The 51,393-nt window shown below is 43.7% G+C and overlaps 13 protein-coding genes across 13 annotated transcripts; 7 read left to right on the forward strand and 6 right to left on the reverse strand.

Annotated features, from left to right (window-relative positions):
• Positions 1–3,015: 3,015 nt before the first annotated feature.
• On the forward strand, positions 3,016–3,344 carry CGCS363_v010519 (uncharacterized protein; the record flags this gene model as incomplete). Its single annotated transcript, XM_036642368.1, has 2 exons — positions 3,016–3,273; positions 3,324–3,344. 2 exons carry the CDS (start codon positions 3,016–3,018, stop codon positions 3,342–3,344), a joined length of 279 nt encoding a protein of 92 aa, XP_036491813.1.
• Positions 3,345–4,847: 1,503 nt separating this feature from the next.
• RTA1-2 (Protein RTA1) lies at positions 4,848–5,870 on the forward strand (the record flags this gene model as incomplete). The annotated part of the gene is made up of 3 exons (XM_036642369.1): positions 4,848–5,043; positions 5,119–5,367; positions 5,422–5,870. The coding sequence occupies 3 exons, from the start codon at positions 4,848–4,850 to the stop codon at positions 5,868–5,870; spliced, it is 894 nt and encodes a 297-aa protein (XP_036491423.1).
• Positions 5,871–8,074: 2,204 nt separating this feature from the next.
• RTA1-3 (Protein RTA1) lies at positions 8,075–9,081 on the reverse strand (the record flags this gene model as incomplete). Its single annotated transcript, XM_036642370.1, has 2 exons — positions 8,075–8,787; positions 8,886–9,081. 2 exons carry the CDS (start codon positions 9,079–9,081, stop codon positions 8,075–8,077), a joined length of 909 nt encoding a protein of 302 aa, XP_036492056.1.
• Positions 9,082–11,455: 2,374 nt separating this feature from the next.
• AGP2-0 (General amino acid permease AGP2) lies at positions 11,456–13,282 on the reverse strand (the record flags this gene model as incomplete). Its single annotated transcript, XM_036642371.1, has 4 exons — positions 11,456–11,924; positions 11,976–12,538; positions 12,592–12,754; positions 12,804–13,282. The coding sequence occupies 4 exons, from the start codon at positions 13,280–13,282 to the stop codon at positions 11,456–11,458; spliced, it is 1,674 nt and encodes a 557-aa protein (XP_036491424.1).
• A 1,839-nt stretch (positions 13,283–15,121) lies between these two features.
• On the forward strand, positions 15,122–16,693 carry CGCS363_v010523 (putative transcriptional regulatory protein; the record flags this gene model as incomplete). Its single annotated transcript, XM_036642372.1, has 4 exons — positions 15,122–15,335; positions 15,390–15,937; positions 15,991–16,264; positions 16,317–16,693. The coding sequence occupies 4 exons, from the start codon at positions 15,122–15,124 to the stop codon at positions 16,691–16,693; spliced, it is 1,413 nt and encodes a 470-aa protein (XP_036491732.1).
• A 1,218-nt stretch (positions 16,694–17,911) lies between these two features.
• Positions 17,912–19,511, forward strand: sts1-0 (Delta(24(24(1)))-sterol reductase; the record flags this gene model as incomplete). The annotated part of the gene is made up of 4 exons (XM_036642373.1): positions 17,912–18,774; positions 18,837–19,244; positions 19,302–19,443; positions 19,500–19,511. 4 exons carry the CDS (start codon positions 17,912–17,914, stop codon positions 19,509–19,511), a joined length of 1,425 nt encoding a protein of 474 aa, XP_036491734.1.
• A 2,784-nt stretch (positions 19,512–22,295) lies between these two features.
• Positions 22,296–23,319, reverse strand: hpcH-0 (4-hydroxy-2-oxo-heptane-1,7-dioate aldolase; the record flags this gene model as incomplete). The annotated part of the gene is made up of 5 exons (XM_036642374.1): positions 22,296–22,555; positions 22,608–22,875; positions 22,932–22,957; positions 23,017–23,109; positions 23,166–23,319. 5 exons carry the CDS (start codon positions 23,317–23,319, stop codon positions 22,296–22,298), a joined length of 801 nt encoding a protein of 266 aa, XP_036492079.1.
• Positions 23,320–24,361: 1,042 nt separating this feature from the next.
• On the forward strand, positions 24,362–25,555 carry CGCS363_v010526 (uncharacterized protein; the record flags this gene model as incomplete). Its single annotated transcript, XM_036642375.1, has 3 exons — positions 24,362–24,774; positions 24,830–25,148; positions 25,202–25,555. 3 exons carry the CDS (start codon positions 24,362–24,364, stop codon positions 25,553–25,555), a joined length of 1,086 nt encoding a protein of 361 aa, XP_036491427.1.
• Positions 25,556–25,799: 244 nt separating this feature from the next.
• isp4-0 (Sexual differentiation process protein isp4) lies at positions 25,800–28,392 on the reverse strand (the record flags this gene model as incomplete). Its single annotated transcript, XM_036642376.1, has 6 exons — positions 25,800–25,883; positions 25,937–25,983; positions 26,044–26,756; positions 26,811–27,056; positions 27,106–28,049; positions 28,102–28,392. 6 exons carry the CDS (start codon positions 28,390–28,392, stop codon positions 25,800–25,802), a joined length of 2,325 nt encoding a protein of 774 aa, XP_036492086.1.
• Positions 28,393–32,625: 4,233 nt separating this feature from the next.
• Positions 32,626–32,967, reverse strand: CGCS363_v010528 (uncharacterized protein; the record flags this gene model as incomplete). The annotated part of the gene is made up of 1 exon (XM_036642377.1): positions 32,626–32,967. One exon carries the CDS (start codon positions 32,965–32,967, stop codon positions 32,626–32,628), a length of 342 nt encoding a protein of 113 aa, XP_036492448.1.
• A 1,655-nt stretch (positions 32,968–34,622) lies between these two features.
• CGCS363_v010529 (putative extracellular serine carboxypeptidase) lies at positions 34,623–36,368 on the forward strand (the record flags this gene model as incomplete). The annotated part of the gene is made up of 2 exons (XM_036642378.1): positions 34,623–35,875; positions 35,930–36,368. 2 exons carry the CDS (start codon positions 34,623–34,625, stop codon positions 36,366–36,368), a joined length of 1,692 nt encoding a protein of 563 aa, XP_036492449.1.
• Positions 36,369–36,519: 151 nt separating this feature from the next.
• On the reverse strand, positions 36,520–38,392 carry citC-0 (Dehydrogenase citC; the record flags this gene model as incomplete). The annotated part of the gene is made up of 2 exons (XM_036642379.1): positions 36,520–38,247; positions 38,306–38,392. The coding sequence occupies 2 exons, from the start codon at positions 38,390–38,392 to the stop codon at positions 36,520–36,522; spliced, it is 1,815 nt and encodes a 604-aa protein (XP_036492574.1).
• A 2,028-nt stretch (positions 38,393–40,420) lies between these two features.
• On the forward strand, positions 40,421–41,731 carry CGCS363_v010531 (uncharacterized protein; the record flags this gene model as incomplete). Its single annotated transcript, XM_036642380.1, has 4 exons — positions 40,421–40,967; positions 41,055–41,172; positions 41,266–41,327; positions 41,379–41,731. 4 exons carry the CDS (start codon positions 40,421–40,423, stop codon positions 41,729–41,731), a joined length of 1,080 nt encoding a protein of 359 aa, XP_036491508.1.
• Between the last annotated feature and the right edge of the window lie 9,662 nt (positions 41,732–51,393).

Below are 51,393 nucleotides of genomic sequence, written 5' to 3' on the forward strand. Positions count from 1 at the left end.
AGGGGTTTTTAGAGTAAATAGTTTAATATAACGCACTAAGGGTTTTATTTTTTCTTTTTAGTATTATATTTAGTATCTACTAACCTAAAAACCCTTTAAAACTTATAAAATTTTATACTTTAATAACTCTCTATATATAAAATATATAAAAATAAAAAAGATATTACTTTAATCGCTTAATTAAAAGCTATTAATTAATATATTTTTTATTCTTATATATTATATATATATAGAGTTATTAAAGTGTGAAGTTTAGAGTAATTTAGGGGGGTTCTAGGTTAGTGGGAAATTTTCCTACTGGACAAAAGTGGGTAGTAGACGCTGTCAACACAACGGAGTGTAGTACCCACTTTCGATGGTGTTTCTTCCTAGTCCTTGCTGGCGCCCTACTCTAAGTCTTACTTAACCGGCACTGGGGAATAAACTCAAGGCGGAAGTCTATTATGCAGATAAATACTTGGAAGTCTCTATTTTAGTGGCTGAAGGTGCCCTGAAGTATCGCGAAAGATATCCGTGAGTCCCAGGTGGTTGAGCATCCAGGACGGAGAGTCCGGACGTGCCTCGCCAGCGCGATTGAATGATCGCGTTTTCCGTGTCTTTCCAAATGAGCATGTCCACTTACGACTCGCCGCTTTGCGAAACCGAGCGGTAGGCTTGTCATGAGTGGATGCGCATGGTCGCCAGGGCCACGAATCGTGACTCGTGACAGTTGTTTACTTGGTTTAGCAACCTTTGGGGCCTTTGCAGTCACTGAGCGTGTTAATGACGATAGGCAGTCATGACTCTCCTATCAGGGTGGCTTCTGTCTGGCACGAGGTTGTTCGAAGTCGAAAGTTGTCAAGAAATCACAGATTGGATTGATAATAGGGGCCCCTCCAACTTCATTAGTACATCCTGGGTTAAGACCCCACCCCACTTAACCGATCACCCCCTATAACCGATTAGCTGAAAACAGGTAATTTCAGGCTTACGACTTCAAACGTTAATATCTTCTGATTTATTGTAACTACTATAAAAAGCCCTTAAAACGAAATTCAAAGCACTAACTAGTAAATTAAGCTACTTAGTTTTCTTCTAATATTAAGTGATTAATATATAATATTACTAAGCGTACTGCTTTACGCTTTATAGCCTCTATAGCTTTCTACTTAGCCTCTATAATCTATAATATTATTATAAACTTCTTATTAGGTTTTAGCTTAACTTTAGTATACTATAATAGCTTATATTAATTAATAAGTACTTAGAGATAGGCTACCTCTTACTATAATATTAAGATCTTTATGTTGTTATTATTAATTATCTTATTAGCCTTAGTAAAGACTAGTATATATACTATATAATCCTACTCCTCTCTATACTAATAGCCCTCCTATATTAACTTATACCTTTAAAGGTTTACTAACTTAATAAGAGTAATAATAGTGAACTATAATAGTGTTTTAGGTATTTTAAGTAACTAGGGATCCTATAGGGATACCTTAAGTATATCTATAGGTACTAAGACTATTAGGAATAAGCTTATTAATAGCTAAGTAATATTAATAAGCTATAACTTAATAGCTAGCTACTTAGTATAAATATTTCTAGTTATAAATGTATTATTATAGGCTTAGAGGTAGTAGTATAGAAAATTCTGCTTCTTAATAGGTATAGAGTTAAGTAGGAGTCTATAATTATATGTAGCTTTATAGAAGGCCTTCTTAAGGGGTGAGAAGATTAATATATTAAGTAGCTAGATAATATAAGAGCTATAAGTAAGCAGATAAGCTAAATAAATCTATTTATAGTAATATAACTATATAAAGTCGTTAGATATATAACTTCTATAGCTATTAATAACTAGTAACTGCTTAAATTATAGATATTTAGCTTCTACTACTATATATAGGATAAAAACCTTCTTTAGCTACTTAAGACCTATAGTATTAGACGTCTACCTATTAGTTAATATAGTGAACTACTAGGAAGCAAAATTAGATATCTCTAAGGGGAACTATTACTGCTAAACGCTCTAACTAGTAAAGATTACTAGTAGTAATATAGTCTAGCTAGTAGTTAAGATATACTTAAGTATAGTTATCTATATATAGTTTTTTAAAGCTTAGATATATATAGTTTATCTCTAAGGTTTACTTAGTACTAAATAGTCTCTATCTAATCCCTCTATTAAACTAATCTTATCTATATTCTAATATAGAGATAGGGGGATATCCTTTACTTCTAGTAGATTAAATATCTTAAATAGATCTTTAATTATAGTAGTATTAATATCCTTTATATATTTAGAGTTAATAGCCCTTATTTTTAGTATTTTAATAATAGGGTTTTAGTATAGGAAGCCCTCTATCTACTTCTTATTAAGGGGGTATATATTACTACTAGTATAGATAATATAACTTATTAGTTTGTTAACTTATTTATAGGTAGGGGTAATACTAAGAAAGCCTTATATAGTAACCTATAATACTAGAGATACTTCCTAAGTAAGTATAAGGTGTTAGTATAGAGCTTTAGCTTCTTTATATATTCCCCTACTTCTAAAATAGCTATAGAGTGTTATATATAGGATACCTTAGTTATAAGAGGTTTATTAGATACCTATACTACCTAATACAGCTTCTTTAGTATTTTTAATATACTCCTTAGTGTAACTTAATATACTAAATTAACTAATATTTTCAAAAGAATTAATTTGTGGTGTTATAGTGTAGTTAATGCAGTGGGCGCAAAAGATGTGGTGGTGTTGTTATTAGTAAACGCGTTGTTTTCGGCTGATCGGTTATGGGGGGTGATCAGTTAAGTGGGGTGGGGTCTTAAGGGGCTAATGGAGCGTGCTAATACGGCAGTCGAATGCCCTAGGACAGGGTCCTCGGCAGTATTACCTAGAGTAACACAGTCAGTCTAATAAGTAAATAGGTTTCCCAACCTACCTTAATTGTCCTTGTAACAAGCTTTTCTCCTTCACTGTCTCAGGCCCGTTCAACCTACAACACCAACTAATCCGCCATCGCCATGCATTCGATATCGCTTAGTTTCATTCTTTCTTTGGCATTCCATTGGCTCTCTGCCGTCGAGTGCAGTCCCCTCGGAACTGTTGTCTCTCGAGGGGATTGCCGAGTCCTTACCGAAGTGACCTATTGGGGCATCGCATGCCAGAAGCAAAGACCTGTGTCGTGCCAAGCCGGCCAATCTTACGGGGGTGTTGTCAGCTTCAACGAGAAAACGACATTCCCCGCAGACTCAGTACCGATTTGCGAGCAAACGCTGGAGGTAAGTGTGATGCCGCGTATAACGAGGTCGAAGGTTAATATTTCGACTAGTACAAATGTTGCACTAGGTAGATGGGTTTTGCAAACATCAGCTGCCTTCTATTACATCAACCGGCTACCTACATATCATTCTATCATCACGCGTATTCCAAAATCTAAGGACACTTTCGACCCCTAATAGGTGTCAAGGTATGGAATAAGACCTAGCTCATCATCATGCGCTCCGATGCGTCCTTGACATTGCCCATGAGGCAGGCCAGCACTGCCTTTCTCTATGTTCACAGTGCCGCGCTGCACACGTAGGAGTTACTGTCTCCTGCTTCCATTATTCTTGCAACTTTACCGTGTATCTAAGCTGTTAAGACAATATCATCGCCTGGCTACGATGAAGTATAGGACCAGCCGCTATCACGCTTTAATGAGAGTAGGCTTTGCTATATCATAGCGATCACGATTGGTCCCTTGTACCAAACTGAAACTTAATACGCACTGAACGATGTCACGCCTGGGGGAAGCGTCACACTTAAGGCTTGTTGGCCGTATGTTGTGGTGGCTCGCTGAACAAGCATAAGCACGGCCGTGGAAGATATCTGACCCAATACACTAGGCTATGATGATCACTATTACTTGTTCATCAATCCGCTCAAACAGTAGACGGTTAGAAGTATCTCGGATATCCCCTGTTCAATGCACGTCTACGGTGACTAGTGCCAGCATCAGATGAATATCGACCTTCTTGATAGCTTGCTCATTGATCTACAGTTGATTTCTTACTGCGACGAGGTCTCCAGTTCGTGGCCTGACGGTGCAATCGGGCGCAGATTTGAGAAAGCATCGCAGGGTTGGTTGTTGGGCGGCCCTCGCAGCAGAGACAAGCATGAAGTTTTTGATACTGCAACAGGCTCAAAAACGAGGCGTAGCTGAATTAAAAGGGGTGTAGGTTTCCCCCTACTAACAGAAAGTGACAGATGAGGACAATAGTCCGAGCCCCAGACGAAAGCTATCATCGTGGAGTACGGGACGCCGCGCACTAAAACTCTTAGCGACTACCTGTCAATACTCGGGTTGACACATCTGGACATGCCTCAACACTGTAGAACGACGGAGCGAACGCGCCAAATTTTCAAAAAGAGCGAGGAACGAGGGACGAATACGAGAAACCCGACATGTGGGGCCGAAAACGCGTGTTTGACCCCGAGCCGGATGCCCGAGACCCGCTTTGCTGTCCGGCGCAGCCCAGGACCTGACGGTCGTAGTCGTGGTATGCCTTGCGATGTATTTCCTTCGGGGCTGTGTTTGATATTCTGCTGGTATGAGTGACCCCTTTCTGCTGCAGAGGTCGGCAATGAAACTCCTTTCCAGCACTCGAACTGTATGTTCAAAAGCCCTCAGGTCGCCGTCAATGGGATCGGACCAACTCACTCATCGTCGATCTTTCTACTTGCAGATTCTTCATTTCTGTCTTTCTTTGATATCTTCAGTCATCGGACTTGGTATTTGTTCTTTTCAGACTGCCTGATAACCATCACTCGCTACTTATCACAACACCCAGAACAGGCGTCGACCCGGCACACCATGGATCGCATTGTTCGCGATACTTCAGCCGCCGACATGTCAGAGGCAGCGGTTTTCAAACTCTACCACTATGATCCCACAGTAGCCGGCGCCGTTGTTTTCGTTTTCCTCTTTCTCGCAACCACTATCCTTCACTTCTGGCAACTAGTACGGTCGCGTTGTTGGTTTTTGATTCCTCTAACAGTTGGAGGTGTTTGTAAGTCCAAACCGCTGCCCTTAAGCTATGAAAGTCCCAAGCTCTCCGAATAATGTACTGATATTCTATGACTAGTGCAAGTCATTGGCTATGCAGCCAGAGCCAAGTCCGGCCAGGAGAGTCCAAACTGGTCCCTTGGCCCTTACATCATCCAGTCGATTCTTCTCCTTGTAGCCCCTGCTTTGTATGCAGCAACAGTGTACATGGAGCTTGGCAGAATAATCACTGTTCTCGATGGAGAAGGGTATTGTCTAATCCGAAAAGAGTGGCTCACCAAGCTTTTCGTCGCGGGCGATGTATTGTCCTTCTTCCTCCAAGGCGGAGGTAAGTTAAACAAAGCTTTTCCACAATTACGCCAGCGGTAACTCAGAATCTCAGGTGGTGGATACCAAGCCTCAGGGACTCTTGACGCCCTCAAGGCCGGCGCGAAGGTCATTATTGTCGGTCTATTCGTGCAGCTCATCTGCTTTGGATTTTTCGTGGTGGTCGCTGTAGCGTTCCATCGCGCAATCAACAACGCGCCAACCGGACGTTCCAACAGCAGCATTCCATGGAGGAAGCATATGACTGCTTTATACGTAGGAAGCTTCTTGATTATGGTCCGTTCCGTCTTCCGTGCGGCCGAGTATCTCCAAGGGTTCGACGGCTACCTGCTCAAGCATGAGGCATATCTCTACATATTTGACGCCTTGTTGATGTTCTTGGTCATGGTTTTGTTTAATTGGATCCACCCAGCTGAGATTGGAGCGATCCTGGCTGGAAGTGGTGGTAGCCAGCATTGGAAGATGGATAGCTTGCCTCAACATCACCACCACCAGCGTCTTTGAGGGAAGATTTTGTGATTCTCAGTAATCGCGTCAAGATGGAATGCATATGTACTCGGAGGTGGCAAAGGAGGTGATGACTGTATTGAGTTAGGCGGATACAGTTGGGACTTGTGTGTCACTATGCCTTTGTGGTAGCTTTGCTCATTTCGGGTATTAAACTATTTCAGCTCAAACCAACATACTCTATCGGCCAGGTGATCCACGACCTCCAGTAACTTCCGAGAAGGTCATCGACCACTTCTACAATGTCTTTTCCCCAGCCCTCGAAGAACCAATAGTCGTCGAGAGCGTGCATAAAAGCCCCAAAATAGCCAAACAGTACCAGCGCCGGTGGTTGTCGCTGGTGTAGAAGAGAGACATACTCCTGAGGTACAAAGTGGATGAATGTCAAAGGTCCTGCCCAGTCCCTATTGAACCCCCATTGAGCAAGAGTTTGAGGGTTCATAGACTTAAACTGGAGGACGTACATGCGACACTTCCTGAGGATATGCAGCGCCTCATCATATGTCATCGCATCATTATTATTTGCCCACGTCTCTTTGAGTCTACAAAGCTGGGCATCCACTGGCTCAGGCAATGAGTCACCCGGATCCAGCTCGTTCCAGTTTCCGAGAGTAATGAGGCTGCTCATTGGGCCATCCTTTAAATATTGATATGTTGGAACCAACACGGCGTTGATACCTCGCGCCATGGGTATCCACTCCATGCCAAGGACTCGGTCTCTCCGCAGACGAGCGGCGGTTCGCTTATCTTGATCTGGCAGCTGCTTCGAGATGCTGAAGACATATATGATATTCAGAAGCGACCACGCGAGTAATGCCTCGCTATTTTCATTGTTAATATTGTTGGAGGCATCCTGAAACCCTTTGATAGCTTCCTCGTGATGTTTAGTTGCCTCGACAACGTAAGGGCTGTTCTTTGTCGCACTAATGTATGCAAGGTGCAACGCAGCCAGGCTTAAGATGGCATGGGCTACGAATGGGTGTTCGAAACCTATCCGTGGGAAAGTCACTTGCCACAGAGAGTCAACCGGAGCGCTTTTGAAGATGTCGATGCTGGTTGAAACTGTCCAATGGTGCAGGAGTGCAAGATCATTGATTCCAAATGAAGGTGCATTGGCAATGGGCGCCCGTATTAGACTGGAAACAGTAGCCGGGGTGGCAGCTGATGGTGAAAGATGTTCTGAGTGGGGAGTGGCTGGATCATGATTGGAAGAGCTTTGAAGGCGGGATAGACCAGGGGGCCCCGATGTATGAGAAGCTGGTGTGAGGACAGCCGGTATTCTGGATGGAGAAACTCCTGCGCCGAGAGACTTGTCGGCAGATGGAACTGGGTCGGAAGTAGCTATCGGCGTATCTTCGGTATGAGGTTGACGGCGCCTAGAAGAAATGACATCCACGCTCGCCTCTAGTCCGGATAAGTCTGTAGGTCTTATGTTACGCGCAGAAGCCGAGGAGGAGCTTGTTGCCGCACGTCCGGGGCGCCTCCTGCCCTCGGCATACTCGCAAACAGCATTCCGCCGAACGCAAGCTCTGCACGCCGGTCTTTCCTCGGTGCACTGAGAAGATCAGTGTCAGAAGGTAATGGGCAAGTTTGAGCTTGGAGGTCGTCGTACCTTGACTCGGCGGTGCCGACATTGTAAACAGCCAGTCGTCGTCTTGGAGTGCGGTTTGTGCGAATAACGGCGATCCGTGTTACGTTCGGCCATTACCGTCCGATAAAGGCATAATCGTTGCGGAACGGATAGCAGGTCGCGCTGGGAGCGGGTGAACGAGGAACGGAGGCGAATGGAGGCGAAGTGGTGGAAGAGGATGTTGGGGAACGAAAAGGTTAATGAACGAGGAACGAAGGCTAGCTAACATAAACGAGGATGAAAGAACCACAGATGGCAGCTAATCGTGTGCTCAAAGCGCCACCCTGATCTATGAGTGGCCTAGCAGTGGGTAATGTGAGACTTGCCGAGTAATGTTCGGGCTAATGCCGTATGCGATAGTCCGAGGCCCTCGTACATTTGCCGGGCTTTTCTGGCTACTCGCCCACCTCGCTCGCTTTCCAACGAACCAATGTCTCCACTGGTAGCGTGCTGATGATGGCATATGGTTTTGGGAACATCCTGGGTATCAACATTCTATGCTATCTAACGCGTCATCTAATGACGTTTCCATGAACCGCAAGATTCTCAGTATTTGGCACCAGACCATCCCTCAAGCATTCAGTGGCGTAGATTTGCGCCTCTCATCCAATACGTAGTCGCTAGATCCCGAGGTCTCACGACCATCCACAGATCGCGCCCGTTCCTTCGGTTCCAACTCCTGCACGTACCAAACAAGGAAGATTGTCATGACAATCGCCATGAGCAAGGTGTCGAAGATGTACAAGAAGATCTCGTGCAAAATGAGATATCCCTTGTTTCCTTGCAGATACTCGACCACCCTGAAGACGCTTCTAATGAGGATAATGGCGCTCGTTGCATACAGCACATAAAGATAGCGCCTCCATGGTGTTCCTCCCTCCAGTGCAGTGGCGGTCGGGTTGCGGCTCAATCGGACGTGGAAGAGCAGAGATGTGACGACGAAGAACCCGAAGACGACAATCTGGACAAAAAGACCAGCGATGATGATCTTCTCTCCTGCTTCGTACAAGTCCAGTGTGCCTGCAGCTTGGACACCACCGCCTCCAGCTTGCAAAGTAAAAGCGACAACATCACCTGCGACGAATATCCGAGTCACCCAGTTGACCGGGATCAGCGACAAATGTTCGGCCTTCGCAGTTCGGATGAGTCGACCCAGGATCATGTAAATCGAAGCGGCGTACAGCGCCGGCGCGACGAGAATCAAGATAGCTTGAATAACGAAGCCGCCAATAGAGAGTGTATCAAAGTGACTCCAAATACGACCACAGTATCCGATTGTTTGAACTAGGAGTGCGTTATTAGTTGATCACTCTTGAGAATAACCTTGAAAACTCTTGGCGGACTCGCAGAGCATCGATGAGATGATGATGTTAGCAACTTACACAAGCCACCGATGGTGAATGCAGTAAAGTAGAAAGCTCTTGCTCTGAAGATGCGCCAGGTATGCAATGCGGTCAGGGCGGCGAAAACCGCAACACTGACAATGGCAGCTGGGAGGGACGGCGTGTAGCGATAAAGCTTGAAGTCAAAGGCTGCCGCGGCAGCTGCTGCGGCATCCTGAGCACTTGACCCATCCATCTCATCCGGATTGATGGGTTTCTGAGACGAGCTGGGGCAAAGAAGTGAAAGATACTTGGAGTTGACGTTGACTTAAGGAAACCAGGAGATGTTTAACGAATGCCACCTGGGGGCTCGAGAGTGGCATTTTATTGACTTGTTCATACGCGTCTTATTTACGTTGCTTTCGCGGCGTCCCCGACAACTTATGTGAACTCACATTACCCAGCAAATCCTGGCTGTGCAACAGGCCAAGGACATGTTGAATTGCCTGAAGACTTCGCAAGACCGCCAGACTCGTAGCTATGTCGCAGTGGGCCGAAGAGGATGTCAAAAAGGAATGAACCCACATGCAGTGAACGATGTTAAACGAAGCGAGAACGTGGGGTGTAAACGAAGGGGAGTAGTCTGAGCTCGCGCGTATGAACGAAGAACGAGGTGGGTCAGTCCAGCCTCGTTCATGAACGAGGTATCTGAGCCACCGAGTCCGCGGCCACCCGCTCCAACGAAGTTCAACCAACTCCACAGGCCGGAAGTCTGGGGCAATAATTTTCCTCGGTACAAGAATCTAGGGAGCGCGGCGTTGTAAATTCCCTCGCGTTTGTCGTACTTCTCGCTGTTCATCCGAGCTGCCGGCGCTTTTCCATTAAGCTTATTGCCGTGGGCCCCTTTCTTTTCATTCCTACTATCTTCGCTACGCGATTAACTACTGGCCAGGTTAGACCCTCCCTCAAAAACGCATGATTCAACAAATAACGCGACATCAGATCAGTTACTAGGTTATGCCAGCCAGTTACGTTAAATCTGTCTAGTCGTAGAAGCCATACTGAAAGCCGGACCTTTTTAAAACGCGTATTGGCATGCAGAAAGTCCATTCCCGATCTTTCCGTCATAGATTGTCTTGCTTTCTCAATCACCATCCAGCACGTAAACATGGCTGATGAACTTAGCCTCGCCATCCCAGAGGATTCCGGGTACTCTACAACATCAACCCCATGTGGCACCTTGGAGCCGAAGAAACACAGGAACAGGAGTACGGGGAAAAGGGTATCACATAAGAAGTCAAGGACAGTTGCAGGACTTGCAAAGGGAGAAAAGTCAAGGTGAGCTCTTTTGCAACACCGGCGTCACGTTTACGCGTCGTTGAAGCTCACGCCCCTGTAAACAGTGCGATGAGCATCGGCCATCATGCTCAAGATGCGAAAGGTTACAGTTGCAATGCGAATATCCGACAGGTCCGCCAGATCAAGAATCCAGTTTAACGCACAGCCCATATACACAATCTTATGGCGGCGAACTAGATTTCTTGCAACTCGAACTTCTTCACACTTATTCAACCTTCACCTATACCACGCTTTCATAGTCGCCGGCACTCAGAGACTTTTGGAGGGTCACTGTACCAAGCCTAGCACTCAGACATACATACTTGATGCGGTCTCTTCTCGCAATCCCAGCTCTTCATATGGCTCAAACGAGACCGAATGACCGCAGTCACTATGTGTCAGCTGCCCTGGAGTATCACCGGATTTCCTCGGAAACTGCAAGAGACATGCTTGAGAGGTTCTCGGGTGACCAGGATGGTGTGCCTCTGTTCCTTTTCTCTGCATTGAACGTCATTATTGGTATGTGTTGTTGTACGAGTAAGAAGCAGTATGAAAGCTAAGAAATGGGTTCTAGTGCTGGCCACGCCGCAAAGATCCTCAGACGGGTCGATATTAGACGAAGATGCCAGCTTCCACGACTTACTTGCTGTGCTCAAGGGGATGAATGGAATCCTCAGACATTCTTGGGGCAGTCTTTCCGACAGCCCTCTGGCCCCTTTACTAAATCATGGCGCCGAAAGATGGGTATTTCAACAACAACTCAGCCAAGCCGAGATGGGCTATCTATCACCAGATAGCGCCCTGAATGAGCTAGCAGCTCGCCTGAACGCAGAGGTAGCGGATGTGACCGAGCTGGTAGTGTATGCCAGAGTAATCGATATGCTGCGAGATGCGACGCAATGGGCCCACTTATGGGAGGGGGCTGATGCCTTGGTTTGGATATACAGATCCTTGGAAGACTTCATCCCACTACTTGAGCTTAGGACACAAGAGGCACTCAGCGTACTTGCACATTTTGCTGTGATACTCAAGAGGTGCGAGAATCAGTGGTGGCTACAGGGCTGGGCAGTTCAGATCATGTCAGGGGTGTATCAGCAGCTGGATTATGACCACAAACACTGGATTTACAGACCAGCAGCGGAAATAGGGTGGATATTTCCTAATTCTCGCGAATAGAAATCTTTGGCCATGTTATAGTTGCAACTCAGGGCTTGAGAGAAAAACAGAATTCTTGGTGATCTTATCCTTCATGAGAAAGCAAAGCAACCCAATTAAGACCAACATCTTAATCTTCAAGCCATTGAACCAGCAGCAGGAATTTTCTTTCCAAACCTGGCGCTGAAAAACTCCATCACAGACCTTCTGAACCCCAGGACTGGGACCTCAGCCATCAACCGTTCATGCAAGTCAACAGCTGGGCGAGCCCAAATTAGGTCCGCCTCGTAAGGATTCACGAAGCTTGTGCGTTTGAACAACTTCCAGCCACTGAAGGTTGCAATCGAAAGCAGAATCATTCCGTACTTGCTGAAGAACGTTCCAACATCCCAACTTCCGGGCAGGAACACAGCATAGCCCCAAAAGATCTCAATTAGGCCGAGCCAGATGAGCGCAATCCAGGTACCATATGGTTGGAACCAGCCACAGTATGGAAGGTCTTTGCGATTGTAATTTTGTGCTCTCAGTGCCCTGTAAAAGAACAGATAGTTGACACAGCAGGCGATGTAGGTCACCAGTTGTCCACCGGTAGCCAGGTTGATGAACCTAGGACATTGACGTACGTACTTTAATGGATGTGCCCGGAATCGAACCTACCAGTTCAGCACCGTGACCGTGCTCGAGCTGAGCTTTAGGTATGCCAGACATGAGAATCCGATCGAGACTGCGAAACAGTAGATCGGCACACCGTTCTTCGTCGTCTTTAAGAGGATCTTCGGCGCATGACCACCTTGGGCAAGTGCGTACAGGCTCCGTATAGCCGTGAACATGTAGCAGTCGCCAGCCGAGTAAATGCTGGTCAAGAGAAGTGCGTTAACAGCATGAGGCAGGGCATCGACGCCCATATTCCTCATAGCGATCACGTAGACCGATGATGCACTTGTGCCAGTCTCTCCGGAACCGAGGACCTTGACGAGAGTGGGGTCTCTGGCTGACAGCACAATACCGACGCAAATAGCACCCAGAATGAAGAATAAGACAAAGCGAACATACACGCTTCGAAATGCGGTTTTGAGTGACGTTCGCGGGCGTTGAACTTCACCTGCGCAGGTGGCTAGGTACTCCGGCCCAACCATAATGAAATTGGCTTGCCAAAGCGCGGCCAGGAACCCCTGAAATCGCCCGGAAGTTCCAGTGGACAGGTACTCCAGGAACGGTTCCTGATTTTTTCATGTCAGAGGTTGAACGTATATCAAGAACAGGCTCACCGCACAGGCTTAGTCCAATTCCGGAAACCATAGGCATCCTTCTGTGGGTTTCCTCCGCACATTGTCACAAATGTGAAGCAATACAACAGCAAGATCAATATCAACTTTCCTCCAGACAGCCAAAACTCGGCCTCGCCGAAATACTTGACGCCAAAGGCATTGGTAAGTCTAAATATTGGGTCAGTTGGGCAGAGGGTTTTCCAAACTTCAGACGAACCCATAAGTAGCAATGCAGACTGTGATGACAGCTGCTGAAGGAATGTCGTCTCGCCAGAAGGTCAAGACAAGATCCACCGCAGTGATCTCAAACGCAGGCAGAAAGGCTTCGAACACGAAGAAGTTCCAGCCGAGCATGAAGCCCCAGGCTTGGTCAACCCAAGCACCACCGTGCTGAATGAAGGCGGCGCTAACCGGCATAAAGATCGTCATCTCGGCGATGGCATTAGTGACAAACGTCATCATAATTCCTTGGATGATGAAGGCAAGCAGAAGACTTCCGGCTCCTCCATGGAGCAATCCAAAGCCAATGCTGATGAAGAGAGCAGTGCCGATGGACCCGCCGATGGCAAAGAACTGCACCTGGCGAGGACTGAGATGTCTCCTCAAAGCCTCGTTCTCGGAGCCGAAGTCACCATTTGCAATGTCCGTCTGTTGCTCGTCGAGCTTTTCTGGGACCTTCGACATTGGTTCAGACATTGTTAGGTGAGTCTCTGCCATGGCTGTGGCTGTGAAAAGGCGAAAGATTATGCCGAGGATGTGATGAATGAACTAACAGGCCAGTCTGAAGATTTTCTAGCAACATGAGCTTTGATAATGGCTATTTATCTAAGAAGCTCTCGCATTCGCTTTACAATCATCCAAGTTGCTCAGGGGCAATGTGGCACTAACCCCAGCCATGTCAAAGCAGGTTTCCGAAAGAACTACCCCGGATTACCCCAGACAGTTCCTTGTCTATGTGGATATCAAAATAAGGATGATAGGTCCTGTGCTATACCCAATGGTTCATTTCGGATTAGAAACCGATGTTGGTCTGTGATGATCTTGGTTACCGAACCTGGAGGGTTTGCTCTTTTCCTTGATACCTATGCATCAATCTGTCACAATCTTCCATGCTTGACTCGATATTTTCTCAACACAAAGTACGGCTACGCTGCTATCATAGTGAAGTATTACTCCGATCGAAAATTCCCCTATCTACACAGGAACTCTGATAATCCTGCGCGCATTATGGCCGTCGGACTTGAAGCGTTATCGCGCCTTGCAGGGGCTGATTGGGCGCCGGATCATCAACACATCTTAAGCGCACTACCGACGGAGATCACTAGCCTGCTGGTTATCTATGTGGAGTCCATGTTGTTGGGGGATCGCGCAGCGGATGCCGTCCTTCTTTCTTTGATACAGAGTGCTGCCCAGCCATCCTCCGTATATTCCGTCGGCTGGTGTCGGCTTCTCAATCCGAACCTAGTCCTTCCTCGCGGTTCTGTTTCCGATCCCTGCTAGCGCATGCTGGGGTTCGCCAGATAAGCAAAGGCTCTCATGGCAATTACCGCTTCTGGGCATCGAAATTGAAGAGCACCTAGTGTGAATTCACGGCGGCACAAATGCCAAAGCATGATAAGTCGCCGAAGCCCGAACAAGATACGGCATGTGTCACCTCGCCCTCTAAGGACCTGTTCACGTTATAGTATCAAATATGAGATCCACTGAAGCTCTGATGCTTTACGTAGAAATTACCAAATCGTGCAGCGAGGGTTGAGAGACACCACATCTGAAAACGCGGGGTAGATAGCCGCTAATCTGGACCTTCCCTGCCACATCAGATAACAAACATTTCCCCGCACTACAGAGGGCGGACCACTGAACTGTGCTGAGATGCTCGCGATTCCTTCCCAGTGACGAGCATTCTGCTCTGTCTGTCGCAACCGGCATTGAGGTTTGAGGGCATCACGACTGTACTACTACTCACGCACAGCCATGGTAGAATCTTCTCAACCACGGCGTCGGAGAGGGAAAAGAACTTCAAATGCGCAAGACATTCGCTCCCATCACTGGCGCAAGAGCAACACTAAAGATCATTCCAGGTGCCTTCCATGCCGGCGAAGTAAGATCAAGTGCAACGGAGAAGACCCATGCGCAAGTTGCGAGAGACGCTTGGTTAGGTGCCGCTTCAACGACAATGATCAAAAGATTCTGGTATCAGAAACGTATGCAAAGTGCTATCTCAGCCAAAAGCATGTCCGTAATTAATATCTAAATGTCAGATACCTGGAGGAGCTACGGAAGAAAGCAGAGAAGCGTCCAAAGTCACCTCAAAATGGAGCATCACAGCAAAACATAAACGCTGAGCCGTCACCTCTGCCCTTTGAGGACGAATCGCATCATGATGACAGGCGCCCATCGGTAATTGAAGTTCAAACCCTGCCAACGCCAAACACCTACGACATTGGTACACCTTCCAGAAGGCGGTCAGTCGTCAATGTGTCACCAATGACAGTTGAACAAGCGGATGACCATGACTTCGGTTTCAATGTCACCATGGACGAAGACATCACTGGGCCAGCCACCAATAACTCATTGTTAACCCTTGATGGTTCATCAAATAGTACAATGCCTGCTGCTAGGGATATTGCGGATCAACCGGCCTTCTTACCTGGACAACAGCCTGAAGGTCCATTGAGCATCTGGCCTAGCGCGTTCAAGATGGCTTCTCAAACTATCAAGAACACCAGAAACAATCGTCGCAAATGGAGTAAGCTGAAAGAGAAGACCAAGCCACAATTTCATAACTAATAAGTTGCATCAGTCTGGCTTGCCCCGTGGTCAACTTGGTCGTTTACTCTGCGGCTGATGCTCATACTAGGAGAGAGTTTGAAGTCTTCCGCGCCTGCTCTTCCAAAGCAAATGCTCGAGGGTGATATTTACGATCTGCCTTCGAAATCTACAGCAACTCAGTTTCCCGACACTAGGTATCTGCCTTCCTTAGATCATGCGCTTTATCTCTTTAATACAGTCAAGTTCCATCTCGGACAGACGTATCGCTTTTTCGACGACGCCGAACTTGAGGCCCAAATACGCGAGTTCTATTCTGGCCATGTTGCTCAAAAGGCCTCTGAATCCAGACTCTGGTTCACAAAGTTCTTATTAGTTCTAGCATTTGGGACTGCCTTCCATTCACGGCCGGGGTCAGCCGAATCAAGAGATCCACCGGGCGGAAAGTTCTTTGTGCAGGCAATGTCTATACTTCCAGACAACATGTCCCTCTGGAGAGATAGCCTGATGGCAACCGAGGTCTTGGCGATGATGGGGTTATATCTTTTTTCTATTGATGAGAGAGAGTCGGCACACGTCTATGTGAGTTTTGTCCGCCTGAAAAACGCTACGAAGACGTCAGCCTGACTTGTCAGCTTGGTCAAGCGATCCACATAGCAGAGATGGAAGGGTTGCACACCCAACTACCAGAAGACGAGATAGGAGCCGAAACTGTCACGTGGTGTCGCGACCTGTGGTGGACACTTTACATCATGGACCGCCATTTCTCTGCCTCGGTTGGATTGCCAATGTCAGTCCACGACAGCGAAATAACGACACCCATTAACCCACCCGACCACGGTTCTCACGCAGACAGCCTACGAAGTCTTCAAGTCAAACTCTCTCATTTAATGTCTATGATACTTAGAAGTAGGTCTCAGGGGATAGGGATTTCAGGGAATCCGCTGACATTCATGATCAGCCGTCTACAAACCAACAAAAACATCCCTGGCAACTTATGTCGAACAGACCAAGTCAACGTTGCACACTTTGGCCCAGTACGCGCAAGAGCTGGAAAACATCATGAGCATCAAATTTCAAACTTCGGTCGATACGGTTCCCAGAGGCATGCGTCACATCACCCTGTTGTACCATCAGTGCGTCATTGTTGCCACCAGACCCCTACTCCTCTCCATATTGAAGGAACGACTGGATATGGTCGATAAAGTCGCCGATGTAGACTGGGAAAGCATTCTGAACCATACAGCCGGCATCATATCTTCGGGGATCAAGTCGGCCTCCAAAACGCTGCAGGTACTATCAAGCGAGTACAGCCTTCTCGGCAAGTCACCAGAATGACACCGAGTTGAGTGGCCAAGAGGGCTAACATGCATACAGAAGTATTTCTCCCTTATGATCTAGAGTTTACGTACGGCGCAGCACTCCATCTTGCCATGGCAGGCGCAATATTTCCGGACGTCTCTGAAGATCACACAAGCAATCAAGCTGCACATGAGATCCTGTCAGACATGGTCACTAGAGGGAACCGCGTGGCAGCTGTGCGAAGGACTGAGCTACTGCATGTGGAACTGCTATTCAAAAAGCTTGAAGAGCAACTGAAAAGCCGCGGTAATTACAGTCTGAGGCTTCCAAGTGCCATGGATCTGGGCCCGAATCCTGAGGAAGACAGGCAAAACGCGTCAAATATGGAAGCAGACGCAAACGCCGCGGCGATGATCACCGGAGCTGTGGACCTCTTTCCGCTGGTGCCACCCTCAGACTCAGGGAATGCTGATTTTCTCGATCTTCTCGACAGCGTTGGCATCTCTTCGGAAGAGTTTTTTTCGATCACACAGGGAATGGGAGATGTTGAGGGTATTCCGGAAGGTGTTTTGAGGATGTATTGAGGTCATAAAGTCATGATTCTTAGTTGCCTGGAGTAGGTAGCCCTTGTTGGACACGATGCCAGCCCGCTAGGTGGTTCCATTCCTCTGACCAAGCCTAAAGAACCGTCGCGCCCAGGGATAAGTCTTCGGGAATTAAGCTGAGGGTTCCATTGACCCAAGACTGAGCCAATGATTTGGGGCCATTCATCCGTAATCTCGCTTGTATTTAGTGCATCGCGGGACAATGTTCCCCCCCAGGCTTTGGAGAAGAAGCACAGACGAGTGCTACACGAGACGTGCATTAGCGCCCAAACTCTGCCCCGGATCGGCTCCACTGGCTTATAAGCTGAAGCTTGAGCGAGGATTCAATCTGCTAGACGAGTCCTGCATCAGAAGATCCAAGCATCTTTCCTGAACCCGAAGTTTATACGATCCCATCTGACTTACCGATATGCATAGTTCGTATGGAAAGCAATCATGGATATTGGCCCGGCTTCAGCCCACCACGTGGAGATACCTCTCCGATGGGCCGGAATGTCCACTGAGCTACACGAGACCTGCATACGAGCTTCTGATCGAGTTATATATAAAGCTTCACGAGATACGTTGAATGCAGTGATACCAAGTTCAAAATTTCAGTTTCACCATAAGCCTTTTCCCCCTCTTTCATCAGACGCCTACCAAAAAACTCATGGCTGTCACACAGCGAAACGGCGGCTCCTCCGCTCCTGCCATCAATACAACGACAAAAGAAAAGCAACAGCCAACGGTTTCTACCACCACTTATCGCGATGGTTCATCTGACGAGTTCGACTTTGGTGGTTCCTTTGGGACTTTGGGGCTTATGATCGGCTTTCCGCTGTTGATGTGGTACATGTGGATCGGCGCCACATACTACGATGGCCAGATTCCCCTCCCAGAAGACAACCAGTCCTGGTCCGATTTCATTCATCAACTAGCCCACCTTGTTTATAAAGGAGCTTATCCGACCACAAAGGCCTGGATAGCTTACTGGGTCTTCTTCATTGGTGAGGCTCTGATGTACTGCTACATGCCTGGAGTGCTCAGTTACGGCAGGCCGCTGCGCCATGAGGGAGGCAAGAGACTTCCGTATTACTGCTCTGCTTACACCAGCTTCTACGCAACCATCGTCATTGCCGGTACACTTCATATCACGAAGATCTTCCCCTTATATACGATCATTGATGACTTCGGCTCTATCATGACTGTTGCCATCTTGTCCGGCTTCATCAACAGTTTCGTCGTTTATGTTCAGGCCATCATCCGTGGAAGGACTCACAGATTGACGGGGTACCCTATTTACGACTTCTTCATGGGAGCTGAGCTGAACCCGCGCATCGGTATCCTGGACTTCAAGATGTTTTATGAAGTCCGAATTCCATGGTTCATTCTCTTTCTTACAACTAGCTCAGTTGCAGCTCGCCAGTATGAGACCTATGGTTATGTCTCGAAGGAAGTCGTCTTCCTCACTGCTGCTCACTACCTCTATGCCAATGCTTGCGCGAAGGCGGAGCAGATGATCATTTGCAGTTGGTAAGTGGCCGAACCTGTTCTTCTTGGTATGAGGCTTCCAGTCCAGCTGACGTTTGATACAGGGACATGTACTTCGAGAAATTGGGCTTTCTTCTTACATTCTGGAATATGGCCGGCGTTCCTTTCTCGTATTGCCACTGCGCCATCTACCTGGCCAACCATGATCCGTCTGAATACAAGTGGAACCCCTACGCCCTGGCAGCTCTTAGCATCGCCTACCTCTTCTTTTATTGGATGTGGGATAGTGCCAATGGCCAGAAGAACGCCTTCCGCCATACAGAACGGGGCCAGCTTGTAAAGAGAAAAACCTTTCCTCAAGTACCATGGCAAGCTGTCGAGAACCCTAAAGTCATCGAGACCGATGTCGGCGACCGTATTATGGTCGATGGCTGGTTCGCTATCATCAGGAAGCCTAACTACGTCCCTGACATGTTTTTCTCTTTTTCTTGGGGACTTATCACTGGGTTCAAGTATGTACACCCCTAGCCTCGCCTGCTATGGTATCGCGTCACTGACCATATTACCAGGAGTTTCTTTCCCTGGTTTTACTTCGTCTTTTTTATGATTATGATCATCCATCGCACCAAACGCGACGTTGAAAGATGCCGCAGGAAGTATGGGGATGCGTGGAAGCGTTACGAAGAGCAGGTTCCCTACCTCTTCATCCCCGTAAGTTATATGAGCAGATCGAGCTTATTCACCGCAACTGCTGACGAAAGCCATAGTACGTCATTTGAAAGACGCGAAGAGCCATGCGTCTGGACTCCGTGAGCTTGCCAAAGGGTGGGCGACAAGGAGAATAAACAAGTTTCTGTTTTCTCATCCATAGGGTCAGAGGCACCTAAGGGGGTTTCATAGCCTTAATTCTCAAAGACCGCATTTGAGTTTTCCAGCGGCCGAAAATACGCATTGATTTGCATTCGTTTATCCGTGAAAAAGATTATGCATGCGACGTAAGATGTAATCGTGTATCTACGTGAATAGTGCGCGAGGGCTATCGAAACATTCATCCCAATGCTTTGCAGCCGACGCATAGAACTTTTCAAGTACCTCCTTTGCTGCAACTGGAAGATAGATTCCCAACTGTCTACTATCTTCACCCAGGCGATCTAGAATGAAGCTTCGCATCCACGGACTACCACCCTTTGCCTCAAAGCCAGCCACAGTCATTGGCCATGTTGTGCATATCTTGAGTGCTCGAGAGGTAGTGGTCTCGTCGAGAAGAGCGAACAGTCTGTCGCGGTGGGTTTTCTTGAGAGATACCCACTCTTTTGACGAGGGTATTGCACCGGCACTCTGCAAGGATGAGATTCCGAAGAGCAACGCGGCCGACTGATAGATCTGACCCATCAGCAGAAAGCCCTCAGCCGACGACTCCATCTCATTGGACCACGTCTCTGGAGAGAAGTCCAGAATGCTATCCAATACGTCTTCTGCTTCATTTTGTATCGGACCGATGGAGCTTCCCGTGTTCTCAAGTGTGGCCAAGAAACGGAGACGATTGATGTGGACGATGTGAATGAGCAAATCGATTGGGCATGGTAATTGCGGATAGTAGCCGATCGAGAACACATCTCTTATCACGTCTCGTATTCGGTAATTATCCAGCGGAGATACTTGGTCGTCAGCTGGGCTCGTAGTGTTGGCAAGATTTTCAATACTACCCGCGAGTGAGTCAGTGAGTTGCCAAATATCGGCTCTTGAAATACACAGAAGAAACGAAAGAATCGATCAAGTCTGTGAGCACTGACATTTTACAGAACAGAACCAGAGTCTTCAGATGCGGCGACTTGAGGCAGAACTCTTCCCAACCACCACGCAAAGCTACCAATGCTGCAAAGCCTCTTATATGAATACGCCAATTAGGTGCTGTGGCACCACCCATCAGCTGAAAGGAATTAGTTTGAAGCTCTTCGAAGTTTTTTTGACGATAGTGGGGGGCTAAATACATCGCCAAAGATGAACGTGACAACGCCGGCCAAAGTGGCGTCGGATAACCGGGTAGTCTCATTCGCTATCTCCTCGTTTAAGGCTTGAATAGCCGTATGTCGGTGATGGTAGGCTCTGGCTCTCACTTCGGCCGCATAAGGATCATTTCTGCTCGGAGATAATTGTGACATGCGGTGCTCGATGGCCATCGCGACCAGGCCATGGCGCCGATAAGGCTTCATGGCGTGTATGTGAGACGCGGGCACGACCCAGGGACTCTTGGTCAGCTGATTGTCATAGAAGTATGGATAGACATGATTGTTCCCTGCCAAGAGTAAGCTTACATCCTCGACCCTTTTTAGGTCCAGATACGGTCGCGCAGCGCCTATAAACATCGAGTCACACATTGTGGAACTTACAGTAGAATGAAGCCTCTGCAATATCACACGTCTCTGTCCGAAGCTCCTGTCCAGGAAATATATGAACGAGCTGTTCCTCGGCCGTTTTGCTTGGCGCTGTATTCTTCTTTTCGCTGGGCTTATTGGTCTTCGGCGGCGCGATGGACTTATTGGCTGCTGGCTTCCTGCCTCTCCAAGTCCGCGTCGTGATCTGATTGGGGGCGACCCAAGTCAGAGGCTTCACGTTCTCGTACCCAGGGCACACAATGCCGCTAAGCTTACACTTGGAGCATACGGGACGGGCCGAGTCGCATACTACCCCTCGGCGCTGACATTCCCAGCAAGCCCGTTTCGCCATGTTGTTATCACGGCTCTCGGCGCGTTCGGCGATGGGTGCCACCGTAGTGAGGACGAGATGACGAAGAGGAGGCTTGTACGCTTTGGGCTATTGGAGGTAGTGAAATGAAAGACGGAGATTTGATAACGTATCCGTTCCAGCGAAACTGCCCTCTGGAAGGCGGGATGGTGGGTCGTATTATCAGATCTCTCTTGCGTGTTTGTGCAGATTTGGTGTGAGACATTGAGTGGCGAAGTGCAGCTCTTGGCCACTTCATTCGCCTAATGAGAGCAAGCCAGGTACAGGCCTGTTATGCATGCTTTCGCAATCCCATTCAACCAACATGGATTAATGCTTCGAGATGGGACATCGCTCGTTGGCGCGTAATAGGACGGCGAGGACACCAAATCCTTCAGATTCCTTTGGCGGCATCCCAGACGGATGATTCCAGTTTGCTTTGTTGGTCTGGACATTGGACTTTGCTTTTTCCAAACCCCGCCCCCACAACGTATTGTGGCATCGATCGTGGAACAGTACGACACCAAAAGGACTCTGCAGCTTCGATGGACTTGGCAGAATCCTGATCTACTGTTTGATTCGACCGGACTCGTTTGACACGTGCCGAATATCCTTTCTTGGCCGAGGGTGAAGCCCAACCAACAGAGACACCAGCGATAGTGATTGGATCCGCTGGCCAGATTTTCGATAACCCGATCAATAATCCATTAACCATCCGGTGGGATGGGGTTGTGAGAACTACAACAATTGACAGTGCAGCTTGGAAGGGGACAAAATGGTGAATAGTACGTCACTGCAGACTTATTTCCATTTCTGGGTCTAGATGGTACAGTCCTCAACTAAAAGACTCCCTTTGGCTTCGCAGCTCCCTTGGCAATTCCGACTTCTTCATTGGCTACCCGTTGGAGCGCCGTGTAATCAGTCACGGCAGTGACCATATCATAGCCCTGGCTTGCGAAGTGTTTTGCTTGCGCCCCATCCTTGCAGTAGATACCGCACTTCTTGCCCGCGTTATGCGCCGCCGTCAGGATCCGATCTAACGCGTCCTCCAGCTCTGGCGGCATAACCCCGTTCTGAACTGGATGGCCAATGCTGTTTCCTTCAGAAAAAGAAGTCAGAACTGGCAGAACATCAACCTTGGGGAGCGATACCTAAATCAAAGGGCCCGATGAACAACGCATCGATTCCATCGACGGCCGCAATGCCCTCAACATTGTCGAATGCTTCCCGAGTTTCGATTTGGATTATTGTCAAGAGGGCATCGTTAGCTTGATGAAGGTATTCGGTTAGTGTCGGGTTTGGATTGAATCTCTCCAGCGCAATGAGCGATCCAAATCCCCTTATCCCTTGAGGTGGAAACTTTGCCTCGCGCGCAAGTTGCTTTGCCTCCTCGACGGTTCGTATCAGTGGCACCAAGATCTACGAGAGGATTAGCAACGAGCACCAGACTACTTATCATATCCACGTCAGCTTACTGCGTGCGCACCGCTGTCTAGTGCTCCTTTTGAGGATTCAGCATGTTATGACTTCAAATGGCAAATAGGTTGCCAGGTGCCTCACGCTTAACCATCCATCCTTGCAAGTCCGCCAACCTCACAACTGGAGAAACTCCCAGCGCGGCAATGGCGGGAACTGCGTCATGCATAGCGCCATCTATCGTATCATCAGCATCGTAGCAATTGATTGGCTCACTAAGTCAGGTTTCTGACCGTCGATGTTTCCATGCTCACAATCGACAAGCACCCAATCAACGCCTGTCCTTGCCAGCATTCTTGATATGTTTGCTCCTGGAAACATTTGCCAGCCACCGAATGATGACTGGCCGTTGTCGAAGCACATCTTCAGCCGATTGGATGCCTGCATGTTGATGATGTGTTGGGCAGACAACTGAGTAGAATACCAACAAGTGCCGTGTAAATAATGAAACAATTCTCAAGAGTCAATACAATAATTTCAGCAACATTTGAGAATGCATACATAAGATGTAAAGCCAGCCACTCCATCTCTTAAATGTGAGAATTTATGTCAGCGAACGAGATGTTGGCACTTCTAGAGACTAGTCCTGGCTCACGCTCACTAGCCGGGGTGACTTGACCGGCTTCGGCAAGACTTCCGAACTGTGTTCATGAACCCCGCGCTAGATCCGATCGACAATCTAGTTCTAAGGTTTATCTTCATTCCCTCGGATTACTGTAGGATAGTTCCACAAGTTGCAAGATACGCAGACATCCGTCGAATTCAGTTCACGCCTGATCCCGAGTTGAGAACGGCTGAGGGCCTCGCGCACTCGGTTGCGCCCACTAGATACCAAATAGACAGACATCTGTCCCTCCGTGTGACAGCTTCCTGTCTGACTCAAGGGGCTGGGTTGATCCGTGGTGCCTCCGAGAAGGAGCCATCTCATCGGCATGTCTGTTGATTCGCGTGACAGGGGTCGGCTTCAATTCCGAACCATTCTTCCGACTGCGTAATGTGTCAGTCATTCACCGGTTAGGTTCGCTGTTACAGTGACAGGAACTTGTACATTCTTTGACAGTAATGGAGTGCAATACGATCGCCAAAACCGATGCCTTCGAATCCGCGTCGCAGGGGTGCACGTGTCGCATCAATTGAGGGATCCGACTAGCAACTCAAACTGCGACTGACGGATTGTCGCAACGTCTTCGACTTCGCTAGTGGGTGTACTCTTCTCCTCAAATGGAAACCGAGCTTGGCAATGTCATCGGTCATATGAAAATGTTCGTGCATGGAGCTTGATTTATATGACTGAGAGACTCATGTCTTCCGTGTCCATTCGTGAGCATCAATCAATTAACTCAGACTCTAGTAATACATCTAAGGTACCCAAGCTATCGGCGTCCGCCCACCAACTTTCAACTTCAGGATAACCAAGAATTCAGTCACAATGCCATCTGCAGTATCGCCAATCGAGACTACCTCGGCCATCACGAGTTTCGCATCAGTCCCTGCGAAATCCCCGGACGCACCAAAGGTCGTCGCCCCTTCAACCAAGAGAATCACCCGCCCTAAGGAGCCAATTCCCCAAATCCTCATTGATGAAGCCAAGGCAACCAAGTATGAGCCGTTCGATCCCAAGAAGCACCTAAACTACCAGCCACCGTCAAAGATCTACTCAATGAAGGAGATCGGCCTCGATGGCCACGGAATCGCACCCACGGCAGTCTGTGAACCGTTCCCCTTGTTCACCGAGGAGGCTATCAAGCAAATGAGAGCCGAGGCGTTCAGTGATGAATGCCTCAAGGACTGCCGATACCAGTCTTCCTTCATCAAGAACATGATTCGCGGGATGGGCCATGAGTAAGTCCAGCCGAGGTGACCCAGGGTTTGCGATATAATGCTAAGAAGGCGGCAGCCGAGCCCCGTTCATCTACGACGCCTGGAAGTCCCCACAGGTCCTCGCCAAAATCGCTGAGATTGCAGGCGTCGAGCTTATCCCCGCTGTTGACGTCGATATCGGCAATGTCAACGTTTCCATCAATGACGAGAACGAAAACAGCGTCCAGAACTGGAGGTCATCTGACGACGACAAGCTCTCTGCCGTTGCATGGCATTATGACAGCTATCCCTTCGTCGTCGTGACCATGCTTTCCGACTGCTCTGACATGGTCGGGGGCGAAACCGCTCTCAGGCTTCAGGATGGAACGATCAAGAAGGTCCGCGGACCGGCCATGGTATTGCTGACCTCGGAGATTTCGACTGGAACCTGTTTCTGACGTTTTGATAGGGCACTGCTGTCGTCATGCAAGGGCGCTACATCGAGCACCAGGCGCTGAAGGCCTTTGGGGGTCGTGAGCGCATCTCCATGGTTACATCTTTCCGTGCGAAGTCCCCTTTCATCAAGGACGAGACCACACTAGCCGGCGTTCGCACTACCAGTGTCTTGTCGGACCTGTACACTCAGTTCACTGACTATCGACTGGAGATTTTGGAAGAGCGGATTCGGGCCAAGAGGAAGGAAGAGCGTGGGCGGGAGGTCGCCCGCCGCCCTTTCAACATTCCGGACATGAGGTCTTTCCTGGAAGATCAGATCAAGCTTCTGCAGGGGACTCTTGATGAGGTATACGCGCTTGATGATTGAATCATTGCAGTCATTGGTGATCAGAGTGAGTAAAGTTGATGGGCTAGGAGCAAGACAGACGTGTCCAGCTGGAAAGGTGGCTAGCTTCTAAATTGTGTAGCGGTAGTAACAGGCGTCGTAACCATATCGATGCTCTCAAACCAAATTGGCAACTATGATTATCAATTGGATGACTAGCACATCATCTATCGTGCGCTGTAAAATACGTTCTTCTGATTGACTCATTTACAAAAGTGCAGTCTTATTACGACCAAGTTCCGTTTGCAGGTCCGAAATATCCGACGTCAGGCATTTGTAGCCAGGGCAGTCCCTGTCCATCAGCGGTATTCTGTATGCAAGTCAGCTGCTACTCTTAGTCAAAGAAAGTGCTGGGTTACGGACCTGCCAGACAGTGTTTCCCCACCAATCTGGGAAACTGACATTTGGACCTGGAAATATCTGGATTAGCAATTTGCCGGCAAACACTTGAGAATCAATCCCAAGCTTACCATATGTGACAGCAAAGAAGATCACAATTCCGCTGATCGCCAGGCCGGTGTCCAAGGCGGCAGCAAGGACGTAGTTGTACTTGGTCCACCAGGCGTAGAACTTGCGGTAAATGATCTTGTTGAAGAACAAGTTGACGATATACCACGAGGAGTAGTTAATGCCTGTCGCAGGGGGCACGTTGTAGGTTCCGACGAAGATTAGGGGCCAGTTAATCTTGCGAATGAAGTCGGACTTTGTCTTCTTCCAGATGAAGTAGGTGATGGGCGGGAGGATAAGTCCGATCCAGAAGAAGTGCAGAAGGCCGGAGTAGATGGCTCCGACGGAGTAGAGCCGAGCTGGACCAACAAGACCCCAGATGACTGAAGACGAGAAGACAGTGCGACCATTGGGGCAAGAGAAGCCGTTGGGCTGATCCTCTTCGCAAATACCATCAACGTTGCCCAACATCCACAATGTGACTCCAGTCTGAGTCAAGGCACCAAGGATTGTGGCGAGGCCTTGGGCGAAGAAAAGGGTCCTAGGAGGAATCTTGAGGTAGTGGCCAAGCTTCATGTCCTGTGCAAAGTACAATCCCTGGCCGACAACATCGGTGCTCAGGATCTTGAAGAGAATGTTCGCAATCGGCTTGCCCTGGAACATGTAGCCTCCGATGAATTCGGATAGAACATTCAGCTGGTTCGCGTCGACGTTTGTAACGCCCTGGATCATACCGCTGAAGGTTGTTAGCTTGCGTCGCGGATCATTTGACGGAGGGGATTAAACTCACCAAGGGATCATGTAGACAGCTGGTATCACAAAGCCGAGGATAATACCCCACCAAGGGAGACCAGTGTCGAAGCCAACAGCGGTTCCAATACTCATGCCAAAGACCACAAGCAGAATGACAGCCCACCACCACCACTTGACGGTCTTGTAAGACTGCATGAGACGTGCGTGGATGTCGAGCTTCAGAGTGCCCTTCATAGCGCGCGTAATCTCATCCCAATGGAAGAAGTAAACATGCGACAAGACACTGTAATATGTTAGCACAAAGCCTGCTGCGCGCAACTGCTTCAACGTACCTAGTGATTGAAGCAAAAGACAGACCGTAAACGAACGCGAACGTTGCAGGCAGATAGGGTGGCGAATAGCTGGAATACTTCTGCTGGTCAAACTCATTGTTGGTCAGAACCTCCGTCACGTTGTACAGCTGACCGAACCGGTCGTACACGTCCGCCGTGCAGAAGGGCATGTACGAAGTGAACCAAGTGTTCGTGTAATAGATAGCCGGAGTCACGACCCAGAAGAAGATGGCAAAACCGAAGAAGACATTCAGAGCCGCCCAGTGGGGACTCAGCAGCGGGTTTGTGTTGTACGCGACCATTGACCAGTCGAAGGTCAGAGGGAACAGGCCCATGCCAGTGACCATACCAAAGACCTGGTTGACTGCCAAGTTGTTCGGTGCGATCCAGCAGATCCATGTGAAATAGCTGAGACCGGTGAAAATCAGGCCTGGAAACCAGTACCACACAAAAGCGCACCCGCCGACGATCATGAAGAACTTGACACGGGTGATTCTCCAGCCATCGGCGACTGCGTTAGCTCGCGAGTGCAGCGAACTGAGAAGAGCGACGTTGCTGAGTACGCCAGGCCAGATCATACTAGCGGGCTTGACGAGCCAGGGAATCGCAAGGCCGGCGACGGCGTATCCGCTCAGTTGGCAGCACAACACCACCAAGACAGAGAATCCGGCGGGAATCTTGAAGCCATAGAGTCTGGCTGCTTGGATCAGGTTCGTCGCGTCTGCCGAGCCGAAGCCGAATGAAACATTCGACATGATAGTGACGAGGGCATGTTCCTTGATGTTGAAGTGGCGATCGGGGTTGAACCGGTTGATAGGTAGTACCTTGGCGAGCGCGACGCCAATGGGGAAGGCCAACAGCTCTGCGACGAGGGAAACGATATGAACACCCGGGTATCGGAGCGAGAAGAACTGATTGACGCCGGCACCGAGGAAGACGAAGACCTGTTTCAGTCAGCATGGCTGTCTTGTCAATTCATGGCCAGAAACATCGTACAATACCGAGAAACCAGGCGCGAAAGGTGTTGACGGGGATGGCGGTATCATCCGTCTCCGGCACCACCGCTCGAACCTGAGGAAATGGCGAAGTATCGTCATCGTAGTTTCCTTCGTCTACTTTCTCCAGAACATGTTCCATGTCGACCTCCAACTCCGCAAGGTGTCCGTTCTCGAGCTCGACATCGTGACCGTGGACATTGTGCGCCGTCTTGAGCCCAAGTTTGTCAAACGCGCCGGACTTCTCGGGGTCCTCGTAAGTAGGAGGCGTATGGCTGATGTCGGCCGCCATTGTGAAAGCGTCTGCAGAGCCTCTAAGCAGAATGCGACGAGCAGTGTGATCGGGGAATTAAGAGACAGCAGCCAAGAAAAGCCAAGCGAGTAGCGCCCGGCGCGGCATCGTTGGCATTAATGAATGATCACACTCTCCGGGACCGCCTCCATCGGACGCGTACTGCGCGGATATGGAATTCACTAGACCCTTGCATAAGTTCCATCTTATCTTTCCTATCAACTACCCCGAGACTGGAGACAGCCGATGAGTGGCGTTCTCGAAGGGCCGCGATGCGTTTGTTTCCCAATTTCCCCAGCGATAGAGAGGGATAACCGGCAAACCGGCGTAGTTCTGGCCAGGTTGACCCTCCATTCTCTGCTGTCATTCAGGTCATTCACAGGCATTGGCCAATTGAATTTCTTGGCTTTATCTGCCGTTGCGGGGATCCTCGCACTCGATAAGGAAGGCGACTGGGATCGTTTGTCTAGCGCGCCGGTCCGGCATGGCGAGAGCGTCGGAAGCTTGCGACAAATCAGCCACTTTCCGGGATGGAATTGGTTTCTGCGCGGCAGAGTCTGGCGCGAGGGCTTCCTGGTTCATCGTGCCATTCTCGCAACGAAGCGGCTTTGATCCATTACAGGCTTATATGGAAGCGTTTCTGCGCTGATCTCTTGACACAAATTGGAGAAGCCGAATGAGAGAAACATCGGCTCATTCACAACGAGAAGGCGTATGCCTCCGGCTAACAGGCATACTCTAATAAGTAGCCAAACCGCGATACCAAAAGTGCCATAGAGGTTAATCTGACGTCAAAATCCTTCCAGCATAGGTTCTTTTGTAAAGAAGCTAATGGCTGTGCCGGTAAGCAGCACTAGAAGGGCTGTCATTGGCGGCTGCGGATTCAGATGACGAGAGTGAGGATCCAATTGGAAGTCGTGTTTGTGCGCCTTGGAACAACCCGAGTTGACCGGGGCTTCATGAATGGACCCGTCTAAGTTCAGTAATCTACATCGCCCGTGTGTCCGACCGTAGTCCATTTCGCGCGCGTGTAGATATATTTGTTGTTATGGCGCCCCATTGTTGTCGACTACGTCTTTGACAAAAGACATCGGAAAGCGAAGAGGCCGAGGCAAAGGTGTAGGATTGCTCAACAGTGGTGGTGGAGCAGTTGGTGATGCAAATCAATATCCACACCCAGATTTTCGCAGCCTTTTTGTGCGTCCTGCGAACGTTACCTTTCCCGTTCAAGTCAAGCTACTATGTGCTAGTCATAGGACATCAATGAAGCTGCCGAGACGAAGTTGATAGCGATTAATAAGTGTCAGAAACCACGCAAATCAGCATGTTGTGAAGAGGCAATTAAGTGCAGCGGGATAGGTGAGCGGAGAGGCGGCTGCCCAACGTCTTGAAACAATGAAGAATTTATCAGCATCAGTAAGGTACCATAACCCTCGACATTGGGGAATGAAGATAATAATAAATCTCCATCGACGATCGGGGGCTAGTTGCAAAGATGTCATCCACCATGTTGGTGTCACGACTGCGAAGCCGTCTCTTATTCACTCTGAAGGTAGTGAAGAAGGTGGTTTGGTTGTTGAAGGGGGCTGCGTAGGGTATTAGGAGTTGCATAGCTAGTTGTTACTGACTCAGCCAAGGTACTGAATGAATACCTAATGCTAGGGGATAGCTTGACTGAAGGCAACGGCGATTGCGAGACACGGGTTCCTTCTTGAGAAAGCCTGTTGCGAAGGCGATGTGCGAAGCACTCGCTCAGCATTCAGCCGTCTAGAAGATGATCAGAATATCAGTCTACAGCCTGCTTTGGACTTTCACTGAGCACGGCATTGCCCTGGATACGTTGTAGCAGATATCGACTCCATCTCCGACCAGAATCCGGACACGCGGCATCAAGCGTTGAAGCACATACCAACGCATATTCGAGTCATGCGCTTAACACGAAGCATTTTATAAGCACGGTCCCAAACCCGTGGGTTCGGATGACCACGGTGCCTGATGCGATCGTCTCGGGAGCCTGGAATAGCTGCAAATCATATGATCCGAGATTGTAGATCCTAGGGGAAGATCCCAGTTGGACTTTGGACGTGTCTTTGGACGAAAAGCTTCACGTAGAGGCGTGCGTCTGACACGAGGGGCTTCCCTGTATCGGCGGGAAAATCCACTCCAGGAAGACAACGCATGCCTTCTGGCCAACCACGCAACCCCCTTTTAGTCTCTTGTTTGGTTGCCGCCCGGTCCGATACGGACTTTGAACTTCCTGTTGTATGATAAAGCCTGTGGGCAGTAGACAGTAGACATTTTCCAACTTCTCTGTCGATGCAGTTTTCCATGCACGGGGCACCATAAGCTCGAGACTCGAATAGCACTCAGAAAAGCTACCTAACGACTCCTCAACACACTACCATGCGAGGTCGACGTGCTACAGTTCTCACACGACATACTGCAGCATGGTGCCAGTAATTATCGTGTAGAAGAAGGTCTCGGGCCAATTACTGCTACTGAAACTTAAAGCCGTTCAATGCTCTTGACTATGAAAAGTGCCCGCACTATAATTAGGTTTGTCTGTCTTCCCTGCGGAAATCTGGAAGCACCGGAGAATGCACAAACATGGAGTCGTCATTTTTCCAACTTTACGATCGACGCTTCCGGCTTGTAACAACCAGACCACGATGACCCCGACGAGAAGCCTAAACCGTACAGAAAGCTTTCGCTCAGTCCAGATGGAGAACGACGCCTTCTGCACAGCCCAACACGCCGGACATTGTCTCGGAAACCCCACAGTCAGTCCTCATTTCGGTTCGGCCGGATCTCAGCATAAGCTTTGTTAAGCCTTTCTCTCGGTAAAGGCGACTATAAAGCTTGAGATGGTAGCCAAGCCCTCACAGCCAGCATGTTCTACTTCACATCACGATTACTCTTAATTTTGTTACCAATCACAACAACAGTCAAAATGAGATTCTCCATCTTAACCGGCTTGACTCTGGTCTTCGCGACGGCAAGTGCTCAGGACCCTCAACTTCACAAGGGCCTTGGAGGTAAGCGCAGCTCCCAAGCAACTTGAAAATTTGTCCCGCTAATATTTTGTTCTTTCCAGCTGAGTGCGTCAAGAATCGCGATTGCTGCCCTTGTGATACGGGATCTGGAGCCTCCATTTACTGCCAACGTGAGCATAGACCACTGTGGCACGTCCGAAGAGCGGAAACTAACCAAACTAACCAGCGGATGCAACCTCTTCAACCAATTACCGCTGCAGACACTTCGGCAACCCATGGACCTGGTGTCAGAACAACCGTGGACAGTGCGGAGATTGGGATCACTTATCCTAGATTTCTCAGGACTGAGAACCATTGACTGGCATCATTGGGGGAGGGGCGTACCTGTGTCGAAGCCGACCGTGCCTTGCAATATGTACAAACAGTCAAGTTTGCGTAACAATCAGTAATGGCATCAGTCAATGCACAGAAGTCAACATGTACGGCGTACGGCAACAAGTTGACCAGGGCCTCGAGGTGTCTTGTCTCTGACGACTTTGCAATGTGGCCTAGATAAGGCTACGCGCCCACACAACTTCGCGATGGCGTATACGTTGTACTACAGCTACTTGCATCAGCTCGAATTTCTTGCGTGGTGAGGAAGGGAGAAGTTCATATTTGCGTTTTCTTAGAGATTACCACTTGCCTCATCAGATGACTACATTTCAATATCTATTTGGGACTGTCTTCAATCACAGCTTTATCATGGGCTCGCAGACCATCAGTTTGGCTTGGTGTTAAACACAATAATCAGAGCTGTGCTATGGATGGGCGAATGCGGAAAACGTAGTACTCGTGGATCAGCTACAAGCTGACACGATAACATCTCTATTCCCGTGGGCTGTTTGATGTTCGCGAGACGCAGACTCTCTAGTGTACGCGGTCCAACATCGTCAAATAAAGTCGTCACAAGTTATAACTTAATCTCATAATGATATCAAATTGGTTGTTTTATTCTCCGGGTATCGAGACGAGCCTCATGGACATGTGCGAGTGCCGTCATGGAAGTGAATATATACAATGAGATTCCTGCTGAAGCCCAGTTTTAAATGACCTGGACCCAACCTTCCGACATCAAGACAGCGCCTGGGTGCTAAGCGGAAGGAATGAACCTTGAAGGGTTTCTACTATGCAAGTTAGTATGACAGCTTATTATGCCAAGAGATAGGAGCTCACTCTCACCTGTTCTTAGTGTGGGTATCTAGAACGGGCAGACCCAGAGATTGGCCTTCATGTACAAAGGATCGTCGCAAGAGAGATGGCCGTTCTTGAGTTGAGTGCCGGCACGCTCAGATGTGCGAGCGGTGGTTGTGTACTTGCCGCAAGCCATGGGTGTGTCGCCGCCAAACGTGCACATGCCAACTCTGTAGTTGTACTTGGCACCTCCGGCGATACCCAGCTCGGTAGAGCGGCCGTTCTTGGGGTCCAGAGCCCAGGCAATGTCACCCGTTGTCAAGGGCGCGGAGTTGCCACAGCAGTAGGATGTGAAGTCGGCAGAGGCGACAGAAACAAGAGCGGCAGCGGCGAGGGTAGAGAAACGCATTTTGATTGGTGGTGAGTGGTCACTTCGGGAAAACGATTGAATCTGGTAACGAGTGGATGTCGCTGGAGCCGGTGAGATGAATCGCTAAACAGGTTGAACAAGTTCAAGACTTTATAGCCTCTTGAGTTGAGGCTCAGTTTGGCCTCTTTTCCGAGTCATTTTTGTCTATTTGAGTTCATCGTATAGCTATTTGAAGTTATCATTAGTTGAATAGTTAATCTGTTGCGAGCAAGTTGAGAGAGACCGGACAACTAGCTCTGCTCTGTTTCATCTAAAACATTGGGATGAGACGAACTAGCGAGATAGAGTTCGGATTTTCAGCCTGCGTTCTGGCAATATTCGCCTTGGTGACCCATCTTTTCCCGGGTAGGGCGAGATGAGACGAGACGGAACCGTGCTGGCGGATTGCTGATCAAAGGCAAATAAATTAAACATCATGGACTTTTAGTTGACCGAAGTGTCCGGTCCAGTGGCACAGTGGGGGCAGCGCGAGTCTTGGGGGCTGAGTGTCGTCTCATGTCGAGTCAGGACTGGTGGTCTGTGATTGTGGCTGTCATGTTGGGAGCGGCAGCAGCCTGCGCTTTACATTTATTGTACGCTTGCTTCCTTCATTCTGGCTCATCAGACTTCCATTGAATGTTCGTAGAATCACAAGCAATGTGTTTGGAAAGTTGGGGTTCCCCATGGGGACTCCCTAACCAGGACATCGAAAACCCACTCAAATCCCCATGCTTTGCCGCACCTTAAGTTGAGCAAGCGAAACTTGGGAAAAGGAACGGCTTTGCAATCTGCACATGTATTAAATCTTTGGTATTCACGGCGACACTCCATCTTGAATTGACCGGCCGGAAGGCGGTTGCGTAATATTGGCCTTCATAGTAAGCTGTAGCAACCATTGCAGAGCGAATTAGCCTTGGATGGCTATCTCTCACTTCTTGAGATTCCCAAGGCTGGTTGCCACATAATCACATCAGATCCTCAATCGCCGCCATTCCGCAGCTATGAAGAACAATGGAATTGGTAATTACAGCGAGACAAACGATTCGCTGGAGTCTCGGCAGCAACCGAAGGCACCGAGTCCAGTTGTAGATCCGTGGGCGGGGAATGCTGCCGAGCGAATATTTTGGCCCCCGCCGGCCGGCGACCGGGCTGAAGTTGTGGATCGCACACCTTGGGAGCCGCAGTCTGAACCGAGCAGCAATTGAGTATTCATCGGCAAGTCGAAATCATTCCCCCTCAAGAGCTGCCGAAATGCAGATCTCACCCGACTGCCCGAGATGTTACTCACTGTAATGAGGGGTCACACAGGCAAGGATCCATGACGTCGAAAGCCAGGTGTTTCCTCTTGGCTACCCGCAAAACGTGCACGGGTTTGTGCATATCGGGAAGGTCGAAATCGCTACGCTCACATAAATGGTTGGTGGTATTTGAGGTGACAATACATTTCGATAAGGGAGGTAACATTGGCTAGGGCCAAACGCAATCGATCCCCTGGAGGCTCGTATGACACCACGGAGTCCACGGGAGAGATCAGCGAGCGTTGGTTGCGCAAATGGCACAAATAACGGCGCACCCGCCGGTCGGGAGCTTATTGCCGCGTCCAGCGTTCATCTGAAGTTCGTCCCATCTTGGTCGTTCAAAGATCGCCCTCAATGATGGCTCCTTCATGGTTGGCCGCCGGCCTTCTCTGCTTTATCAGAGTTTCGGCTGCTCTGGGTCCCCAGCTGAGTCTTCCGGAGATTCGGAAGAGCATCGCTCGCGAATCGGAACCTGAGTCTGCAGCGCCGGAAGTGTTCCGATTGCTCGCCAACGACACTGCAGTTGGAGCGCCGGATCCCACAACACTCTACCGCGCCTACAACTTGTCAGTGCCAGTCGACCATTTTCACAACGATTCGCTCTACGAGCCGCACTCAAACGCTTCGTTCCCGCTGCGGTACTGGTACGACGACCGGTTTTACAAGCCCGGCGGTCCGGTGATTGCGCTCGCATCGGGCGAAACCAGCGGGCTGGGTCGATTGGCATTCTTGCAGAAGGGCATTGTGGCCATTTTGGCCAAGGCAACCAACGGAGTCGGCGTGATATTAGAGCACCGATACTACGGCAACAGTGTCCCAACCCCGGACTTCAGCACTGAGAATTTGCGGTTCTTGACCACCGACCAGGCCTTGGCTGATACAGCGTACTTTGCGCAGAATGTCGTCTTCCCTGGAAAGCTCGCGAACATTAGCCTAACCGCTCCCGACACCCCCTGGATTCTGTATGGAGGCTCCTATGCCGGCGCCTTCGTCGCCTTTTTGCGCAAGCTATACCCGGAAGTTTTCTGGGGCGCGATCTCGTCGTCGGGCGTTACGGCGGCTGTCGTAGACTACTGGGAGTACTACGAAGCTGCACGACTCTACGCGCCCGAGGGATGTGCCGAGACGACGCAGAAGCTGACTCACGTCGTTGACAACATCTTGCTTCAAAAGGGTAATACCACTGCGGACGACATCGTCCTTCTTAAGACCGCCTTCGGACTCGAAAACGTGACGAGCAGTGCCGACTTTGCGAGCACGATCAATGGCGGGATCAGCGGCCTGCAAGGCCGCAACTGGGACCCCGCGATTGATAGCAGGGCTTTCCTGCGTTACTGCGCGAACATGACTTCCGATGAGGTCTACTGGCCAGGAACGGAGAGTCTGGATGGTGCAGTCCGAGAACTGCTCGCCGTTGGCGGGTATGAGTCCGAGGTCGAGGAGTTGGCGACACGCTTCAAGAACTACATTGGCTACGTCAACTTCACAACGGTTGCCTCCTGCCGTGGGCAGGATCAGGACGACTGCTTCGGCTCCGGGGACGACGACGCGTATTCTGCGGACGATCTCCGGCAAACCTGGCGACTATGGTCCTGGCAATACTGCACGCAGTAAGTTAATTGACATATTCTCCAGCGATCTGGTGGCTAACGTTAGATGTCAAGGTGGGGATACCTCCAAACTGGCTCCGGTGTCCCTGAGACTCAATTGCCACTGATCTCACGTCTCATCGACCTCAACTACACAACTCAGATCTGCCGCAAGGCATTCAACGTGACAACACTACCTGACGTGGAGGCCATCAACAAATATGGTGCCTATAACTTCAGTTACCCCCGCGTAGCAATCATTGATGGAGAATCGGACCCGTGGAGACAGGCGACTCCGAACAAGATTGGATTGCCTCGGCCGGAGTCAACCATCACCGAGCCCAACCTTGTCATCGGGGGAGGAGCGGTACATCATTGGGATGAGAATGGCCTGTTCAAGAACGAGACCACGGCCGACTTGCCACCTGGACCCGTCAAGGAGGCCCAGGCATTTGAGGTCGAGTTTGTAACAGCTTGGCTCAACGAGTGGAAGGAAGCGAACGGTTCCAAGTAGCAACCTACTGATAGTCCCAAGAGCCTGACATCACGCGCTGCAGAAGGGACAGAGGCATATAGTATGATCAACTTCAATTCATTGGGTACATAATCCATAATGACTCGGCATAATCCGAGGCATGTCGTCATGATTATTCACATTGTCAAGCTCATTTCGTGGCCGCATTAATGATGATCTCAGCGGCTCTCTCGGCGATGCCATAGACCGCAGTCTGAATATGAGCTGAGATCAACACAGGCATGATGCTGGCGTCAACGACCCGTAGATTCGTCGTTCCATAGACCTTAAGAGTTGGGTCAACAACTCCACCATCCTGCTTCGGAAGCATGGCGCAGGTGCCAACGGGATGGTAGATCGATAAAGCTGTCTTGAGGGCAAAGTCCCTCCACTGGGCATCTGTGGTAGTGTTCAAGCCGGGTTCATACTCTGAGATCCAAGTTGATCTTAGAGGCTCTGTGAGCGCAACCTCACGACACTTCTTGATGGCTTGGATGGCTGCTTGCAGGTCGTACTCGTGAGATAGATACTTGGGATCAATAAGAGGTGGACCCAGTGGGTTGGAGGCGTTGATGTGGACGTTCCCACGGCTCAGAGGGTGCATGATGGCAGCGATGAGAGTCACGTAGTCCTTGCCGTACCCATCAGTCCCTTGTGCGGGGTATCCCTTGACGCCAGTATATCCATCGCTGAATAGGATCTCGAGTTGTGGCACAGTGGTATCGTTCAACCACTGAAGCTTCTTTTGCTCGACTGGATGATCGGAAGCCCCCACGGCCTCGTGAGCAAGCGCAAGCATGTCCGCCTCACCCTCGTCGCCGAGAGCCTGGTTCCAGTTGGTGAACGTGTAGCCGCTGCCAGAGTATCCGTACATCGACGTCTTGCCATCCCACCACAGTTGCAGTTGCTCGGCAGCATACGCAGTGTCGTACTTGAGGCGATCGTATCCGGTGTAGTTCTTGCTGAGCTCGTATGAGCTTTGGATTCGGATGTGGTCTTGGAGGTTCTCGCCGACGCCTGGGAGGTTGATGATCTGCTCAATACCTGCAGCGGAAAGCACATCAGAGCTACCGATACCAGAGTTCTCCAAGATAGAAGGGCTGAGAAGACCACCGCCTGAAACAATGACCTCGCGACGGGCTGTCAGGGTGGTTCCGTCGACTAGTGTAACACCTGTAGCTTGATGGTTTCCGTCGGATGTAGGCTTGAGGTTAACCTTGGCAACCTTGGACTCTGTCAACACAAAGTGGTTTGTTCCAGCCAAAGGAAGATAGGAGTTGGCGCTATAAGACCGGTTGTAGTGGGTTGGCTCGATGCTGTTAGGCGAGTATAGAACGCCCAAGGAATTGCCGTTCAACGATTCCAAGTTAGTTTCGATACCGAGGCTGTTCATCACAGGTATCAACCCAGCTTGGTGCTCGGGGATAAGGCGGTTTATCAGCGCCTTGATCGGGCCCGAATCTCCCACACCCTCACTTCCTGTATAATACTGCGTGTTGGCCGAAGTAAAGTTCTCGGACTTCATCATAGCGGCGCGCATCGAATCCCAGTTCCAACCAGGGTTTCCCAGCTCTTCCCAGCCATCGTACTCATGGGCAGACGCTCTGTCGTACGAAAAGAGGTTCAGCGCGGAACTGCCACCCAGAACATGGCCTCGCGTCTGGACCCAAACGCGCCCGTCGGACCCTTCTTGGGGCACGGTCGTCAGGTTCCAGTCGTACTTGGTACCGAATGTCGTGCCTCTGCGTCCAGGGATCTCGATGCGTTCATCCCCAAGACCTGCTTCGCCTGCCTCGATAACAAGGACTGTCGCATTGGGCAGGCCCAGGCTCAGGCGGGTTGAGAGGGCCAGGCCCGCGGTACCGCCTCCGACAATGATCTTCACATTGTCAGCTTTTAGTCCAACTTGGCTTTTCAGCTTGCTACATGACACGTACATAGTCATAGGCCTCAGCGGCTCGCTTCTCAGGAGCCGCGGCCGCGACGGTCGCCAGCAGGGCCGTGAGTATAGTGGCAGGGAGCATGTTGGCTACGGCTGATATTAGCTATCCGTGCGCCAGATGAGTTGTGACGATGCGGTTCTAGACTCCAGGGAATCCATGCCGTTGATGCGACGCGTAAGGCTGTGAGTATGAGACGAACGTACCTCTCGAGGGTTAGAGGGTGGCACGAACGTCGAGGGAAAGGGTGTCGACGACGATCTCAAGCTGCTTAACACGAGCTTGAAATGGCCCTTGAGTCAGGTAAACAGGAGGGGGTGAGGTTCGTACGGTTGCTCCGGAAAAGGTTCCGTCAACCCTTTTGTACGAAAGATCCTGGGGTGCCATGACAAGCCGATGCGCGATAAAGCGATTCAATTTGCCGTTTGATCAATCACATCGTCCCATCCCAAGGCAAAGGTCCCGAGAAAGGCAGGGTTGGTTCCAACGAACCGCCATACTGGCCCTTGCAGATGCATCGCAACACGCAGACGGATTGGCCAGCTCCTCGGAGAGCAGTCTGGGGGTAAACCCGAGTTTGAATGGTCAGGTTGACTCCCGAGTGGGGTGAAGATGGGAATCCGGTGAGGTTTCATTGCTAGAGAACACCGCCCAGATATTGGACGCCACTCGCAACCTTGAGTGTTCCCAGGGTCCAATGTGTTTTCTCTCCCAACTGCCATGTTTTTGGGGAGGGAGAAGAAGAGGGGTGCCACTGTTGTCGGGCGTTGTGACAGGGATTCGGCAGTTTACCCCGGTCGTGCCCCCTAACACAAACTCCACGCCGGTAGCGACAGCGGCAGCTGCGGGAAGAAGTTCTGCTTAACGTTCACTGAAAGTGACAGGGAATACTCGGGTTCTGTTCTTGCGAATCCCACACGAGCATGCGCCAAGGCGGCGCGGAAAGGGGCGAATTTGGTTGTGCTGAAGAATGTGGATAAGCGAGCAACAGGCCTCAATTGAGGTTGCGTGCCGGTTTGTATTTGCTCGCCTGCAGTTATCAATCATCACTCCCATCAATTCTGTCGTGGTCTTACGAGAAGTACTCGAAAGACCTCTTGGACCGCAGTCAGTCAACATTATCCGTAATTCGAAGTAGTTGATGATGCAGTGGATTCTCGCGATGTCCACCATTAGTCACCTGAAGGCGGGCTGGACCGTCGGTACGGCAGATCCCAGGAGCTTTGGCTCCAGCTTCCATGGACGTGCCTTGTTCGAAAGTCCATGCAGTTTATTGAATTTAATTGGAACTACCTGGCATCTTTTCCCAATCCGCCGCAGTCATCATGGACATCACCTCCCCCTCAAAAACAAGTTTTCCCCGGGATTCAGATGCCCCAACGTTGGGACATGTCACGATGCAGTTACTCCGTCAGTAAGAGCGCAAAAGATCCGGAAGAACACCTCCAGTCCGGCACGTCTCACGAGCTTTCTCCGGCCGTTGCCCTCTGCGCAAGGAACTTTGTGATGTCTCATGTGCCCTGCGACCGGTTCGTCTCTCTCGCTGGGGCTTTTCCGATCTCACTTGCCTTCCTAAAATAATGCCCAGACATTCAGTGGAGATGCGAGTCAGGAAGCCTGAAAACAACCAACAAGGGCCCCAACCGAGGGCATTGGCATCCCTTGCACTTATCTGCGCGACTGCGTGGCACGCTGGTCGCACAGGAGATTCCGCACTCTGGGGAGGCCTTCCGCTGCATTCTTCCGCGCTTCGAAGCCTCTGCGGGCGGAAAGTCTAATGCCATCTGGCACGTTTGAATGGCCATGCCTTGACCGAGTGGTGTCGCAATATCTGGGACCCCCAGCGAATTCGCCCTTGAACAGTCGGACGAATTGCCTACCCGGTCTGGCAAAGAGTCCTTGCAGAATATGTGTATCAAACAGAATACTGTGGCAGGCTGTCGGTCGGACCGCACGATGGACATATAGAACCCAGCCTCGTGCACCGACTAGCCCTAGATTTGTCGAATTTTGTGGCTTTGAACACCACGCTGAAGTCAAGAGTAAGACTGTTCTGTTGAACAGCGTCGATGCGAAAAGCCAGCCATGGGGAATCTCAAATCGATCCTGACAATGTCGACAAGCATCCTTCAACGAGACGAGGCGCTCCCTCCCGACGAGGACATCGGTCCCGCCTCCGTTGCAACCGCAGCTGTCCTGACGGCACTCATGATCATCACCACCGGTGCTCGAATATGGGTTCGAGCAGCGAATCGAAAGCTTGGTTGGGACGACTGGACGATTCTCATAGCGAGTGGGGTCTCGATTGTACGATTTGCGTTCGTGGTCAAGCAACAACAGTATGGCAACGGCAGACACCGCGTCTATCTCGGCGACTATGACTACATGATGATCAACATGTACGGGTGGTGGGGTCAGATTCTACTGTTTCTTGCAGTAGCTTTTCTGAAAGTCTCGATCTGTCTCCTGATTTTGCGGATCAAAGACACCAAGATCTTGAAGATCCTGCTTTATACGATTATGGGAGGAGTCTTGGTTTCGAACTTTGGAGTGGTCATTATCTTGGTTGCGGAATGTCAGCCTGCGGGTTTCTGGAGAGGGAAGTCCGCAAAATGCTGGCCAACACAGATCAGGATTTACTCGATTTGGGCTACAATTGGTACGTTGATCCAGTTTACCAATAATGCTAAAATCTTCAGACCAACGGGTCTATCGTTCGCCCAGAGAACTAACATTGAGCCTCTAGCCTTCTCGGTTTTGACCGATTTGATATGCTCCCTTCTTCCTCTAGCCGTCGTCTGGAACGTCAATATGCCGAGACGGACAAAAGTCTCAGTGTGTTTCTTGATGGGACTGGGCTTAGCGTAAGAACAATTTCCACCATCCAAACGCCGCGGATCTTCCCTCTCTACGGGCTAGCCTCTCTGTTTCAGTTCTACAGCTAACTTAAAATACAGTGCAACTGGCTTTGGTATTGCAAGAGCCGCATCTCTTGGTATTAACACCACCGATCTGAGCTGTAAGTCTCCCATTCTGCCTTGTCAAGTGATATCTTACAAAGTTTGGACAGGGGCATACTGCATTGCCGGAATCTGGTCAAACCTCGAGCTCTTCCTGGGCATCATCGCAGCGAACTTGGCCCTCTCGCGGTCGATATGGGTCCATTTCTTCGGGAGCAACGACTCCCACGCGATCCCTGGCTCAACCGGCCGTTCGAATCCCACCGAGTCGGGTTATGTCAACAGTAAACTCCGAGGCGACCAATTCGAAGTACCGTCGACGATGGTCCGTTCGCGCAGACGGGGATCCGAGACCAGAAGCTCAAATAGCGATATACCTTTACAGCCTGGTATCCAGAAAAAGACGGAATTCTGGTGGACGGAGGACGATGAAAGCCAGTCACAAACGCCGTTGAAGAGGTGATCGGATGTCGGAGGGATAAGAGTGCGAGCGGTCTGGCGGTGGATAGGGCAGCGCAATCAATTATGATTATGATCGTACGAATACCCACTGGCAGGGCCCATGTCATTCCCCATCGTGAAAGAATTCTGCCGGACCCGTGCTTGGCGTCGAACACCGCGGAATGTGGCTCTGTGCTTTAAGCTTACCCGTCGTCACGCGAGCGGCGGGGAGATAGGCTAAGTTTGGACGAGCAGTCAATTCCGCCTCCGTAATCAGAGGCTAATCTTCAGATATCATAACAACCAACTTTGCTCCACCGCCGCCACTTTCCAGTATTTCATAGACTTTTTGAATTTTATCTAATCTGAAAGCCTTCACTAAGCTTTAAATTACTTATACTATAGATACCTATAAGTACTTATCTAAATAAGTTAAGTTATAGGTATACTTAGAATATAAGTAGATAGGTTTACTAAGTATATAAGTAGATATTAATATAAGTATAAATAGAAATTCTACCTATACTTATAAGTTAAAGGTATATACTTTCTAATAAATATAGTAAAGTATTATACTAACTATTCTATTAATTATATAAAATTTATTTTACTAATAATATAGATTACTTATCTTAAAATAAATAAGTTTATATTATAATAATTATTATAATAATTTTATAAAAATTATTTTTATATTTAAATATTTTTTATATAATATAGTTCTATTTTTATTATTAAATTCTTAAAATAATCTATCTGAATTAAGTTATTCTTTACTATATAGTCTTATAATTATTCTATTTTATTATTATTAATTAAGTCTTAATCTTAATCTTATTCTTATTAATTTAAAAAAAATTATCTATTTACTCTTAAAAAGTATTATAAAATACTAAATTATTAGTATTAAGTTAATATATAGTATTTTCTACTACTTTTTTAAAAGTATTTACTAACTTAATATTAAAACTTTCTTTATTAAAGATTTTAAGATATTTAAAACTTTTAAGATTAAAACTATATTTAATAGCTTCTTCTCTATTATTATTACTTATTATATTACTATTAAAAGGATTTTCTTTATAGCTAATAAAAGCTTTAAAGTTTTTATTATTATTATTAATAGCTATAATATTTTACTTTAGGTTATTAGTAGCTTTAGTATTTTTTATAAAGATATTATTATATTAAGTATTTTCTTTAGTAATATTAAAAATATAAGGATTTTTAATAAAGATATTATTAAGCTTAATATCTTTAAGCTAATTATTAATATAAAGTAATTATATAGAAGTATTATTAGAAATTATATTACTTTTATAATTAAAACTAATAGTAGAAATTAAGTTTTTATAATTAGTTTTTCTCTTTTTTTTTAGCTTTAATATAATCTTTCTTATTATAACTCTCTTTCTTTTCTTTATAATATTTTACTCTTTTTTATTATTTTTCTTAGAAAGTATTATTTTATTTATTTATTTAGATAGAATAATAAGATTTAGCTTTAAGATATTATAGATTATAAAATAGAATTAAATATATATAATATCTTTCTACTTTTATATAATTTTATTAGAATAAACTAAATTAATATAAATAGAATAAAATAATAGAATAAAAATAGAATTTAGTATTTTACTAAGTATTATTAAACTATAAATATCCTATACTTTAAGATATTATATAAATTTTCTTAATAAAGTTAATATCTATAGGTTTAATAATAACTTTCTTAGTATAAATTACTATATATAGAGATATTAAAAATAAGTTAGTAAAAAAATAAAAAGTAAATAAATAAATATATTTTTAAATATAGTTACTAAAGTTACCTTAATAGCTTCTTAAAGAGCTACTATAGCTATAGCTTATTAATAAAATAAACTAAATTAGCTAACTTAATTATATATAATTTCTTTAATAAGGTGCTAAAAAAGTACCTTAAGGATAAAGATATTATAAGAAGTTTAATATTAATAAATTTCCTATAAAGTATAATCTAAAGGATATTAATATTATAATAACTAAAATAAATTATAATAATTTAATTTATATTTAAACTTATAGTAGTAAATAAGTATATACTTTCCTATAATATAAGTAGGGATTTTATAAGTAGTTTTTTAGTTAGTCTTCTTAATAGCTATATTAATAAGCTTCTTATTAATCTTTTTAGTAGCTATAATAATAGTTTTATAGCTATATTTATAAGTAGTCTACTTAAGTATATTTTTAGTAGTATTTATATTAAATAATATAGTAAGTAAAAGTATTATAGATTTAAGATATTTAGAAGAAATTAGATTCTAAATAAGTAAAAATAAGAGAAATAGTAAGACTTATATAGCTATTTATAAAATAAACTAAATAAGATTATAATTATAATATATTATAGAAGAAAAAGAAAGAGGAATATATAAAGTAGTAGATATTAAAAAAAGAAGTTATATATATATCTAATAAGTAGTAAAAATAACTAACCTACTTTTATTATTATAGTAATAGCTACCTACTTCTTAAAAATTATATAATATATTAATATAGTCTATATATCTATATTATATAAAATTAATTTTATATTTATAATTAATCTTTCTTCTTATTATAATTAAAATAAAATATATCTAAAATAAGAATAAATATCTTTTTAAATATTTATTATAAAATATCTTTAATTTATATTATATAGTATACCTTAGGAAATATTATTATTATTATATATTTATAGTTTATACTTATAATATTATTATAATAATCTATAAGGTTATTATAATAATCTTTCTTATAAGTTACTTAGTTAGATCTAAAGCTAATAAGAAAAAAAAAGCTACTAAAGATTATTCTATTAATCTTTATATAATAAAAGTATAAAAGTAAATTTATAATATAATTAATATAGAAACTAAGTTTTATTAATTAAAATAGTATCTAAATATTAAAATAATATATATAAAGAAAATAATAATATAAAAACACTAAAATTAGGATTCCCTAAGTAAAGTAGAGTAAGAAACTATAATCTAATAAATAAAAGTCTAAGTTTATTAAGATATATAAATTCTTTTAGAAGAAAATATTTTAAAAATACTTATAGGAATATAGAATAGAAAATAGCTATTACTTAGCTTAATTTAACCCTTACTTTATATTACTTATCCTAATTATACTATTATAGTTAATATTTTTACTTAATACTAAAGTTTAAATTAACTTTAAAATATTAAGAAGATCTACTCTAAAGCTAAAGTATAAAATATAAATATCTTTTAATAATTTATATAAAGTATTAACTTAATTTAAAATAAACTTTTATTAATTTTCTTTTATTTTATATTATATAAATATCTAAGGTTTAAAGATTAACTCTTATAATAATTAATTTAAATATATTATTAAAGATAATTATAAGCTAAGCTAAGAAGATATACCTCTATATAAACTAATAAAGTTTAAATAAAACCTCTTAGTATAGTTTATAAATAATTTTAATTTTAAGATTAATAAATAAAATAGAAAAGATATACTAAATAAGTATTTTTAAAATAAAATAAAAGTTATCCTTAAAGTTATTTAGTATATAAATATTTTATAATTCTTTTTTTTAAGTATTCTTATTAAGGTTTTATAATAAACTTTAATTATTAGTTACTAATAATTCTAAGTAATATAACTTATAATACTTAATTTATTTTAGCTAAAGCTATTATATTTCTATTAATTCCTAAAGAAAATATAAGAGATTTTTAAAGAAACTAATATTATAAAGCTAAATAGGATTTTTCTATAAATATAAAACTTCTTTATACTTAAAGAAATATTCTTTCTTTTAGTTTTTTAGAAATTTAATATTATAATAATTAGTAAAAAGAAAAAAAACATCTTATAGAAAATATATTAAATATAAAAATAGAAATAGTAAAATATTTAAGAGAAGATATATAAAAATATAAAACTTAATAAAAGATTTTTAAGTTAATAGAATCTTAAGACTAAATATATATAAGTTTTAAAAAGTTATCTTATTATAAATTATATTTATAGCTAGTAATTCTTATTCTATATATTAGTATAGAAGTAGATCTAAGATATCTTTAGTAAAGTTAAAAATAATATAAAAAAGAATTAAATTAAACTTTTTAATCTTATTAAAATTTAGTATAATATTACTTAGATCTATACTATTAATATAGAGGTTTTAAATATAGTCTAATATTTCTATAAGTATAAGCTAGCTTTAATACCTCTTTAGTTTTAGATATTAATATTTATAAATTAATACTTTAAAATATAAAATTAATTTAATAATAAAGTAATATTTTAAGTATTTAGTTTCTCTTTTCTCTTAAATAAATAGAGTAGATAAATAAAACTTAATAGTAATAAAAGGAATATTTATAGAAAAGTATAAAATAGAATTTTTAATATATTATAGAAAGAAAGATATAATAATTAATATATTCTTAATACTAAGTAGTTTTAAGATTATAAGAGATTATTATAATATAATTATTATAATATAATTATTATAAAAAGCTTACTTCTTTTTATATTTATATATCTATTATAGTTTCTTTATATTTAGTAATTATACTTAAGTTACTCTTCTCTTTTTAACGTTAAAATAACCTTAATTTAAGCTTTCTAAAGGTATCTATATTTTCTTATAAAATATAGTCCTTCTCTTCTATAAAGTTTAAGAAGTTAATAATATTATAAACTACTTCTTTAAGATATATAATAGCTAAAATAACTTATTTATTATCTATATATATACTTAATTCCTTAAGGTGTTTATTAAATATATTAAGTATAATAAACTTATAATATTTAATCCTTATAACTTTAAGTTCTTCTTTTATAGTTTTAAGCTCTTTAAATAAGAAGTTTTTACTTTTTAGATATAAAAACTTATTTAATATCTTATTAAGTTTTATTAATAATACTATATAAATAAATAGCTATATTAAATTACTAAGATTACTTAACTAAGCGCTCTAAAGTAATAATTCTCTACTTATAAATATTAATTTTACTTAGGATATTCTAATTATCTCTAGTTTAAAAAAATAAAAGAAATAATCTATTACTTAATAAAAAGTAATTTAAAGATCTATTTCTTTAATAAAATTAATATAAATATTCCTCTTAAAAATAGTAGCAATTTAAGCTAAGTAATTACACTTATAATAACTCTTAAAGCTATTAATAATACTTTAATCTATAAGTTAGAAGATTAATATTATATTAAGTAAAAGAAACTTAATTTAGAAAATAAGTAATAATAATATAAGTTTAACTATAGTAATATATATAGAGAAGTTATCTATAAAGAGAAAAACTAGCTTACTAAGTTTTATAACCTAAATATAAGTATAAAAAGCTTTAAATTAGTTTATTATAACTATAATTATAAACTAAGTTTCTTTATTATTCCTCTATACTAAGTTAAATATAGAGAAATTAAAGCTATATAAAGTATAAAGTATTATACTTTTACTAATAACTTAAACTTAAAAAGAGTTATTACTTATAATATTAATAGTAAGCTTTAATAAAATTTAAGCGTTATCCTTTTAGTCTTTAGGTATAATAGGGGAAGTAAGAAGAGAAGATAAGATCCTCTTCTAAAAAAAACTAATTTTATCTATATTATATATATTAGCTAGAGAGTAATTTTAGATTACTTAGTAAAAATTATAAATATATATATTAATTTCTACTACTTTAATAATAAACTATTATATAAAATTACTAATCTAATAAAATTTTACTAATAAAATACTTAGGTATTAAGAGATATTAAACTAATTAAGTATTATATTATATCTTTCTTAAGTATAAATAATAATATCTTTATAGGATAGTTAGATAGATTATTAATTTACTTAGTAATAGAAAGTAAGATAGTATAAAGGTTTAAGCTTATAGAGCAGAGTACCTTAAGGATAGTTTAGTTAATAGAGGCTAAAGGGATAGAGAGGCTTATAGGTCTAAAGTATAAAGCCCTCTATAGTAAGGAATTAGTAAGTACTTATAGAAAGTTTAAAGAGGAGGATCTTAGAAAAAGTAAGTAAAAATAGTATAATAATACTATACTTACCTTTTAGGTACTTCTTCTATTAGTTTAACCTAACTATAGCTTATAGCTTTTAAATATTTTTATAATTCTTTTACTTTTACTCTACTTTAAGAAAATTAGTAATAATAATAGTATTATACACCTAAGTAATACTTATTAATTAAGCTAAAAAACTTACACTTAGTATTTACTAAGTACTAAGTGAAATAGCTTATATAATCCTATATAAGGAAGATAACTTTAGTAAATAATTAGAGGATAATATAAGTTAATAAGGAGAGGTAAGAAGCTATACTTTAAGTAAAGCTAGAAGTCCTAAAGAGGATAAGCTACTTACTCTAAATACTTACTAAAAGGATAATAAATATATATAGGAGAATAAGAAATATAAAACCCCTCTTTATAGATTAGATAAGCTATAAAGCTAGATATTTATAGCTATAGCTAATAAGCTAATTTAAGCTAAAAGGCTAAATAAAGCTATTAGCTAAATACTAATATAATAGATTATAACTATAATAGCTAACTAATATAAACTAATTACTATTATATTAAATAACTAAATACCTACTAAATAGTTACTTAAAGTTTATAAAAAACCTCTAAATTATAATATAGCTTACCTTATTAGTAAATCTATTAGTATAAAAAAAGAAGATTAACTTATTATAATAGAGGAGGTTTATAAATATTACCTTAGCTACTCTAATAGCTAATATATTTAGTAAGCCTTAAGTATAATAGAGTATACCTTATAAGCAGAATAGTAAATATATTAGTAAATACTTATAGATATATTAGGGAATTAAGTTAACCTTATATAAGAAGATTTTAAAATCTTTATAAGAAAGTAATATATAACGCCTAAGTTCTAAGAATAGAACTATTATAATATTATAAGATAATACTATTAAAAAGATAATAAAAAACCTATTATATACTAAGCTTATTAGAAGTCTATTAATTAAACTCTTAATAAGCTAAATATAAATAATATAAAAGCTTATATATTCTTTTAAAGCTTTATAAAAACCCTAAAAAATAAACTTTTTAAATAAGATATTAATTATATTAATATATATATTATTACCCTCTATATATAAAAGCTATAAGAAATTATAAAAGGGAGATATATAGAAAAACTTATTAGACGTTCTAAGTTATATAAGTAACTATATTTAAACTCCTTAAACTACCCTTATAAGAGTAGCTTATAACCCCCTTAATTAGTAAACCTAAAAGAGTATTATCTAGAGACCTTATCTTAAAATAACTACTTAGTAAACCTCTATATAATATCTAGCTTTAATAGTAAGCTATCTAATTTTAGAAGAACTTAATACTATAATTATAAGAAGTATAAATATATCTCCCCTAATTATACTAAACCTTATATTTAGTTAATAAGTAATAATAAGAACCTAAACCTTAAAAAGGGTAAGATTAATATTATTACTATTTTTTATATAACTAATACTAAGGACTTAAGAAATAAGTAAGTATAGAGATAACTTTAAGAGGTATTATATTAAGAATTATTTTAATCCTTATAAGATAAACTATTAAAAGTTAAATAATTACTCTCTAAATATATAATAAAATTAAATTAGTAGTAGATATAAATATTTATACTATAGTTAACTTTATATAAAAAAACTTTATAATAAAACTCTTATTAAAAGAAGCTACTAATATTATAGCTTTAGAATTAATAAACTTCTAAGGGAGGCTTATACTTATTAATAAGGTTTATTAGCTTATTTTCTTCTTAATTAATAGCTAAAACTACTTATAGAAGATTTATTAAGTATTTATAGTTAGCTTACACCTTAAAAGAGCAAAAAATATCTTTTTATTAAATAATTCTATAAATAGAGAAGGTATATATATAGATACTTATACCTATACTTAGTTATATAATTATATTTTATTTATTAAACCTAAAATAATTATATAAGAGGTTATAAAGAATAGTTAGAAAGCTTATATAATATACCTAATAAAAGCTTTAACCTTAGATAAAAAAGATATTAATATATTAAGTAAAGTTTTACTAAGTAAGAAGTAAGAAAAAAGTATCCCTAAAAAGCTTTAAGCTTTTATTAATATCTTTAATAAGGAAAATATAAAGAAAGTTCTTAAACTAAAGGGAGTAATATATTATATTAAGTTAAAACCTAATAAAAAACCTCTATATAGGCTAATATATTTTATATTAATAGAATAACTATAAACTCTTACTAAATATATTTAAGAGATAGAAGTAGCTAAATATATCTATTATTTTATTAGCTTTATTAAAATGCTTATTTTATTTATACTTAAGAAGAATAGTAACCTATAATTATATATAAATTATAGAGAGCTAAATAAGATTATAATAAAAAACTAATACTTTCTGCTATTAATTAGTAAGCTTCTAAATAGGCTTATTAATATAAAGTTTATTTTAAAGATTAACTTAAGTAAAATATATTATAGAATTACTATTAATAAAGTAGATAAGTAAAAAACTATATTTAAAACTTATTATAAGCATTTTAAGTATATAGTGATATTATTTAAGTTTACTAATATATTAGTAATATTTTAAGTATATATTTACTAAACGCTTATAAACCTTCTAAATACCTATTATATAATATATCTAAATAATATCTTAATCTACTTAGATACTAAAGAATAGTATATAAAGGACCTATATATAGTCTTATATTAGCTAAAAGCTATTAAGCTATTTATAAAATTAAAAAAGTATAACTTTTATTAAATAGAAATAGATTTTCTTAGATTTTATATTACTTAGAATAATATTAAAATAAACCTAAAATAAGTCTAAATAGTTACTAAATAGTTAGTTTTAAAATCCTTTAGAGATATCTAAATATTCCTTAATTTCTATAATTTATATTATAAATTTATTATAAAATACTTTTATATTATAGCCCCTATAAATAGTATACTTAAAGGAAGTTAGAATAATATAAAGTTAAGAGCTTTTATTTAGATAAAAGAGATATAAACTATATTTAAGATACTTTAGAGAGTATTTACTAAAGCTTTAATACTAAAATATTATAACTTAATACTAAAAACTAAAGTTAAGATAGATATATCTACTTAAGTAGTATTTAATATACTTTTATAGAAATATAAAAGTATTTAGTACTTAATAGCTTTTTAGTTAAGAAAGCTTTTAGATATAAAAAAACGCTAAACTATAAAGTAGTAAGAACTCCTTACTATTATAGAAAGCTTAAACTACTAAGCGTAATACCTTTAGAGGCTTCCTAAGAAATTCCTAATATTTATAAACTATATAGCTTTAAAAGGAGTACTTATTATACCTATATAAGATATTTATAGAAAGCTTATATAATAGGTTTACTGCTTATTAGTATTTAATTTTAAGATTTAATATAAATTAGAGGTTATTAATTTAGTAAATAGACTATTATAACGCCTTAATTATATAATAAAAAATTTTAAAATAAATAATATATTTCCTACTTTTAGAAAGAAGCTTAAGCTTATTAGCTAACTCTTAGTAATAAATTACTAATATATTACTAAGCTAAAAGAAACTATAGCTATTATAAAAACTT

Source organism: Colletotrichum siamense (assembly GCF_013390195.1).
Source record: "Colletotrichum siamense strain Cg363 chromosome Unknown KSG_Cg363_contig07, whole genome shotgun sequence".
NCBI lineage: Eukaryota > Fungi > Ascomycota > Sordariomycetes > Glomerellales > Glomerellaceae > Colletotrichum > Colletotrichum siamense.